General features: G+C 33.4%; 2 protein-coding genes and 1 long non-coding RNA gene across 3 annotated transcripts; 1 reads left to right on the top strand and 2 right to left on the bottom strand.

The window, feature by feature from the left end:
- Positions 1-17,725: 17,725 nt before the first annotated feature.
- Positions 17,726-25,605, bottom strand: LOC139528850 (bone morphogenetic protein 1-like). The gene is made up of 3 exons (XM_071325069.1): positions 24,965-25,605; positions 21,243-21,394; positions 17,726-19,680 (listed from the first exon to the last, which is right to left on the bottom strand). The coding sequence occupies exons 1-3, from the start codon at positions 25,035-25,037 to the stop codon at positions 19,513-19,515; spliced, it is 393 nt and encodes a 130-aa protein (XP_071181170.1). The 5' UTR covers positions 25,038-25,605; the 3' UTR covers positions 17,726-19,512.
- Positions 25,606-33,346: 7,741 nt separating this feature from the next.
- LOC139528848 (trypsin delta-like) lies at positions 33,347-49,862 on the top strand. The gene is made up of 7 exons (XM_071325067.1): positions 33,347-33,427; positions 39,093-39,151; positions 39,240-39,394; positions 47,066-47,147; positions 47,909-48,074; positions 49,145-49,296; positions 49,690-49,862. The coding sequence occupies exons 1-7, from the start codon at positions 33,397-33,399 to the stop codon at positions 49,831-49,833; spliced, it is 789 nt and encodes a 262-aa protein (XP_071181168.1). The 5' UTR covers positions 33,347-33,396; the 3' UTR covers positions 49,834-49,862.
- A 3,296-nt stretch (positions 49,863-53,158) lies between these two features.
- Positions 53,159-53,726, bottom strand: LOC139528836 (uncharacterized). The gene is made up of 2 exons (XR_011665688.1): positions 53,446-53,726; positions 53,159-53,409 (listed from the first exon to the last, which is right to left on the bottom strand). It is a non-coding gene; the product is annotated as an uncharacterized lncRNA (long non-coding RNA).
- Between the last annotated feature and the right edge of the window lie 7,320 nt (positions 53,727-61,046).

The following is a 61,046-nucleotide window of genomic DNA, read 5'->3' as shown; positions in this document are numbered from 1 at the left end:
GTAGAAAAATTAAAGTTCTTCGATGGTAATTTAAATCATAATACATTATTATCTATTTCTTCATTTGATTATCAATTATTATTATCATTCTTATTATTACTCATCAATGTTAATTCATTTTTTTTTAATTAATATTTGTCGTTGTCTATGTATTTATTCATATTCTGATCTACTTTTAGACGTCCGATTTATGCCGATTATTCAGCATGTGGCATACTACATGTAATAACTAAATAAGGCGTGTGAAAGGTAACGTATACTTTGCTGATTTTAAAAAGAAGTGATGTGCAACGAACAATTTAAATATAAACTACAAAAACACACAAAAGTTCATAATAAGGTGCTTTGATAACGATACGGTTCATTATACTAGTATAAATACTTTAACATGTCAAACAATTTCAAGCATTGTCAATCATTTTCTATGTTGTGTCATGTGTATTTTTATTTGTCTGTTTGTCTTTTTTCTTTTAGCCATGGCGTTGTCAGTTTTTTTTTCAATCTATGAGTTTGACTCTCCCTCTGTTATATTTCGTCCCCCTTTTATCAGTTTTCCTGACATTACTTTTAGATTCTTATACAGCAGTTCAGCTCATTGCAAATTTTGTATTTTGATTGCATTATTCAAAAACACATTTTATAAATAACCTCATCATAGATACCAGGGATTGAAATTTTTTATTTGCACCAGACGCACGTTTCGTCTTCATAAAGCTCAACAGTGACGCTCGAATCAAGAAAAATTAAAATGGGCAAATACAGAAAGAAGTTGAAGAGCATTGAGAACCCACAATTTCCTAAAGGTTTTGCCAAATACAGCTTATAAGATGCGTTATATAGTCTATTATTCAGAAGTTCGAAAAAAATGTTTTATATAAAATTAACACATTTTATAAGTAAACTCATCATAGATACCGGGATTGAAATTTTTATTTGCACCAGACGCACGTTTCGTCTTCATAAAGCTCAACAGTGACGCTCGAATAAAAAAAAATTAAAATGGGCAAATACAGAAAGAAGTTGAAGAGCATTGAGAACCCACAATTTCCTAAAGGTTTTGCCAAATACAGCTTATAAGATGCGTTATATAGTCTATTATTGCAGAAATTCGAAAAAAAAATGTTTTATATAAAATTGAGTTTATACATTACCACCAGAAATCAAGCAATTAAACATTCCTATACTATATCTGGACATCATCATCATCTATTGTAGACACTTTAATGCTTAAAAGAACATTTAGTGGAAATCTTTTCGATAAATAAGTCAACTGTAGTATACCGCTGTTCAAAAACATTAACCGATTGAGAGAAAACAAATCCGGGTTACAAACTAAAACCCTATTAAACGATACCCACGGGTACATTTGTTTACCAAAAATTTGCTAAATTATTTAAAGCACTCATTCTAAGTTACGGTGGTTATAGCATATGTTAAAATCGATGATATTAAAGATTCTAAAATGCATTACAATCTTTCATACTTCCTGAAAACTAATCTGCAATAATAACCCGTTAATGAAAATTGGTATTCTGTTTTATTGACAATTTTGCATTAAAACAAAATACCATCGTTTTTCTAGTTTTGTCACATTTGGTGTCATATTGCTTGGCAAAATATTTACGTGATTTTTAACTGACTGTTTAAAACACATTAGATGTTGGTAATGTCTATAAATCTACTAAAATATGTTGAGTTGCCTTGTGGAGCAGGATCTGCTTACCCTTCCGGAGCACCTGAGATCACCACTAGATTTTGGTGGGGTTCTTGTTGTTTATTTTTTAGTTTTCTATGTTGTGTCATGTGTATAATGGTTTGTCTGATTGTCCTTTTCATTTTTAGCCATGGCGTTGTCAGTTCATTTTCGATTTATGAATATGACTGTCCCTCTGGTATCTTTCGTCCCTCTTTTATAAAATAACAGTTTTGACTTTCAAGTTACTAATAACTTGCATCGTCCACTCATTTGACGGAATCAAACGAATCAATAACAGCCAACTATTTAGAATTCTAAACGTTTTAACAAACATATACATAAAAGACGAAAATCTAAAAATAACCACTTTATTTGGTAACGTTAATGTTAAAATGCTAAATGTTAAAAAACAACCCTACAAGATATTAGTATTACAACATCAGCACTGTGTGTTACTTTTTATGGTATTAAACATTTCTAACGTTATCATCAAAACCTATATATATAGATATAGGAAGATGTGGTATCAGTGCCAATGAGACAACTCTGCATCCAAGTAAACATTTGTAAAAGTAAACCATTATATGTCAATATAATGCCTTCAACACGGAGCCTTGGCTCACACCGAACAACAAGCTATAAAGAGCCCCAAAAAATACTAATGTTAAACCATTCAAACGGGAAAACCAACGGTCTAACCTATAATTTCGTTATATTGATTGATTGTCTGGGAATGGAATAAACGAATTTAGGAAATTGCAAAATATTGGAAAATAATTTTACAAAATCCTTTGATATTTGCCTATTTGGAAAATATACGATTATTTCCTAGTTACTTGTGGATTTGTTTGAACCAATATTTTTCCAAAGACGTTATAGAAAAAAGACCATCCATAACAAACAATTAATTTTGAAATACTAAGGCTTTTCTATCTCAGGAATAGATTACCTTAGCTGTATTTGGAAGAACTTTTAGGAATTTTTGATCCTCAACGCTCTTCAACTTCGTACTTTATTTGGCCTTTTTAACATTTTTTGATTCGAGCGTCACTGATGAGTCTTTATGTAGTCAGAACGCGCATCTGGCTTCTACGCAACTGTCGTCCTTATTTTACCTCTCTATAATACAATTATACCACGTCCAATATAAAAAAAGAAGATGTGGTATAATTGCCAATGAGACAACTCTCCACAGGAAACCAAAATGACACAGAAACTATAGATTACCGTATGCCTTTAATAATGACCAAAGCCCATACCGCATAGTCAGCTATAAAAGGCCCTGAAATGACAATGTAAAACAATTCAAACGAGAAAACTTACGGCCTCATGTATATAAAAAAAAAATGAACGAAAAACAAATATGTAACACATAAACAAACTTTTAGCACCACGACAACTGAGTATTTTGATACCAATAGTGGCATATTCTCTCAAGGAAACTACAATGGGAGAGTCCCAATATTTATACGGACACAGAGCGTTGTGACAACGTATTCTTAGCATTTAAACAATGAGACGTCAAATGTGTTCTCATGATGTCAAACATAATAAATTGACGTTTCTATACCTGTCGTACGCCTCAGAATGGTTTCAAAGATGACAAACAGAAGATTTCAAGGCTCAAAATGCAATTTTCTTGTTTATTTTGTATGAAAATTAAATACCCCAAAAAATCTGAATTCAAAATGGTGACTTTCTTTGGTATTGGCTGGTAAACCCTTTAAAACATTTGTCAACATTCAATTTAAATTATCGTTACTAACGAATTGCATTAGAATGATGATGTTTCTGAAGTTTTTAATAAATTTTGTCGTTAGAAGTTAAAAATACTAATGGGATCAAACGTTTGGGGAGTGACGATGATTGCAGAACAGACGAAGAACTGCGACGGGGAAAAGAACCGTCTACGATAAGACAACAATAACAAAAACACCGGGACCATTTTAATGAATAGAAAGATTAATAATCAACCGATATAAATGAATTTACTTAGTCATAATTTAACGGGACACGACACTTTATAACCATTGAACGATGATCGCACTCACCAATTGATTTCCAAAAAAACTAATTATATGTGTCAATCAATCGTTATATTGGTAGGATCTCTGAAATACCAAGAATAAAGAAAAGAAAACGTTGAACGGTGTTTGCGATTTTGCTATGCCAAACGCTTTGAATGCCATTTAAAAACATACCTTGGGGTAATTGACTGATCGTTGTCTCGTTTGTCTATTTATCGCAGACATAATAATTTTGATTTGGTCACAAAGAAAGAAGAACAGAAAACACGTTGGGAGGATCAGTTGGTGGGAGAATAACACAAAACCGTTATAGGAACCAGTGATTGTTAGCGTAAATACAAATTATGTTAGTTACCTCATGGATTTATCCGATTATTGAGATATATTTTTTTCGTGTTTTATGCTTTTTTTATTTATATCTTTCTCATACTTTAATGTTCCAACGTATGTCGCAAAAAACCTGTTTGATATTTTGTTCGTTCATTTTTTAATTAGGTTTTTGAGCAAACAAGAGACGGCGAAAGAGAAATGCAACGTTTGACTTTATTTACGGCCCTTATGATGAGTGTAGCCATTGCTGCATGGTGCAGTTGATAACTTTTTATGATAGATTGTATTAAATTTTAGTCAGATTAAAAGTCAAACCCCGAATTTGTTAGAACAAGTAGTTGGCACATGAGTCTTTGTATCTCTTTCTTCTTATACATGTAATCTTCTTATACATGTAATCTTCTTATACATGTAATCTTCTTATACATGTAATCTTCTTATACATGTAATCTTCTTATACATGTAATCTTCTTATACATGTAATAAATAATAGGGGTAGCTGGTGTGAATGTAATTAAGTAGCACGCATTGTTTCTATACTGAACAACAGACACGATCTGCCATTGAAGAAATATAATTTAAACATATATGAATGATTATTTGTAATTTTTCAAAACGATGGATGTTTTCTTTATATTCACAAAGACAAGTTGTTAAGGTAACGATTTTTGATGAGAAAATTAGTTAGGGGATCTGCTTACCCTTCCTGAGCACCTGAGATCACCCCTAGTTGTTTTGTGGGGTTCGTGTTGCTTATTCTTTAGTTTTCTATGTTGTGTCATGTGTACTATTGTTTGTCTGTTTGTCTTTTTTATTTTTAGCCATGGTGTTGTCAGTTTATTTTCGATTTATGAGCTTTACTGTCCCTCTGGTATCTTTTTAGTGTTACAAATGAAAATGGTTCCCTTTATAAACAAAGATAAACATTTTTGATAAATATCACTGAAGTTTATTTTTGCCAAGTTGAAGAATTTTCTGCCCTTTGCTAGTCTTGTAATTTTTTTTTAGTTTTTTTTTAGATCATCTATATGCTTCGGAGTTTATATGACGTCCATTTTCACTCAATTAGTACACAATTGTATTAAGAGGCCAACTGAGGCACACCTCCGGGTGCGGAATTTCTCTCTGCATTGCAGATCAATGTGTGGATTTCGGCTATTATCTGCTCTTTGGTCGTGCTGTTGTCTCTGTTTGTCCAAATTGTATCGTGATAAGATAAGTTATATGTGTTTGTTATAACACCGACAACTTCAAAATCGCTTTCGTAATTCTGAGTTCTATTTTTTTCAACAATTCTTCTTTGTTTTCTACAGCTGTATGGTGAATGCATGAGAAAGATAATGTAATTATATCTTTATTAATGTTTTCAAAACTGAAGATTGCCTTTACACAACATTTTATAATCGAAATTTTCAATGAGACCAAAAATGGACTGTAAGATATAAAAAAAAAATCGTCTTAATTTGCTTTTTCCATCATGAATGCAAGATAGCACTTTTGATAATGTCAGTTTTTATGGGCCCTTTTTTAATTTTGTGTTTTTGGTTTGATTTTTTATATACCTTTTTAGAGAGTGTCCTTTATTCGTGCACGCTAATGAACCCTTTTTGATTTATAATTGTTTACGTCTACAAGTTGTGACTTGAATTATTAAACTCATCATAGATACCCGGATTGAATTTTATATTTACCCCAGACGCGCGCTTCGTCTACAAAAGACTCATCAGTGACGCTCGAATAAAAAAATGTTAAAATAGCCAAATAAATTATGAAGTTGAAGAGCATTGAGGAACAAAACTTCCTAAAAGTTTTGCCAAATACAGCTGAGGTAATCTTTTTTTGAGGTGGGAAGCCTTAGTAATTCAAAAATTCAAAGTTGTGTTAACAGTTGAATTGCGAGCTGTCTCATTGGCACTTATACCCCATCTTCGTTTATCTTTTGAACAGTAGTTCGTATGTGATTTGTTCACAAGCTTGTTTCAAGGCTAAATTTTTCCACTCTATCAATAATTTCAGTGGCAGTTAAAATGAATCGCAGATTTGCCCATTCCATTGCCCTTTATTGATTCATTGGTTGTAAACAGTTTGTGTCCAGTTCATAGCCAATACGTTGACCACCTGACGTTGAACTAAGGCCTATCCAACAATCATATTTGCTTTTAAAATCTAATTGTTGAAGATCTGATTCTTATGAAACTTTCTTCACGATTATCAATTTTTTGTACCTATTTATATTTAAAAAAATATGATGACGCCTTTTAGGGAGCCAGATCTGCAATGGTATTGGGGATAAACCGGATATATGATTTGTCTATAAGGAAACCTGATCAGATATGGTATTGGAGACAGCCCGGAAAAAGAATTTTGCCTGATTTGTTTCAAGCAATCTGTATTTTTTTATAGACTTATTGATAAAGATCATGCGTAGTATCCCTGGTCACAATATAAACAAAAATAAACAAAAAAATAGCTGTTCTAGCGTTTAATTTAATAGATCAAAATACGCCTTTACAGGTTTTTTCCAATGCATAAACAAGGACATATCGTATTTCATTCACAAACTTGATCTGCTAGCATAACTTATAATAAATCGTTTTAAAAGCAATTATGTTAATCATTTAATCAGTATATTGTCAACGAAGTATTATATATCCGTTCCACTAGTTTATTGTTTTCTGTTTGGTTTCAAATAAATAATTAAGATCTATTGATCTGGGTTTTATTTGGCAATCACCATGGCAGTCAGAAGTATTTGCGAGCAACCGTTGTTCAACCCGCTAATCAAATGTATTATGTTAAAATATACTTTTTCCATTTTTTTGTCTTTTGGGAAATGTTGTTCGTACTGTATTTAGACCCCTCTACCGAGATTTGTTTTTGCATGCATATGTATAAAATTAGCGGTTTGTATGCAACGCAACCATAAGTTTGAACGTTGTTTTCAATTAAGCCTTGTTTATATTTTTCGTTCGAGCCTGCATTATATTTGCCGTCCAGTTTATATGATCCCTTCATCCTATTTCGACTCTTAAAAATTCAAGAGTATATCCTGAATTCAGTCAAATCATATAGAAATTATATAAAAAAAAAAAATAATGTTTCGATTCCTTACATCAGTGAAATCCGGATATGGTGATGTAGTTAATACAAATCAGATGTAAGAACCCAAATTAGCCTATCAATACCAATGTTACGTCAATCTTTAAAGACCCAAATTAAATGTTGCAAAATATTTATCCTACTTCCATAACAAATTTGTTGTTGTCCCCGCAGATAAAGCACACAATAACATTGATTGTATGGGTAAATATCATAACAGTAACAGCTTGATAAATGAATTAGGTATTGTTAGGTTTGTTCTATATTCCTTTTGGAATTTTAACCAAAGATGAAGAACTCGATCTTCAATCACTTTATTGGATTCATAAACTACACAAGTATTCTTACACAAAATGGTATTTGCTGGGTCTTCCAAATTCGTCAAGAAACCTTTTTGCTAAATTTTTTTTTATATCTATTTTAACTCTTCGGTGTTGACATATATATCAGTTATATGGTAATTATTATATATTTCATGTTACAAAACCTTAAAATGATCGAAAAACTAAGGATTGTTATATCTTAGGAATAGATTACCTTAGCCGTATTTGGTACATTTTTTTGTAATGTTGGATCCTCAATGCTATTCAACTTGGTACTTGTTTGGCTTTTTAATTATTTTGATCTGAGCGTCACTGATGTGTCTTGTGCAGACGAAACGCGCGTCTAGCGTATTAAATTATAATCCTGATACCCTTGATAACTGTTTATCAGCAATGAAAGCCGGGCTTCAAAGATGTTGCGAAACTGCATATTCTAGTGGTGGCAAATTGGAAGAATTGGTATTACTTTGTTTTATAAAAAAATGAATGGCCAACTTAGATACAAGTATCTTGTTTTATGTAAATTTAACGGACTCCATTACGAGTGGGTTGACCGTTACGGAATATCCGTTTCACAGTTGATATCGGATATGTTTCTTATGTCGTGACTACAATCCCGTTCCCGTTTAAAGACTATCACCTACCAAATAAGACTACTTATCGGTTTTGAAATAACATTAGCAAAACGACGGGTGCCACATTTGGGGCAGGATCTGTTTATCCTTCCGGAGCACCTACGATCACCCCGAGTTTTTAGTGAGGTTCGTGTTTTTAGCTCACCTGGCCCGAAGGGCCAAGTGAGCTTTTCTCATCACTTGGCGTCCGTCGTCCGTCGTCGTCGTCCGTCGTCGTTAACTTTTACAAAAATCTTCTCCTCTGAAACTACTGGGCCAAATCAAACCAAACTTGGCCACAATCATCATTGGGATATCTAATTTAAATAATGTGTGGCGTGACCCGGTCAACCAACCAAGATGGCCGCCACGGCTAAAAATAGAACATAGGGGTAAAATGCAGTTTTTGGCTTATAACTCAAAAACCAAAGCATTTAGAGCAAATCTGACATGGGATAAAAATGTTTATCAGGTCAAGATCTATCTGCCCTGAAATTTTCAGATGAATCGGTCAATCAGTTGTTGGGTTGCTGCCCCTGAATTGGTAATTTTGAAGAAATTTTGCTGTTTTTGGTTATTATCTTGAATATTATTATAGTTAGAGATAAACTGTAAACAGCAATAATGTTCAGCAAAGTAAGATCTACAAATAAGTCAACATGACCAAAATGGTCAGTTGACCCGTTTAGGAGTTATTGCCCTTTATAGTCAATTTTTAACCATTTTTCGTTAATTAAAGTAATCTTTTAGAAAAATCTTCTCCTCTGAAACTACTTGGCCAAATTAATCCAAACTTGGCCACAATCATCTTTGGGGTATCTAGTTTAAAAAATGTGTGGCGTGACCTGGTCAACCAACCAAGATGGCCGCCACGGCTAAAAATAGAACAAAGGGGTAAAATGCAGTTTTTGGCTTATAACTCAAAAACCAAAGCATTTTGAGGAAATCTGACCGGGATAAAAATGTTTATCAGGTCAAGATCTATCTGCCCTGAAATTTTCAGATGAATCGGTCAATCTGTTGTTGGGTTGCTGCCCCTGAATTGGTAATTTTGAGGAAATTTTGCTGTTTTTGGTTATTATCTTGAATATTATTATAGATAGAGATACATTGTAAACAGCAATAATGTTCAGCAAAGTAAGATCTACAAATAAGTCAACATGACCAAAATGGTCAGTTGACCCCTTTAGGAGTTATTGCCCTTTATAGTCAATCTTTAACCATTTTTCATAAATCTAAGTAATCTTTTACAAAATCTCCACTGAAACTACTAGGCCACAATCATCTTTGGGGTATCTAGTTTGAAAAATGTGTCCGATGACCTGGCCATTCAACCAAGATGGCCGCCACGGCTAAAAATAGAACATAGGGGTAAAATGCAGTTTTTTGCTTATAACTATGAAACCAAAGCATCTAGAGCAAATCTGACAAGAAGTTTAATTGTTAATCAAGTCAATATCTATCTGCCCTGAATTTTTCTGATGAATTGGACAACTGGTTGTTGGGTTGCTGCCCTCCAATTGGTAATTTTTTTAATCATAATCCTCGTGTCAACGAAGATTGCACGCTATCTCGTGTCGTTAGTGATTACTGATAATATTTGAGAGTCAAGTATTAAACTACACGGCAAATACAGTTCCCATTCGCATACTATTCTACAGTATATATAGGACCAGATAAGTATGGTGTTCAATGCTCTTCAACTTCGTACTTATTTTGGCCTTTTGAACATTTTTGGATCCGAGCGCGACTGATGAGGTTTTTTTTAGACGAAACGCGAGTCTGGTGTTAATACAAAATTAAATGCTGGTATCTATGATAAATTTCTTTACAACCCCTTGGTCGATGCCACTACTGGCTGAGTTTTAATTCCCCGAGGGTATCACCAGCCCAGTAGTCAGCACTTCTGTGCTGACATGAATTTTCATTGATATGTTTATATTTATAAATAAACTGTTTACAAAACTTTTTGAATTTTGAACTACTACGACTTTTCTACCTCAGAAATATATTACCTTAGCTGTATTTGGCAAAACTTTTAGGAATCTTGGTCCTCAATGCTCTTCAACTTCGTACTTTATTTGGCCTTTTCAACTTTTTTGTATTCAAGCGATGATTTAAAAAAGAAAATGTGGTATGATTGCCTATGAGCCAACTGTCCACAAGAGACCAAAATGACACAAACATTACCAACTATAGGTCACCGTACAGCCTTCAACAATGAGCATAGCCCATACCGCATAGTCAGCTATAAAAGGCCCCGATAAATCAATGTAAAACAATTCAAACGAGAAAACAAACGGCCTTATTTTAAATAAAAAAATGAACGAAAAACAAATATGTATTTTCGATATCACAAACTAGTCAAAACATTTACTAAATTTTATCATCGGTATAAGAACATCATTCGTAAATATAGCTCAACATGCAGACTTCTTATACGTTCAGGTATTTCACATCCAATTTTTTATGGAAATATTCTTTATAAAGCACAAAGGTGTGAGTATTCACCTCAAAAACTAACAAAACCTTTGAATAGACTTATTAAGAAGGGATATAGTTACGATACTGTTGTCATGTCATTAAAGATTGCATATTTTGGCGTTAATATTGATTCACTTATAGGGTCTTTGCATCAGAACTAAATACATTTATTCAAAACTCACTTGTTGGCATGACACGGGTTATGTTCTTCTCATATATGTTATGATGGTATGATACTAAACCCCTAACGGGAAGGATTGTGCCTGATGTTCATATGATGGAATCATAATCTTTCAGTCAGTTTAATTGAAGTCTGGAGCTGGCATGTCAGTTAACTGCTAGTAGTCTGTTGTTATTTATGTATTATTGTCATTTTGTTTATTTTCTTTGGTTACATCTTCTGACATCAGACTCGGACTTCCCTTGAACTTAATTTTAATGTGCGTATTGTTATGCGTTTACTTTTCTACATTGGTTAGAGGTATAGGGGGAGGGTTGAGATCTCACAAACATGTTTAACCCCGCCGCATTGTTGCGCCTGTCCCAAGTCAGGAGCCTCTGGCCTTTGTTAGTCTTGTATTATTTTAATTTTAGTTTCTTGTGTACAATTCGGAAATTACTATGGCGTTCATTATCACTGAACTAGTATATATTTGTTTAGGGGCCAGCTGAAGAACGCCTCCGGGTGCGGGAATTTCTCGCTACATTGAAGACCTGTTGGTGACCTTCTGCTGTTGTTTTTTTCTATGGTCGGGTTGTTTCTCTTTGGCACATTCCCCATTTCCATTCTCAATTGTATGTAACACAAAAACAAACGACCACCACTGAATTACAGGCTCCTGATGTGGGACAGGCACATACATGAATAATTTGGCGGGGTTAAACATGTTAGCGGTATCCCAACCATCCCTAACCTGGGACAGTGGTATAACAGTACAACATAAGAACGAACTATAAAAATGTCTGTTTCAGACAAAACGTGCGTCTGGCCTAAATACAAAATATAATCCTGGACTAAACTTTACTAAGTAGGCATTCCAATTCTAACCTTGTTTTCTTTTAGCGATATGCGTGTGTTTAGTGTAAACATTTACCTATGCTGCTCGCAAAGAGAAGCAACGTTCATGATTGTTGTGAGTCGGTTATTAGAAGCCACACAAGTTTTAAACGTATGTGATTTAAAACATTTTGTTAGTTTTAGTAGCTATATAATTATGTGATAGTTTTCCTACAAAGCGGCAAAACTCAGATCTATTTAGTAAGCAGTATGTGTTGTACTACAATGAGTGTTGTACCTTCTGTTACATGTTCCTACTTAAAAAATATTTTTTATGAATTTACATATAAATTTGAAATTGATGAATTTGTTATTAATGGCAGTTTTTGAAAATCTTTGTTAATTTATTCAAAAATGTATTTTCAAAAACCAGTCGTCCATTTTGTGTGGACATCTGTCTATTCATGTTTGACCGATATATACACCTGTTTGTTTGGATACTAGTATTAGGTTGCCATATTCCTCTTATTTCGACGACAGCCAATTGTAGTGCATCACTGTGCGGTCACTCTAGATTCGATGAATTAAGATTATTCTGAGTTGAGGCGTAGACTCGACGCCAAAAGAGAAGTTACACTGTGAATCTCACTTGCAGACACTGACAGTATCATATGCATAAAATAACACTCCAATCATTTACCACCGACTTTTTAAATTCATGTTTTGCTTTTGAATAAAAATTAAACTGATAAAAAAGTCAAGTCAAAATCATCAGTAACGACCGAATCAAAGCAATCGGTATGCTAATTTGATACGAAACCGGGTATCTAACACAAAAAAATCCAACAAGTGCCAAATGAGACTATATCAATCTATATCTAGTTGGGGGGGGGGGATATTAGTGATTCGAATAAATCAACATTTTATAAAATCAATTGATAGCAAATTAACATATCAGTATTACTAAATGTCAAAATGAAAATGCTGGTTACACCCTTCAGAATTACACGTCCACCAGCAGTGACTATGACCCAGTATAAACTAAGTTATCAAAAAGCTAATGCATTATGGATAATTTTAATTGTGTCTCGTTATTTTCAAATATAATTTAAATATGTGATAAATAGATTATGACATGCCCTTTTCCATATCGGCCCTGCTATCATCCCTCGACCAATATCGTCCTCGAGGCTTTAGCCGAGTACCGATATGTTCCGAGACCACAATTATTTCGTAGTGCATTTCTTTTAGAACATAAATGAAAATAAAAAAAATCCCACCTGCGCTTTCTAAAAGAAACTTTTACAGTGTGTTGTACTACTTTTGGGACAAATTATATCAAACTTATAGAAAACTTCATCGTCTCTAACTCAAAATATGGACAATTTTATCTTTAGGGCGTCTTGATATCTTTTGACAGCTTCCGAAGTGCTATTTTGCAACCTTTGTCACCTGGACCAAACCACTACTTTCCTTTAAAATTCTGGACCCAAATTTTTTTACAGTGTAATTTCACCACCCTACTTGCAATTTGAGGCTGTGTACGCTCATTAGAATCATAAATAGAAAAATCGATTCTCTCTGATAAAATGTAAGCCTTCAAAGTACTATTGTTTGTCTGTTTGTCCTTTTCATTTTAGCCATGGCGTTGTCAGTTTATTTTCGATTTATCAGTTTGGCTGTCCCTCTGGTATCTTTCGTCACTCTTTTTCAAACCTATGCATTCTTTTCTTCTCTGTTCGCTGTTACCTCACCATATGTCTTATAATATTATGTATGTCTTTGTATTTCTGTCTATCATTGTATCAACATAGTTCTTCATAAAAATATATATATATAGTGGCACAATAAACATGCAAGTGAAACAAATAAGCATACCGAGCATACATTGGTATAACAGTATAAAATCTATGCATTAAGTATAGAAATAACATTTTCATTAATATAATAAAAGTAGTTATAGTAGTGCAAGAACGTATATTTAGAAGCATATGGTATAACAGTTTCTCTTATTCTTCGTCAATTTATTCCTTTCAGCACCTATTGTATAAATAAAAATTAATCAACGTGTGGATCGTTTGGTGTCAGTTCTTTATTGGTTTAAATCCGACTATGACTTCGATTTTTTTTGCTGTCCTCTGAGAATTTCTTATTGTGACTGCAAGAAATATATCTCCCAATTGATACGATATTCCCGTGCTTGCATTTCCTATCATGATTTTTTTTTGATAGAGGGTTGCTGCTCACAAGGAAGCTATTAAACCAAGAGTTCCAAATGGTGAAGTTGAAATCATCCCTTCGTAAATTTTACGGACGCCATCACGAGTTGGTTGACCGTTATGGAATAACCGTTTCACAAATGATATCGGATATGTTCCTTACGTTGTAACTACAATCCCCTTCCCTTTCATGAATGTGACCTACCGAATTATACTATTTACCGGATTTGATATCACATAAGCAACACGACGGGTGCCACATGTGGAGCAGGATCTGCTAACCCTTCCGGAGCACCTGAGATCACCCCTAGTTTTTTGGTGGGGTTCGTGTTGTTTATTCTTTAGTTTTCTATGTTGTGTCGTGTGTGCTGTTGTTTGTTTGTCTTTTCATTTTTAGCCATGGCGTTGTCAGTTTGTTTTAGATTTATGAGTTTGACTGTCTCTTTGGTATCTTTCGTCCCTCTTTTGTGTTCTTCCACAAATATTTTCAGGAAATATGTTTTTATAAAATCGATTTTTTTAATGTTATTTTGAAGTCCTTTTATATGAGGTTTTATATCTTGCATCTAAGATCTGTAAGATAGATAGTTTATTCTCACAAAACCAGGAAAGTACAGTTAAAAAATAATATACATTAAAATAAAAATGCATTAAAAATGCATTAAATAACTTTATGTTTGATAAAATCCAATTTATAATTTTCATAGAGGCCAAAAATTACAATACTCACATTTTGTGGAATTTCGATATGAACTATATTGCAGATTCATGAAAACAGATTGTACCAAATGTTGGCTACTATATGACAACCCAAAAATGAATGTTTTATAGTTTCTGGCTATTCTTTGCAAAATGTACACACATTACAATTTACAATTTGCATTTTATAAAGTAGAGCGTTTGTACCAAAGATATAACTAGGAGATAATTGTATTGTGTTTTGAGCTTGGCCTTCGTTAAAGGTAGATGCTACTGTCGCAAATTGAGGTAAACTGATATTTGCGACAGTAAAATCAAGTTTTATGACGCCAAGCTAAAAATACAATACAGTTATCTCTATCTAATGCGACATACTAAACTAAATTCCATTTAATAAATATTTTGAATTAAAAATGCAAGAAATGAAGAAGTACGCGAAACTGTTGCATCGTCTCAAGCATCTTAACAATGTGACGTTAGATATATACTCTGGATGTCAAAGTGAATATTGGACGTATTTTTACTTTTCGTACGCTTCAGAATGGTTTCAGTATAGACAAAAACAAGAAATGTAGGCTCAAAATGTGACTTTCTTGTTGATTTTTTTTAGAAATTACATACTCTTTTAAAAAACTGGAATTCAAAGTGGTGGCTTTCTTAGTTACAGACTGGTAGAACGTGGAATCTAACTCCTCAAAATAATTGTCAACGTCCAATAAAAATTATAGTTACATGTACAAACGAATTACATCAGAATGAATAATTCTATATTGAAACCAACATTTATGACAAAAATAAGCAAAGACCCATCGAAACAACATCTGATAAACAAATTTAATAATACTTTTAGATATTTGGATGATATTTTGGCTCTCAATAAGGACGACTTCAGTATGTATATTAATGAAATTTATCCAGTTGAACTTATTTAAATAAAGCTAATACTAACAATGACCACTGCCCTTTTCTCGATCTTGATATCTATATCACTAATGGAAAGCTGAATACTAAAATTTATGATAAAAGGGATGATTTTTCATTTCCTATCGTTAATTATCCGTTTTTAGTTGGTGACGTTCCCTTGTCACCATCTTACGGTGTTTATATATCTCAACTTGTACGATTCACTCGTGTATGTAACAATGTTTTAGATTTTAACGAGAGAAATTTATGTATTACTGAAAAATTATTACACCAGGGTTTTCGATATCACAAACTAGTCAAAACATTTACTAAATTTTATCATCGGTATAAAGACATCATTCGTAAATATAGCTCAACATGCAGACTTCTAATACGTTCAGGTATTTCACATCCAATTTTTTATGGAAATATTCTTTATAAAGCACAAAGGTGTCAGTATTCACCTCAGAAACTTACAAAACCTTTGAATAGATTTATTAAGAAGGGATATAATCACGATACTGTTGTCAAGTCATTAAAGATTGCATATTTTGGCGTTAATATTGAGTCACTGATAAGGTCTTTGCATCGGAACTAAACACATTTATTCTAAAAAACAGTTGTTGGCATGACACGGGTTATGTTCTTCTCATATATAGGTTATGATGGTATGATACTAAACCCCTAACGGGAAGGATTGTGCCTGATGTTCATATGATGAAATCATAATCTTTCAGTCAGTTTAATTGAAGTCTGGAGCTGGCATGTCAGTTAACTGCTAGTAGTCTGTTGTTATTTATGTATTATTGTCATTTTGTTTATTTTCTTTGGTTACATCTTCTGACATCAGACTCGGACTTCTCTTGAACTGAATTTTAATGTGCGTATTGTTATGCGTTTACTTTTCTACATTGGTTAGAGGTATAGGGGGAGGGTTGAGATCTCACAAACATGTTTAACCCCGCCGCATTTTTGCGCCTGTCCGAAGTCAGGAGCCTCTGGCCTTTGTTAGTCTTGTATTATTTTAATTTTAGTTTCTTGTGTACAATTTGGAAATTTGTATGGCGTTCATTATCACTGAACTAGTATATATTTGTTTAGGGGCCAGCTGAAGGACGCCTCCGGGTGCGGAAATTTTTCGCTACATTGAAGACCTGTTGGTGACCTTCTGCTGTTGTTTTTTATTTGGTCGGGTTGTTGTCTCTTTGACACATTCCCCATTTCCATTCTCAATTTTATTTTATAACAGAAACGAAAAACGAAAAATAACGAATCCACATTAATATCATCTTCATTACCGGTTTGAAGCTCACACAAAAGAGTATTTGTCCACAAGATTATTTAAAGTACCTTCCCCTATTTTTTTTATAATACCTCGCTTGAAGATAATATACATGTCCGTAAAATTGAGAATGGAAACGGGGAATGAGCCAAAAGAATATTTACCATGTAAAAATAAAACACACACACAACTATTTCTTTTAAAAGGACATCCAGTTCCTAAGCGCTTGTTTTACGGACGTGATATTGTATTCTTGTGTATAACATAAATTACTCCTTATATTTATTGGAATGCAATTAGTGCTAATAAACATTAGGACGATTTCTTTGACTTTTCGTAACTTACGACATATTTTCTAAACTACTTATAGGACAAAGATACGTCCTAAGATGGTTTTAGTACATGTCCTTCTCTTAGGTGCGCTTCGATAATCTGGCGCCTGATTTATAGCCTCTTAGGTAAAATTATATATGAATAAAGTTTAAAAAAATCAAACAGACCTATAAATAAATACAAGTAATTTTGTCATATATTACATATTTTGTCATATTATACACTAGATCAAGTTAAATAACTCGGATTGTAATTCAACACTCTGTAGATTTTTTTAGAAATATTATAATATATTAAAAGTTTTAGAAATATAGTCAAACAATGATATAATGTGTTTGTATAATTCTAACATTTGAAAGTTGACGCAGTTTAAGTATTTACAACAAAGACTGCGTCTATATTTATCCAAAAGAATAAGTATTTCTACGCAGTATATGGTGTAAATTTCATCTTTAATCTGTATCAAATTTAGAAATTTTAGAATTATACAAGATATATATTATTATGATAATTATCACGATCTTGATGTGTTTAAGAACGAGTATTTCTGTACATTATATAGGTATTCAAAAGAATTTGAAATCAATGGCTGGTTACAATATAAGCACATTCATGTATTAACAGTTTTCCAGATGTTTTCCAGTATTTAGTCCAAGAAAGATAACTACATACATATAAAAATCATATACAATTAGTTTATTAGACTTTTCAATCGGAGAGTAAGTATTACATTACCTTTATTCAAAATCGAAAACAATTGTTCCTAAAATACAGAGATGAAGCTTTCAAACTGTTGCCGTTATAGCTAAACTTTGGCTGTTTATCTGGCATATATAAAGTAACACTCCCAAACGTGTCCATCCCCCTAAACGCGTCCGATTCCCCCAAACGTGTCTATTCTCCCTAAACGTGTCTTAAATATTCAATATTGCCCAAACGTGTCCGATTTCATAACCCCCAAACGTGCCCGATAATTGTTATTTGCCATAACGTCTCGCGTCTTTTCGCGCTAATACATGTTTGTCCCAAATGACACCAATAACGTTCACGGCATTTCTGTGATCGGAGACATAGTTGATGAAGTGGTCATTAATTAGCATTAGTTTATTCAATGCTTGTTGTTACTGATTACCATAACTGAAAATTTAATCTGTAACATATGAATTAACTTTTGACTGAAATCGCTTGTTGTCCAGTTGCAAGTATTTCATGCTCATTTAGAGCGAATATACATATAGTTCTAGTACAGATGAATTAATCGTTTACTATGTAAATTATATGTTATCAATAAACTCCAGTCATGCCTTTTATTCAATTCAAATATTGCACGGCGGGCTTTCAGCAAAATTGAAGGCCTTTTGGTCTCTTGTGGACAGTTGTCTCATTGGCAATCATACCACATCTTTTTGTTTTATATTCACTTTTTTCAACAGGTCTGATATAGTAAAAACTCTCCAAATCATTAACTGCGTAGTAATCAGGTTTTTGAATAATTTTAGGTTTCCAGCATCAAAAAGACATACGAACAAGAGACATAACATCCAGTGACAAATATTTCATGCATTATTTAAACGACATCAGTAAATACTGATAGGTCATATTATCAGGCTTACCTGTATACGTAATTTGGAATTGTGCCTAAATTTTTACGGTTACTCGGGATACATACTAGTTGGGATTTACATTTTAAAAATTGAACAGCTAGTAAAAAGACCCGACTTTTTACTGACTTCAGTAAGAAACTATTTATGAAACTCCAATATGTAATCGAGGCCGTTTTATATGAAAGTTGGGGCAATTTAAAACTAGCCGAACGGACGCCCCAAATTTACCAAGGTTATTCTGCCAGTTTTAAAAAATATATTTCTATTTTTTAATGAAATAGTAAAATGAGTATACGTTAATAAAAAAGCAATACCTAAATAATTAACGTATTTATGATATGGACAAGAATGATAATTCCAGTAAAAGAAAAAAAATAAGCTTGATACAGACACGTTTGGGCAATTGGAATTATAAAGAGGCCGTTTCAAATAATAGTTGCGGGAACAAATGTTGCCTTCTAAAATATAACTTATGGGACATTATAAAAAAAAAAAAAAAAGAATTTAAGTAATTTATCTTTATCTTTTAATGAAATAGTAAAAGATCGTAAAATGAGTATACAATAATAAAAAAAAACAAGAACCACAAATAACCTACGTTTTTATAATTTGAACACGAATGATAGTTGCAGTAAAAAATAAATAAGCTTGATATGGACATGTTTTGGGGATTGGACACGTTTGTGAGTTTATCAAAAAATGGACACGTTTGGGCGTTTATACAAATGACACGCTTTGGCGCCCTTTTACAACTCAGTGACGTCGATGTAGACACGTTTGGGGAGATCAGACACGTTTGGAGGGAAGGACACGTTTCTGATTGTTACATATATATATATAAAATAATGCATAACTACTGCAGTTTGGAACAAATGTTGTAATCCTCTGACATTTATACCATGCTATGTAGATCTTATTTTGTGAACGTTTGCACTAAATCCAGTGCGTACTACAGAACCGTCTGATGTAAATGTAACAAACATGTATCGTCCAGTCGATATCATTGGCGGAGGTAGAGTTGCTCCATTAAAAGATCCGATGAGATCAGTTGCATTTGATGCATCGTATACCTGCAAAAAGTAAAATCACAAAAATACTGAACTCAGAGGAAAATCTAATCGGAAAGTCCATAATCACATGGCAAAATCAAATGACAAAACACATCTAAAACGAATGGACAAAAACTGTCATATCCCTGACTTGGTATAGGAATTTTCAAATGTAGAAAATGGTGGATTAAACCTGGTTTTATATGGTTAAACCTCTCACTTTGTTGACAGTCTCATTAAATTCCGTTGTATTTACTATTATATTTAAATAAGATAGTCAAAATATGAGTAGAGCAGTCATCATCGTGTAACAATTTTAAAAGAAACAATTTAATAGAACACAAAAACATCCATCTACAAACCCATTCATTGATTCGAGTGTCTGACGTCAGACTGCAATAGATGAAGTAATAATTACTATTATGCAAAATCAGGAATGTATAGTGAAATATTATTTTTTTTAGTTTTCATTTTGTTGTTTTTATTAAAATAGAACTTTCTTTACATGCTGATAATTCGACGACTATAAAAAATTTAAAACCAAATTAAATTAGCGAATCACACTTAGTATTCATTTGAAGGAAGGAAGTCCCGTGATTGAACTTATAAGTGTGTTTGGATAGTTATACTTATGATATGGAATATAACTCAAAACGTGAATATTTTGACTTTTAAATTCGATACAGTGCAAACTATTAGTAATTTAAGGGGATTATACACATTTTATCAGCACTTGTTAACATTTGTCCTTGTCAACTGAGACTGGTTTGAATAAACCCCCGTCCAATATCTACACATAAAACGTTTCCTAACACAGTGCATGACGTTGTGTCTTTTATGTGAAGGAGAAAAAATAACTAACTGTATAGTATTTGATTTGTGACCCCTAAAAATATGCCACTGAATGAGCCATGTAAACCAATAGAAAAGACCTTAAAATAATTGAGGCTGGACAAGATGGTCCTAATAATATTATGGATTTACTGTTATGATCCTCAAAGAAGTAACTCTTATTGATACCAGAGTTGAGGGAATTTAAACTAAAGTAGAAAAACTTATAGATGACCTTAACAAAACTATGCAAGAGTAAGTTAAGTATATTGGAAACTCAGTCAGATGTAACTACCGTACAGTTTCTAAGTTAAACTTTGCAAAATAAAATAAATCTGAGGCAAATCAATAGTTTAAAAGAGGCGGTACAACACAAAGATCAAAGATTTATTTTCTTCATTTTTTTAATCCTGGTATCTATGAAGATTATAATCATTGGACATAAAAAATAATAGCAAAACAAAACGATCACCAAAAAACACGAAAAAATTACAAAAAGATAAGTAAAATCTATAAAACACTAAGCAGCAAACTAATGACTGAGCAATACGAACCAGGAAAACACCGAGGATCCCTGGATTTATAAACGAATCCTACAGATGTTACTCGTTGTATGTGGAATTAAATGTTACTAATTCCTTGATGCACTTTCGTACATAAAAGTAATGTATGATGTTTGCGTCTTTTTCTTGTTTGTGTTGTACAGTTATCAGTACGATCAAATTACACGGAAAAACTTAAAACCTACAAACCTTTACATGATCACAGCAGGACTCAGTGGTGAAATCCGTAAATATTAGTTTGGATCTGTATCCACTACCAACATCGATTGTCCAATTTTTAAGAAGACTATTGCTATATCCTAATGGATAGCCAGGAGATGTTATCGTTTCATGAAAACAGCCTATGATTAAAGAAACAAAATATAGATACATTAGTTATTACACAGAAATTATATTTGGGACACTAACATTCAATTGTATGGAAAAACGATCGTTATTTTTGGTGGTTTGAATCCTTACCGCTAGGTCACATTCGAAGAGGACTATAATACTAATTAAATGTAAATGAAACCGCCAATAAATATTTCCGGGTATAATATAATGAAGCAAAGTTAAAGTTGTAAGTTGTAAACTCATAAACAGTATTTTGTTTATTATAAATAATTTCAAAAATAAAATAAAACACTAAATGTGCAGCGAGACCCGAAACAAAAATATATATATGAGCGTCCTGTGTTCATGTACCATGTGTATTAATCGAAATAAAGAATAAACTGTGAACAGTGATTCACGTGGTAATAACCAATTTTTATCAAACTGAAATATTTCACAACATACATTAGGACATTGAGATTTGTCAACCTTTATAATCGACAATCCAAATAAATCATCGATTGTAAAAGTACATCATCGTTTATAATCAGTAATACATAATGTGGATACATCGACATGTATAATTACAACTTTCCGTCGAATTATTTGAATAGTATTTTCGTGGTTTTCACAATTCCTCAAACAACATTATATTTTTGGTTTACCTCGCTTAATATTCAGTTAACTACTTGATTCAACTTTAACCATAATAGTCATCAAAGGTACCAGGATTATAATTTAATACGGAAGACGCACGTTTCGTCTACATAAGACTCATCAGTCACGATCAGATCAAAATTGTAATAAAGACAAACAAGCACAAAGTTGAAGAACATGGAGGGCCCAAAATTCCAAAAAGCAGTGACAAATACGGCTAAGGTAATCTATGCCTGGGATAAGAAAATCCTTAGTTTATTGAAAAATTCAAAGTTTTGTTAACAGGAAATTTATCGACAAAAAAATCTGTGTTTCCAAACTATCATGTAGACTAGCCATGGAAGCATTAAATAAAAAGTATCATATAATGCTTCCATGGGCTAACCATGTTTGGTGTTATAACAACTATACTGAGTGCCAATGAAAACGCAACACTTGGTTTTTAAAAAATAAAATTTGTATTAGAAATGACAATCTTTCAAAATAAATTGTTCTAGAAAAATTAACAATTTTAACAATAGATCGATATCAAACAAAAATGTTTCATTGTCATCTTTCGGGCGCAATAAGTAAACGAAACATCCAATGTTGAATCATCAACTCAAAGTCCTAAAAAAAATGTTACAATCCCGTGGTGCAGCGCAATCTCGACACTGCCCTAAAATTGATCGTTTAATGTGATCATGAGGAATGTTATTCCAATGGTCCCGCAAAGCTAAAACTCAAGCTGAATTTATGATATTGATGGTTGTTTTCATCGTCTAAACCATGTCAAATTTGATGCAAAATTTGCTCGATTGGACCAAAATCGGTCGAATTTTGACCAAGGCGGGTGTCAACTGTCTATGTAACAACCACTGACAGTTTTTGTTAAATAATGAATGAGTTTCGGTCTACAGAACTCGATGTTTACCCCAGACGGCCGTTTAGGTGTCACTAAGGAAAGACTATGGTGCTCTTTAACAATTTCTGCGCAAATGGTTCTTTACTGAAATTGCTCCAAAGGTTCTACCGTGACCACCATTGAACTATCGTGACCTTTAGACATCCACCAGAGTCGACATCGGATATGTTACAGACCAAATGTATCGGTCTTGCTGAGTGCTTCATGCTTTTCGTACCCCGGGATGTTGCTTATCATTAAATGATCCATTTTGGTTGACTTTGGGGATGATTCGGGTTATTGTAGAGGCTATAACTTCAGTCTTCTCGTAATTGTATACTGTGAAAGGCTTCATTGGATCATGCTCATAACTGCATGTCGCTGGTTGTCAGAAAGTCCTGGGATTCACTCAGATGTGTATTGCAGTTTCTTAACAATAAGGGCGGGGAAAATTCATGACAATAGCCAAGCTTTAAATAACAAAATCGTGAAGATGGTGCGTATGTTGAAAAGCGGTGAACTCTGTTTATGTCCGTTCAAAATAACCCTTACTTCGCATTTGTTCCAAAAATCACTCAACCGTAAAGTTGTCGACAATTGTCTTAAAAGTAATTTTCAACCAACTATACAAAGTTCTAATATAAATAAAATGAAAATTATATAATTTTTTTGAAAAACAAAAGTGTTGCGTTTTCATTGGCACTCAGTATATATTGTTTTGAATAGTTCATCATTTTATGAGATGAAAATTAAAAGACAATGAGCATTTGATTGATATTTCGTGAAAACACAAATGTAAACTTTGATCTCAACTTTTCTACGTTGAGTTTAACTTGTAAACAGGGCTGAGTTATGTCTCAACCAGTGTCCACAAGACATGGACGTTGATTAACAAGTTATCGTTTGGCCTTCAACTATAAATAAACCCATATTGCATAGTCAGCTATGGATGACCCCGAAATGGCAAATGTAAATATACATAGCAATAGCGAAAACTTACGTGCTATTCATTAAATTCATAATGATGAAAATCACATATGATATGCAGCAAAACAGGACAACCACAGAATTACATGCTTCTGGCTTAAAACAGGCCCATACAGTACAGAGTATATGACATTGATTTAACTAGTTTGTAGGTAAAAACTATGGTTTAGTGGTGCAACAGTACAACATAAGAACACACTATAAAATCAGTTAAAAAGGTTCACTACAATACAAACAAAAACAACTTACAAAAACACATACCGGACATGGAAAGGAATTAAAACATTCCAACAACACAAAAGACACTAAGTATAGACCAAATTAATTCATAGCCAATAACAACTTATTCGTACATCAAAGACTAAACATATCAATCTGTACACATCCGACATCCAATGGATTTAGTATAAAAATGTCATTAGCAGTCAGGAAAATGACATATTGCAATGCCATAATACAGGCATCGACATCTTCTAGAGTCATGCAAATGCATACATCATGTGTATATATATAAATGAAATTGATTTATGTTTTCTCACTGTTAGTCTTCGATTTTTTACAAGTTGTTATTAGCTTTGAAATAGCTGCCAGTTACTGTGAGAACTTTAACATGTTTCAGATCTGTACTTATTACCTTTTGTTGTTTAGATGTACAAGTTCCCGTTCACGTCAACTTCGGTTATATGTAATTATATTTGTATCCATCTGATGAGTTAAGCCTTTTTTAAGTGATTTTTATAGTTCGTTCTTATGTTGTACTGTAACACCAGTAGGTTAGGGGGTGGGGGTTGTTATCCCGCGAACACTTTTAACCTCACCACATTCTGTTTGTATGTGTCTGTCTGACGCCAGGAGCCTGTAATTCAGTGGTTTGTCGTTTGTTCCTGTATTATATATTTGTTTTCGTTCATTTTTGTACATTAATTAGATCGCTTATTTTCTCATTATAGCTATTGTTATAACTTGCTTTATGATATTTCTTTGTTTTATTCGGTTTCAGATTAATATCTATGAATAATAATTAGCTCTCCTAGTATTAATACTATATTTACAACATGATAAACATACGAACCTGTACAATTACATTCAGTCTGATTTTCCTCACATTTTAGCTTTTCCGGTTGACGATGACTCAGTTCTTGCATTGTTTCATTTAATAACTTCAATGACTGAGGTAAATGAAATCCTAGTTTTTATCAACGCAGTTTTTGTGTCATTTAGCTTGTCATGGTTGTCTTTAGTGATATCGTTTAACTCTTCCATTTGACATGTCATATATTTCTTAACGTTTTCAAGTTCATGTTTCAAATCTTCTTCTCGACTTTTCAGATCTTCAATTTCATTTTCGTTATTTATAACTCTTTTAAGTAATTCATGGTAATTGTCTTTCATCACGTTGACTTCTTTTACCGTGTCTGTCTCCCTTATTGTAGCATTCTCTGAACTTTCAGTAGTAACACCGGACACGTATCTGGTGCAGTAGCACGACACAAATATAATACAAGAACTAACCGCATTTCCAATTCACCAAAATAAAACTTTTTAAATCTGTATTCTTAAACTCGCATATTGAGGTAATTTCTTTCTTTGCAAGTAAAATGTTGCACACAAGACGTTGAATGAGGATATTATGATCCTATAATGTAAAGAAATATATTTTACACTTGATAAGCCAAAATGTTGGAGAAATCGGATCTACGCTTTCCTCTTAAGATCCCGATATAGTCAATCGGAAATTACTTCACAATTATCACTCACTTCCGTGAATTTGTTTTACTGAATACATATGCTATTATATTACTTTTCAAAACATAAAAGTTACAAAAATATAAGAAATATCAAAGCAATGCAAAAAAGAGGGGAAAAACCCTAAATCTTTACCAAAAACACTTACAACATCTCTAAATACACCATCTGCAGTTAGTAAGATTAGTAATATATTTATACCAAATAAAATTTAAACAGGAAAATAATCAACTCTTAGAATTTGTTAAAAAAGCAAACATTGAATATTCAATATAATAGTACTACTATTTGATGTAAAGAAAAGAGAGAGAGAGAGAGAGAGAGGAGAGAGAGAGAGAGAGAGAGAGAGAGAGAGAGAGAGAGAGAGAGAGAGAGAGAGAGAGAGAGAGAGAGAGAGAGAGAGTGAGAGAGAGAGAGAGAGAGAGAGAGAGAGAGAGAGAGAGAGAGAGAGAGAGTTCATTGAGAGAGTTCATTAATTAGTAAAACAACTGTATACGATTGATCGCTCGTCAGTGAAATACCGTACATGTTGTGCCCAGCCAAAGATGTTAGTGATTGATAGAATATTCGATGTTTTAGGAGAATTCAATATTTAGATAACTGGAACAATCAACAAATAAAACAGTGTAGACAATAGAAACTATAAAGAATAAATCTAGACTATGGAACAAATACAATATCCGTGAAAGCGTTTTGTGTTTTCACAACCTGACAAATCTACCACATAGTTTGTATTTTTTGACGTAAATGTTAAATGTTGACATATCTATTGTTTGTACTGTTTTACTGTTGATTGTTCCAGTTCTGTAAATATTTATTAAGTACTCAAAACTGAAATTGACTATTTGAGTACTTATACATATACACATATATGTGTCGTACTGACTTTTTGTGCTGCGTCTGATGACTTTTAGCGCCTGGTGTAAAACAAGAGAAAGTTCTAGTAAATATAGATGTTTATTTCTTGAAATCAGTAATCAAAGTGACCGTTGGAAACATAAATTGTTTCCATGCGGGCGTGGTCACATGATCATTGATTTCTTAGCTTTCTCCTGTTTTCACCAATCAAAAATTACCTTGTAAAGCTCTCTTGATCACAACCTATTGTCACTGGTTGGTCAATAATCAAGTCATGGGTGACAGGTGTTATTAACAATTTCACACATGAGTAATAGGAAAAGGTTGTTTAACAAAAGCCTTAATGTAAGGTACATAATCGAAAGTCAATAATTTAGCGCTTACATGTCTCTTGTTTATCCGTCTTAATAACGTAATCTAAATATGCAAGTTGTATGTCATTCTTCTTTATCAAAAATTAACATTCCAAAAATAATGTAACTTATGTAAGAAGAAATTTTAGAAATAAAATAAACAAATTTAACTTCAAAATACTTTAACTCAAATTGTAAAAAATTGAATAATTTTCACTTTAGTTTGGTCTGTTATATTAAAATTTTGTCTTTGGCAATTCACAATTTTACTATAACAACTCGTCCTCAACCTCACTAAGCTTTGTCCCAAAGTTTGAATTTGAAACATCATATGAACTGATAAAATAAGAATAATAATTATATATATATACATGTACATGTATGAAGAATGAAAGTAAGTATGATAAACATAATGTAAATTTTCATATAGAGTCAATGTTTATATATCACACTCATGTGAATGTAGTTTTGTGATCTAATGCCCAGATAATACTTAAGTTAAAAATTAAAAATTCATATTTGTATGGTCATAATTGCAGATATTCAATAAGACACTTCCAAAATTTCAAAGGATGTATGTTTATAATTTGTAATTGGGAGGCACTGAGGTATTGTATGTTTGCAAATATGCTTTTAATGAATATTGTCATGTTGCATATGAGGAGGGATATTAACACTTCACACTAAAATATGTGAGTTTTAAAAATAGTACTGATGCAGTTTTCCAATAATGAAAAATCAAGTAAACCAGGTGCTAGTGCAACAGAAAAGTCAAAGTACCAATAAATTGTCATATCAAAAGACAATATAACAATATAAAATTCAAATATAAAACATGAAAATAAACGATTCATTACATGCTCACTTCTTGCAAGCGCATGTTCTGCAATCTCCATGACATAATATATTCTAGAAAAATGTTGTTTGCATTCTGTTAGGTTTGACTTCACAACATAATTTGCCTATCAAATTTCTGAAATTAGAAAAAAATATGTTAATCAAAGGGTAGGGTCAAATAATTAAAGAAAAATCCACTGCGCAGATTCGAAACTGGAGTTCAATCCAGATTATTTGAATGTAAAGTGAGCTATTCGCCATTAAAGCTTTATCTGTGTTATTCCAGTGCAATTTTACAGTAATTTGTTTTCACCTATGGCCTCGTGAAATATTTCCTATGTTTTCTCCTCCTTCCTTTCTTAGTTTTCCTTGTAAAATATTTTTGTATCAAGCGTTCTCCTATATTCTGTTTTGGTTCCCATGTCGGTTTGAAACCATCTTTCCATTTCACAAGAAAATATTGTAAACCTCTCGTATTCCTGTTATTTAGTAGTTTCTCAACCTCATGAAACGTATCATCAATAACATTGTTTGGTTAATCTCCAACATCACTGTTAGTCTCTGAATCTGCACTCTCATTGTCTGCAATTTGATCATCTTGATCATTATCTGCAGGTGGATTTTTTTGCTCATCAGGTGCATTATCTGGAACTGGACGTTCTGGAGCTTGTGGCGGATCACGATAATCAGTGGGATTTACATATTGCCTAAGATTGCTCGCATTGACCGTAGCTTTAAGTTCCTTCTGTTCACTTCAGCGTCTTAATTTATATGTAAAATTCGGCCCACAGTCAGTTATGTAATAAGGACCATTAAATTTATCAACTAATTTTGGTGAACGACCGACAGGGACTACATGTTCTTTGATTAAAACTTTATCTCTAAGCCTAAATTCAGGAATTTTGGCATTTTTGTCGTATCGTTCTTTCATTTTTGCTTGTTTAAGCTTAATATTTTCAGCAGCCAAATCTTGGGTAATTTTGAGGTTTGAAATTATTTCTTCTAAATGGTGTTTTGCATCTTTTGACAGATTGTCTTTTGGCAAAACAGATGCGTTAAAAGGTAAGTTCATCTCCTTGCCGAACACCATTGAGAAGGAAAAATACTCTGTTGATTGAGTTGATGGAGAATTTCTAAAAGCCATTAAAAACACCAGTGAGTTTGTTTGGTCAATTGTTTTGGTCCTTATCACTATAAGCTCTGACTGACTGTATCAGTGTGCTATTGGTCCTCTCTACTAATCCATTTGTTTGAGGATGGTATGAACTTGTATGATGCCTTGTAATATTCAACATTTCACACAAAGCATTCACCAGATTAGAGACAAAATTTCGACCAAGATCTGTAACTAGACACTTCATTGCACCGTAACGACTAATAATCTCACGAAATAAAACCTTTGCAACCTCAGAAGCTTCTTGAGTTTTCATAGGAAAGGCCTCACTCCATTTTGAAAAAGAATCTACTAAAAGCAACACATAAGAATAACCTTCATTAGTTTTACTAAGTTTCAAAAAATCCATATGCCATCTTTCAAAAGTTGTGTCAACTGGCAGAGGATTAAGAGGTGGTTTCTTATCCTTTGTATCTCTTTTAATTCTCTGACAGCGATCACATGATCGAATGTAGTTTTCAATACTTTGGTGCATTTTAGGCCAAAGGTAAAAGACGCAAAGCATGATAAACACGTTCAATCCCAAGATGTCCACCACCTACAAAACTGTCATGATAACTATAAAGAGCATCCTCTCTTGGAGCTTGAGGGAGACATAATTGTTTGATCCACTTTTCACCATTATCAACTCTGACTCTCTTTTGAAACCACTTATACAGAACATTATTACAGATGGAGTAATCTTGAGCAGAATTTTGAACTTTTTAACTCTGATCATTGTTTGCAGGACGAATACCCCTGAGTAAGAAATTTGTACATATTTCTAAAATCATGACAATTTTGTTGCAACTTTGCAATAGCAGGAAGGTTTGAAAATTCAGGTCTGGCAGTAACGGGAACTTATGGAGCAACCATAGCGTAATCATCATAAAAGAATTCCACTTCGATACTCTCAGACGTCTTATCATTGCCACTAGCTTCTGTTCTAGTATTCACTTCAGATACTTTTACAGCTGCGACATTTTCATCGTCAGGCTGTTCAGGATATGAGTGTCTACTGAGAGCATCAGCTACTTGATTGTTACAACCTTTCCTATACTTAATCTCAAAATTGTAATGCTGCAAATCCATTGCCCATCTTGTAAGTTTTCCTGTATTTGCCTTCTGATTCATGAGATATGTCAAAGCTTTGTGGTAAGTATATATAGTGAATTTGCCAGTAGCAAGATAAGTGTTAAATGTTTTTACACCTTGAACTACTGCATAACACTCTTTTTCAGTAGTATTCCAAACCTGTTCAGTTTTGGATTAACTTTTACCACCAAAAGCAATGACACGTTCTTTTCTCTGACTGTCTAATTGACCTAGAACAAAACCTATAGCTGAATTTGAAGCATCTCAAGTCAGCATAAAGGGTTTGTTCATGTCAGGGTAAGACAGGACAGGAGGTGTTAGTAAAGCCTGTTTTAAATTGTCAAAAGCTACCTGACATTCCCTATTCCATTTAAAACGTCTTTCTCTTTCCTTCTTTAACAACCCATTTAAAGGAGTGGCAATTTTCGAATATGAATCAACAAAGCGTCGATAATAATTGCACATTCCCAAAAATGAGCGAACCTGGTTTTGTCTTGTAGGGACAGGAAAAGTACTAATAGCTTTTGTCTTTTCAGGATCAACCTTGATACCTTCTTTTGAAATGATGTGCCCTAAGTATTTCACCTCTTTTGCTGCAAACACACGTTTGGTTGGTTTCAATGTGAGATTTGCATCACGAAGACGAGTGAAAACTTGTTATATGTGAAAGATGCTCTTCAAAACTCCTACTAAATACCAAAATATCATCCACATAAACTAAAACAAATTACCAATTGAGACCACGTAAAACATTAGACATGAGCTGTTGAAAACTAAGAGGAGCATTTTTAAGACCCAAAGGCATTCTGAGAAATTCATAGACACCATTGCGAGTTATAAAAGCAGATTTATGTCTTGTTTCCTCGTCCATCTCGACTTGCCAAAAACCATGGTGAAGGTCGAGACAACTCAGATTTTGCGGTTGCACTTCACCAATCGTGTCAAATACGTTTTCTAGACGGGGAATTGGAAATGATGAATTTTTTGCTTGAAGGTTCAATTTTCAAAAGTCCACACAAAATATGTACTGCTGAGGCTGACCCGGTGCAGTTTTCTTTTTCACTAATATAACAGGTGAATGATACTCACTAGTTGATTCTTTGATGATGTTGTTTTTCTTCATCTCTACCAAATGTTTTTCAGTTTCTTTATGCATATGAGGAAACTGATTATAGAATCCCATTTTAACTGGTCTGGAATCCCTAAAAGTTTCAGTTCTGTGCTTGTACCTATTAGTAAAACCTAATTCAGATAAATTAGTAGCAAATATATCTCTATAGGAAGTAAGAAATGTCTGCATTTTCTCTCTCTGCTCAGAATTTAAATCAGAAGTGCTGAAATCGAAATTTATATGTGGAGCAGGATCTGCTTACCCTTCCGGAGCACCTGAGATCACCCCTAGTTTTTGGTGGGGTTCGTGTTGTTTATTCTTTAGTTTTCTATGTATGCGTGTGTACTGTTGTTTTTCTGTTTGTCTTTTTTATTTTTAGCCATGGCGTTGTCAGTTTGTTTTAGATTTATGAGTTTGACTGTCCCTTTGGTATCTTTCGTCCCTCTTTTATAGATTCTTTGACTTCCTTAGTTTGCTGTAAACCAGCAACAGATGGCATGTTATTATCTAAATCATGAATAAAATTTTAATCAATGGTACCGGGATTATAATTTTGTACGCTAGATGCGCGTTTCGTCTATATAAAACAAGTACAAAATTGAAGAGCATTGAGGATCAAAAATTCCAAAATGTTGTGGCAAATACGGCTAAGGTTATCTATGCCTGAGATATGAAAACTTCTTTAAGAACGACTGCTTTTGGTACAGCATCGGGTTGATATCACTGCTGGTGTCATTGTCAGTTCCCGATGGTATCATCAGTTTAATTGGCAGTACTTTGGACCTTTCTTAAATTGTTCGTTAATAAATTTTCAAATGAAATGAAACTTACGTTTAAACTTTCTCGGGCAAAATTTACCTTAGATTAATTGCAATTGCTTCAGGTCTACCTTTTTGGTAACATAACTCTTAAATTGTTAAGGTTGTTATAAATGTTTGGCTTTCAAATTTTCGGCTTTGAACATTCCTGCCGAAGGTAAACCCAGACAAGTGCTCCGGATGCATTAACTTTTAAACATGTTGTTTTTATTTTTTGAAAGCTGTTCCTGAATTAACATCAGAAGGCTCTTTTTTGTATATGCTTCTTAAATAACGTTTTCTATCTACATCCAGAAAATGTCTTGCCACACCTAAATCTGATTTGGCTTACGGTCTGTTTTCAAATTATTGAATTTTCAGAAATAGTTAGCATTTTCTACTATAGTATTATATATCTCTAGCTGTATTTTGCCAAACATATCGGAATTTATGGTATTCAAGGATCTTCTATTCTTAAAAGGCAGTAATTTCTTCTGTTTTTTTGTTTTTTTACTTTTGATGACTTTCTGTGTAGGCGGAACGCGAATCTAGAGTACAACATGTTTTGCCTGACATCGATGATGAGTTTATTTGCAACATTATTTGCTCGTCATAAAAACCCTTGTTAAAGCCTATGTCGTTTGCGATTAGGTTTTGATATGAAAAATGAACTTAGTCTAGTAATTTTTCTGGGTTGTGCAATACTAATGCTTTTCTTAGAATTGCAAAGATTCTTTATGTGTCAGTTTGCCCATGTCTCCGGTTAAGATTTCTCAACCCCATTTAATGCACTACCCTACAATCCTTTATAAAGTGAAGATCTCGTATTTGATAGACTGGTCTCTTGTTGAATCAAGTTTTTTGTTGAATTTCGGAATGTTATACCTTGTTAAATCCAGTCTAGATCCCTTTGTTGTCCATATATAATTTGTAACATAATACGGCATTTTTCCTTTGAGGTTTTTACGTGATAATCTGCTTAATAGTTCGGTTTTTGAAAAAAACATGGTTTAATATAAAAATTGATATGTTATTCCATTAAAAAGAATCATTACGTACTTTGCCCTTGCAACTTCATGTTGGCTTGGACTGGAGCATTTGACATCGTGTTATTACCGAAGAAGGATATCTGTTATCCAAAATATCTAATATTTGTTCATTTTATAGTTATTTAATGGTGATGTTGTAACCTTTTTGACTTGTTATATATATAATGGTATATATATAATAATATATAATATATCAAAACAGAAATGTTCAATAAAAGCAGGAGCATATGTAGCAGAGAGCCTAACTTGAAAATAGGGAGAGTTTAAAATTAAACTTGATTTGCCATTCTTTACGCTGTAATAGACCAATAATAAGTTTGAACAGACCAGAAATTTCTAAGTATGTACAATACCAGTTACGGTTTTGTAAATTTCTTACTATAATTACTTAATGGCAAATATGGGAACCAGCAGATGTTATTTTTTGTCTCAATATAAGACCAAACATAATAAAGTCTTATCATAGGCTAAATAATACACTGACCCTGGATTAGGAATATCAGAAATGAAATTCATAATATTCCTTTGTGTTGTTGGTGAGTATAAATTTGTATTTCTCCGTTTAATTGATTATTTTGGCGTTTTGTCTATAGTTTTTCACTTTAATTTGGGTTGGTTTTGATATGAACTTATTTTTGCCATTTTTCTACCCTCAGTTACCAATTACAGCCTCGTTCCTGCAAGAGTTTAGGAAAAGTATGTATTGTGGTTTGTTGCTGATTAGTTTATAGTACTTTGTCTTTTAGAAACGCGTGTCTGGCGTCCTAGACTATACGTTTGGTTTCTGAGGGTTATTAGTCAATTGATTCATACCATAATTAAACTTATCATAGATACCAGGATTGAAATTTTGTATTTGCGTCAAACACGTGTGTCGTCTACAAAAGACTCATTAGTGATGCTCGAATCACAGATGTTAAAAAGGCCAATATGAAGTTGAAGAGCATAAACCTATACATGTATAATGAGATCTGCTTATTGTTAAGTTTTGTCTAGTCCAAAAGAAAATAAATACGAAGAAAACTTATAAACCTTGTATTTAAATAAGATAAATAATACAACTGTCAATTATGGAGTTTGCCATCTCTCAGCATTCGTAGCTTGAACAACAATTCTATATACATTAATTAAAAGAGGGACGTATACATGTATGTTACTTAAAGTTCTCAATATTAGTATACATTATCTGGAACATCGTTGACTGCATGTTACTGTAACACTGATTCTGTATTTTCCCGTAACAACTACATATTTTCTATAATTCATATAAGGAACACAATTACTACAAAAACATTCTAGTTTTGTTGTATTATCCAAACGGAATTATCCCAAACTCTACCTCTAAACTACGAAAATTACTTGTAAAATAAACGATGGACATGCAGTTAAGAGTCATTTATGTATGCCAAAATGTAATACCAACAAAAAACGTTGAATTTGACCTTGTTCCAGTATAACCGGAAGTTAATATTTAAACACGAAGAAAAAAAACATCATGGTAAACGTTACAAAAGAGATGAAGCAATGTTCAAACAGAGCCTGCATATCAAATAATTATGTTCTTCCTAATTGAAGTTATTTTCTCTAGCTTTATTTCCTAGATTATTATTCCTGAGAAGATGAAATCGCTCCGTTTTTTTGGTGTCGTTCGTGTGTTTATCTTTTATTAAATGATTCGTAGATTTCTTTTGCAAAAACGTTGTGGTTACTCATCGAAGTATAAGTAACACCGATATCTAACAAAATCCTTACACTTTGAGACAATTGGTTATTTGGACGGTCCCTTTAGATAACTGAAAATACTGCTCATTGTTGATGCCCATGTAGTGACCTTTGATAATTGCTAATATTTATGTTATTTTATAATAAATACAATATTTATAGAGCGCATTATATAATAACAAAAATTACTCTAAGCGCTTCACATTTAAAAATATATAAATACAAAAATACATAAATCTCTGGTAGAGAATTCTCACATTGGCAATCATACCATATCTTCTAATTTTTATTATTACCTATAAAATATACTTACTTACTTACTTACTGCCCGGTATGCCATCGGCATGTAGGGCAGCAACAAAGGTTCTCCATTTCTGTCTGTCTTTGGCCATCTTTTCTACTGTTCCCCATGTTTTGTTCATGGTTTTCAGTTCTCCTTCTACAGTACGCCTCCATGTGTTTTTTGGTCTTCCTCGCTTACGCCTTCCTTCTGGAGTCCAATGTAATGCTGTTCTAGTGATGGAATTACTATCTCTTCTGATGACATGTCCAATCCATTTCCAACGCCTTTTCACTAATATTGTACCCATGCTATTTTGCTGACACTGGTTTAGAAGATCTTCATTAGATATTTTGTTTGGCCAGAAAATGCGCAGGATTCTTCTTAAGCTTTTGGTATGGAAAACCGACAGTTTGTTTTGATCGACCTCTGTCATCCTCCAGCATTCTGATCCATATAACAGAGTAGATAGTACACAACTCTGGTACAGTTTTAGTTTGGTCTTCTTACTATACTGGGATGATTTCCATACATTGTTAAGTGATCTAAATATATTCCTGGCTTTGTTCAATCTGTTCATTATGTCATTTCCTGCACCTCCATCGTTTCTTATTGTACTTCCTAGGTATGTAAATGTTTCTGTGATGGGGAGATCTTTTCCATCTACTAGGATAGGAGTTGGGTTATTGATGTTAAGCGTCATGACTTCAGTTTTGGTTTGGCTGATTTTAAGTCCAACTTGACTAGCAAAAGTGTTAAGGCGGTTTGTCTTCTCTTGTAAATGGTGGTGGGTATGAGATAGAAGAGCAAGATCATCAGCAAAATCAAGATCTTCTAATGTTGCTGAAAGGTTCCATCTTATTCCTCTTGGAGAATCTTCCGTTGTTTTTCTCATTACCCAGTCAATGACGACATTGAAAAGAAGGGAAGACATCACACAGCCTTGTCTAACTCCTGTTTTTACCTCAAACCAGATGTTGCTTTGCCCTACACTGCAAGTGAAATTGTTGTAGAAACTTTTAATGAGCTCAATTATTTCTTTTGGAATTCCATATGATCTGAGTATTCGCCACAAGGTCTTTCTGTTGATACTGTCAAAAGCCTTCTGAAAATCCACAAAGTTGATGTAAAGCTGCCTTTGCCATTCTGTACATTGTTCAATGATGTTGCGTAAAGCAAAGATTTGATCTATGCATCCTCTACCTTTACGGAATCCTGCTTGCTCCTCTCTTAGCTGTTTATCAACTGCATCTATTATTCTTTGGATAATAATTTTGGCCATGATCTTACTTGGGATTGACAATAGAGTTATACCTCGCCAGTTGTTGCAATCACTTAGAGCTCCTTTCTTTGCTAACTTTATTATTATGCCTTTTGTCCAATCGTCAGGTATAATTTTTCCTTTCCATATTGAAGTAAATAGAGATTGAAGAATTTCAGCTGCAAGTTCTGGGTCGACTTTGAAAAGTTCTGCATTTAGATTGTCCTGCCCTGGTGATTTCCCATTTTTTAATGCTTTTATTGCTGTTATTATTTCCTGTCTTTCTGGTAAGTTGGTATTTATTTCCAAATCTTCAAGTGCCTCAATTATAATTGCTTCTTCATCTGGAGCTGGTCTGTTGAGTACTTCTTGAAAGTGTTCTGCCCATCTGGCTTTTTGCTCGTTTTCTGTTGTCAATAGCCTTCCATTTTTGTCTTTTATATGGACATCATTATTGCTTCGAAATTTACCACAGATTTCTCTTGTTATCTTGTAAATTTTTCCCTGTTCACCCTTTTCAGCTGCTTCTTCTGCTTGTTTAGCAAGGTCTTCCATGTAAGCTCTTTTGTCTGCTCTAGCCATTCGCTTAACATTTTTGTCTAAAACTCTATAGGCTGCTTTGTGTCTCTCTTGTAGCCTTTCTGATTTTGTGTCCAGTATTTTCTTATTCATATGGCGTCTTTCTTCTATAACCTTCCAAGTACCTGGTGTTATCCATTTCTTCATCTTTTTGCCCTGCTTAAAACCAAGACAGTCCTGGCTAGTTGTTTCATATATTGTTCTTATTTGATCCCATTTTGTGTTGACTTCTGTTGTTTCTGATGGAACTATGTCAGGATTATCTGTTAAAGCTTGAAACTTATTCTTCAATTGAAGGATGAATGCATTCTTTACTTTATGATCTTGTAGTTTTTCAATATCATAACGTGTAGGAACAAGTGTTTTACGTCCTGTACTTCTCAATTTCATTTTAATATTTGCAGTAACAAGGTGATGGTCACTGCCAACATCTGCTCCCCTCTTAACTTTGACATCTAGTAATGAACGTCTCCATGTACCATTTATCATAAGGTGGTCGATCTGGTTCTTATCCCTTCCATTTGGAGAACACCATGTTAACTTATGAATATCTTGATGTGGAAAGAGTGTTCCTCCTACAACCAGGTTGTATGCTGCACACAATTCTACTAATCTTTCTCCATTATCATTTATAGTACCACATCCATGTTCACCTATTATTCTGTCCATATCAGTGTTGTTGTTTCCCACTTTGGCATTCAAATCACCCATCACCACTAGAAGATCATGACGTGGTACTAATCTCACTTCTGCTTGAAGTTGCTCGTAAAAGGTGTCTTTTGCAGCTTCATCACTGTCATTTGTTGGTGCATAGCATTGTATAAGGGTCATGTTGGTGTGTACTCCTTTCAATTTTGCTGTTATCAGTCTACTATTAACAGGTTTCCATTCAATAAGTACCTTCTCAGTGCCTTTCTTGAGAATGATGGCTACTCCTTCAAAATGATGGTTGTCTTCTCTGCCTGAGTAAAGAACTGTTTCACCTGTGTCAGTTTTCATTTTACCAGAACCTGTCCATCTGCATTCACTGACTCCCAAAATGTGCAAGTTATATCGCCTCATTTCTGATGTGACCTGTGCGAGTTTTCCAGTTTCATACATAGTACGTACATTCCAGAATCCTATTCTGGTTTTTGCTTTAGCGCTCAGCACTTCATTCCTGCCAGTAGCTTCCTTGCGGCTTTCACCACTGGCAATCATACTATTTACTTGAAGGCCTATTCGTAAAGCGGTTGTGTTTGATTCCTTTGTTGCTGTTTCCGTAACTTTAATCTTTTTATAGGATAGGGTTGTTGGCCCTATGCCAAACCCCCTGCTTGGAGGGCCAGGGATTTTTCGTCGAGGTTTCCTTCCTTTAGATAAATTGCCTACCAAGGCTGACGAACCATTATCTGCCCGTTTTTATTTTGGAGTTTCTTTCTCCTAGATAAATTACCTTCCTGGGTTAACGATTTTCATCTAACCGGCTATTTACCCATAGTTGGGGCAAGGTTAATGAGAGTAAGGGCGTGTCCACACGTCGGTGGGCCTACACTCTGCATCTTTAGGGCCCTTGCTGCTCCAAGATCCTCTACAGTAAAGCCTGAGATGCTAGACCCCAGTTACCATGTGCTGTCGCGGGGAGGCACTGTAGAAGTCTTGACAGTGTAGAGGCTATGTACTGGCAGGAGAGGCTTACTCACTCGGCTCTCTCTTCGCTTACATATGTAGGCTAGCCAGCGGCAGCTGCTTTTTATAAAAAAAACAGCCACACTAGACGCGTACTACTGCCCTGTGGAACAACCACCAGCACACGAAGTTAATTGAAGTTATTTTCTCTAGCTTTATTTCCTAGATTATTATTCCTGAGAAGATGAAATCGCTCCGTTTTTTTTGGTGTCGTTCGTGTGTTTATCTTTTATTAAATGATTCGTAGATTTCTTTTGCAAAAACGTTGTGGTTACTCATCGAAGTATAAGTAACACCGATATCTAACAAAATCCTTACACTTTGAGACAATTGGTTATTTGGACGGTCCCTTTAGATAACTGAAAATACTGCTCATTGTTGATGCCCATGTAGTGACCTTTGATAATTGCTAATATTTATGTTATTTTATAATAAATACAATATTTATAGAGCGCATTATATAATAACAAAAATTACTCTAAGCGCTTCACATTTAAAAATATATAAATACAAAAATACATAAATCTCTGGTAGAGAATTCTCACATTGGCAATCATACCATATCTTCTAATTTTTATTATTACCTATAAAATATACACTATGCATGTATTGATAAACACTTCACATGTAAGAAAATATTTATATAAGTAATAATAAGTAATACATTTTATAACATTTCTTTAAATTATAGTTACTACATATGGAGGAGTCGTGATTCCAAAAGAGGAAGAGCTGTCAAATCAAGCCAAGGTAATTAAAACATACAGCTTATCACGATTATCATTAATAGGTATTTATAGTTAATCTTTGACTGATCCACATGTATTGTTAATTATAGAGGATTGTTGGTGGCAGTGATACAACTATTGGAAAACACCCTTGGCAAATATCTCTCCAAAGAGGAACCGGAAGTTCATGGAGTCATAGTTGTGGAGGATCTATCATTGATGAAAAATGGGTTGTAACTGCCGCGCATTGTGTTGAAGGAAGTTCGTAAGTAATCATATAAAAGTTTACAAAGTGATAGGCAATGATTTTAATTTTGTGATTATCTTATATGTACTTGAGAGCATGATACCATGTGAAGGTTGGTTTAATCTTCATCATTAATGATATGACTTAAATTTTGTCATTATGCATCTTGTTTAATGGAAGAACGTTTCAGCACCTGCTATTTGATTTTTATGTCAGTTGAAAGAGTACTCCAAAGCTCGCTTATATAATGTTGTTTTCTTTGTCCAATGGTTTATATGCTTAGAAAAGCTGTTTAATTTAAAAAGTGTAAAAAAAATATTTTCCTAATAGTATGTATTTGTTGAAACATTCCATCGACAGTGGTGATCCGCTTTCAATCTACACCACTGTTTTGACCTAATACTAAATAGTATTTCAAGTGATTTGTAATCTTGAATTTGATTTGAACTGAATTATTTCATGTCTTATCTATGTATGTGTCTTTGACTTTAATGTTTACAATCAGGGAATACCCTATAATATCTGAAAGTTTAGATTATATAAACTTTATTCAAAAGACCATCACTGTTCCTAGAGTTTCTAGTGGAGGATTCAGGATGGTGGGGGTATCCAGTGATGGAAACACCCTTTTTTGACGATCTGTGCATTTAAATGGGGACATGTGATGGGAACCCCCCTATTTTCTCCTTGGTTGAGGTACTCGTTTTAAAAAGGCTGCATCCGTACTATTTGTAATCTAAACAGTAAAACACCTTTAAGTCTGTTGCACAAAAACAACAATTACTTTATATGTTTTAATGAGTACAATGTATCAAATCGTTGTCTTTTTTTTTCTTTTTAGTTAGTTTAACTGTCTGTATTTTTTTTTTTTTTGACTGGTGAATTTGTTTTTGTCTCATTGATTACTTCTGTATCTCCTTTTTTTTAAATGGACACTGAAAATGGCATTCAACGTAACTTCATTTAAAAACTTTTGACAACTGACGTTAATGTCTTAAATTGGCAAAAATAAAAATAAGTTAGCAAATTTCTTGTGATGCCTATGTTGAATGTATGCATACAGTATTTGCCATTATACGTTTATCAAGACAACATTCCAGCAATCCATCCTTAATTCTAATATTTTTTTTATGAAATCAACAAAACAAACTAAATGCCAAATTTTATAATGAACGGCGTTCCGATAAGGTATTAAAGTTTTTCTTTACTTGAGTATCATACTTTATGTTATATTTAATGCATGAACTAGTATCTAACTTGCAATGACGGATTTTTCATATTTGAGTTATTATATTTAGTTGAAATGTAAGCCGGTAAAGAGGCGACAATTCAATGTGCAAGTCTTATCACGTTCACGAAGTATGCCTATTTGGTTATTTCCCACACATACATTTGTATGTCAATATGAGTTAACTACAATGTATAAATAAACTGTTCAACATGCGGGGAATAAAGATAGCTATAAAACCAGGCTAACCCTACATTTTATTCAGATATGCCTGTACGAAGTCAGGAATATGACACTTTTTTCCATTCGTTCCGTTGATTGGTTTATTCGAGCATTAACTTTTTTTTCAGGTCCTGTAGACCCTTCTTTTACTTTGAAAAAGATATTTTGTCAATAATGTTTGGCTAAAAATAAGAACTTTCCAGAAGTTGGAAAGACACTTGTTTTTTTTTTGCTTTGACCACTAGATGTTCTTTGCCTTTTGTTACGTTGGGTTGCTGTAGTCTTTTTATGACCTCAGAGTATAGCATTATGTTTATTCCACAGGCCCTTGGCTCAGAAATTTGTTTCCTATATATACCTTAATATAACACTTATATATATATAATGTTATATTAAGGTATATAGGATTTTTTTTTCTGAGACAAGTGCCCGTGGATTATTCTTGGAAACTTCAATCTACAAGTAAATTTAATGTTTGACTATTTGAGATGAATATTTAAACGCATTAGCAAAAAAATAAAAAAAGTCGATGCGTATTATAGGGATAGTGTTAAAATGAAAGGCTTTTTGTTCATCATAAAATCACTTGCCACAACATGTATTCTTAGATGGGACCGTATATGTCCTAGATGCAATTACTCAACCTGGTTGATTTTGAAGATATCAACTTAATTATGTTGGTCTTTCGTGAAAGGATACACAAGAAATAAAAAAAAAAAAGTATACAGCTTGTGCTGTTGAAAAAAAACGAACTGAAATGGGTTTGTTTGAAATTTACTTTTAAAGGTCAGGTATAACTAAATTTCTTTCGACGTAAATGTGGAATATTTCGCATTAGAATAAAAGTCATATTTTCTTTGATTTATGAAATTATTTTCATCCATTATACAGGTCGGGACCACTACCTTATATGGAAATGCATAAATTAGCACACTTATGTTCTCGCACATGTAATTGTTTATTTTCATGTGACGCAATTTATTTTTACCTAGGTTTTTGACCAATCCACTAAATGAGTCACAATGCATGATGGACTACTACGTGTTTACAATCAACCAAGAACACGTGTTATTTACTGAAATACAACACATTTTTTCGTGCAATGCGGGATTCACAATTTCGCTTAGTTTTTCATTTTGTGTATCCTCATTTATAGTTCGTGATAAAGTATTACTTCCATGCTCAGATTAACGAAGAGTTGTTTCTATGCGAAGAAAAAAAGGGTTTGAATTACCCGATATATATTTGTTTTCAAGGTAGTGAAGTCAGCAACTGTAGTTTCAGTTTGTTTTCGTTTTTTAACGGGTTCGGACATTTTCCAAACTGAATAAAATCATTACAGCTGATTTCTTATGCCTGCAAAGTAAAATTTTGGTTGGCTTGCTGGCTTTGTTTGAATAGTTGTTTATACAAGCTTTGAAACAATATATATATAGGCATACTTTAACTTGTATATTTTATATTTTGTGTACAATATACAAACAAATAGCAAGCTAACCAAAGTTTTGCTCTACATGCATTAGGAAATAAGCTGTAATGATGTTATCCATATGTATGTGCGACAAGGTGGAAAATTTGATATGTTTTGTGAAAATTACAGCGTTGGATCTAATATAAAAAAGAAGATGTGGTATGATTGCCAATGAAACAACTGTCCACAAGAGACCAAAATGACACAAAAGTTAACATTTATAGGTCACCGTACGGCCTTCACCAATGAGCAAAGCCAATACCACATAGTCAGCTATATTAAAAGGCCCCGATATGCCAATTTAAACAATTCAAACGAGAAAACTAACTGCCTTAATTATATAAAAAAAAATTGAACGAAAAACAAATATGTAACACATAAACAAACGACAACCACTGAAATACAGGCTCCTATAGAAACCTATATATTTTTTTGTCTGGATTGTTTTTCACACGTAATTTTTGGGTCATTTATAGCTTACTTTTCAGCATTGAACCTATGACTGGTTACTTAACTAGATTATGTCTTTGTTGGAAAGATGTCTCATTTGGCACTCATATCTCATCTTCTTATTTCTATATACAAATATAAAAAAGAAGATGTGGTATGATTGCCAATGAGAAAACTATCCAGAAAAGACCAAAATGACACAGACATTAACAACTATAGTTCACCGTACGGCCTTCAACAATGAGCAAAGCCCATACCGCATAGTCAGCTATAATAGGCCCCGATAAGACAATGTAAAACAATTCAAACGAGAAAACTAACGACCTTATTTATGTAAAATAATTGAACGAAAAACAAATATGTAACACATAAACAAACGACAACCACTGAATTACAGGCTCCTAACTTGGGACAGGCACATACATAAATAATGTGGCGGGGTTAAACATGTAAGCGGGATCCCAACCCTTCCCCTAACCTGGGACAGTGGTATAACAGTAAAACATAAGAACGAACTATAAAAATCCGTTGAAAAAGGCTTAACTCATTAAATGTACAAAAATACAAGTAGACGTGACCGGGTCCTTATACATCCCGACACAAAAAGACGCAATGAACAGAATATTGGAGATGTATTTAGCTATATACCGTACCCGCTCAGTGGCGGATCCAGGGGAGGGTCCTAGGGATGGAACCCCCCTTTTTTTTGGCGATCAATGCATTTGGATGGGGACATGTAGTTGGAACCCACCCCCCTTTTGTTCAGGGTTAGGACCCCCCTTTTTAAAATGGCTGGATCCGCCCCTGCCGCTTTCATAACACTTATTTTTAGCATACTGAATATTATGATGTTCTTGCTTTTAGTTTGGGTCCTGATAAAATTTTACACATCCAGTACAGAAAGAAGTGTTTCAATGAAAGTTTTCGTGTTTTTCTAGGCAGATTGAAATGATTTTGGAATGACATTATACAGGTGTAAAAAAGCTCAACAAATTCCATAGTGGACAGTGGTCATTTCATCTGAAATTTCACTGTTTCAGGTCGTAAAATTATTGCACAGGTACAATGGAAAACAACCTGTTCAACAACTTTAACAAGGCGAAAAAGAAAGTCGAATAGTGAAGCCCGTAAGCAATACTTTTTTAATCTGAGCATGCAAATTGAAGATTACGTTATATATTTTACAATAATCACATTCGCAGAACAAAAAAATATATTTTGAGAATCCCAGACACATTATTAGTTGACAGTTTTCCCACTCATTCCACGTGTTTTCAGTTTGTAGTAAACTCGTAGTAGCCCACAATGCATTGTAGCTCATTGCGTCGATTGGTCAGTTTTTCAAGGCCGTATTGGCCTGGTGTTTGGGAAATTACCATGCAAATATATTCTGACGTAAAGAAATCTAGAGGAAGTACACCACTAATTCATGGTCCCATTGCTTTCTATGTTAAATTCCTCCATTTCAAGCAGGCACACCTCTTTCGTTTTAAGTTCAAATAAAGTGGCAATCATTGCATTTCAAAGCAACACTTTATGGTGTTTTGTACTGAAAAATTCAACATACCTTTAATTGCATATAAGAAAGAACTGGTTCCTGGAACTTCGGATGTACCAAAACAGGTACTTCAGATCTGACAAACAGACTAAATGTACCCTCTTTTTAGAATTTGGTGCAGTTTTTTTAATATTCAAATTTTTAAGTCTAAAAGTGTTCTACAATGATCACCAGTCCTTCAGCTTTCACATGATGCCAAAAGTACCTAAATATTCTATACATTTTGAAAGTTACACTCATGCGTAGGAACTATTTTGTGTTAAATATGTACTACTTTCTGGTATGTGCTTTCTGGCCGGGCCCGAATTAGTGGTGTTACACCTAGAGTTCTCGACCTGTTATATAATGGTACGGAATCGTAACTAACTTGGCTGCGGTGCGAACACGTGATATCTACATGTGTTTGTATAAAGAATACTGCTAAGTAAATTCTTCACCTAATAAACGAGCTTATTTTCCAGTGGCACATATTTATGTTTTATTCTAAGGTTTCACTGCTTTTCCTTTTTTGTAATTGATTTGGTGCTGTAATTGTGTTAATTCAAGGTTCATTGGCGGTCGAATCACCATCTCAGTAATAAAACGTATACTTTAAAATATAATTCTGGTATATATGGCTTAAATATGCAAATAGACTTCTATCCCAAATCTAAAGTTAATGTTGACTCTAAAAAGAAGTAGTAGCAACACATAACTCGTTGCTTTTAAATATGTATGTATAACCAGGAAGATTTGGACAATTGGGACCTAGAAATAAATTAAGATCAGACATTATATTTTAAGTGCTAAAGTGACAATTTGTTAATCCGTCTATCTAACCTTTTATATTTCTTTGTGTTTAATTAATTCTATTGTTAAATATATGTTTGTCTTGATGGAAATCACTCTGACCATGACAAGTTAATCCGTTGGACACTAATCCTTTTCTATAGATACTGTTTTTTATATATGCTTGTGTATGTCATTTTGTAGGGAGTTTAGGTCTTAGGTCTGGTACTGTCCGGACCTTGCTAATAAAGTTTAAAGTATTGGTATTCCGTTTTTGAATTACTATAACACGGAAAACGACCGGTTATATATTGGTTGAGGTACCCGCGGCACGATCTTGAGCTAGTTTCCCCAAACTAGTAAATGGATACCTTCAGAAACAACACTATGGAAGGAACCTGGAATTACCAGCCTTGCAGAAATGGACATCCGTTTCCGATTACAAAAGAAGATACCTGTTTGGACTTTCTGTGTAAATATTGCGGTAAGACATTGAACGTTTTCACATACCATCGATGTTATGCAGCTAACGCTCATTGTTACAAATGCAGACACCATGGACATTTTGCCCGTATGTGTAGTTTTCACGCTAAGTCATGTGAAAACCCAAAACCAAAGAAGAAGTCAAAATCTAAAATGCAAAGAGACAGCGACCGCATGAGAACATTTATTGAGAAGAAACAAATGTCTCAATTTCCGTTTCAAGGACTCGAGGACAAGGAACTCTCCGTTTTTACGTGCTCCATACAAGACGAATCTGCTAAACAGAACCTAAAGAAGTTAAAAGTTTCTCACAGTAACTCGTTGAAAGAAATAGCTGTACTCAAAAGTGAAAATTCAAAATTGGATACCGTAAGAAAAGAAAATGTTATTTTAAAGAACAGTTTGGACAAAGTAAATTTGGAACGTTTAGAACATGGCCGGATAATTCAAACGATAGAACATGAGTTAGCCGAACATAGAAGTAGAACTGAGCATTTGGAAAGAGTAGTAGTTCAACTGGAAGAGGAAAACCTAAATTTAACCAACTCCAGACAACGCTTAACAATGGAGTTTGAAAATACTGACATGCACTACAATCGCATCTTAAATGATATGGAAGACGAAGTTCAGAGTCTGAGGGAAGAGAACGTAAACAGTAGACACGAGATTCAACATCTAGATATAAAACATTCAAACCGAGGTGTGCGTTCGACCCTTGCAATTTGCTCGCGTGGCAATTCGCAGCAACATCATCGGCGTGGAGGAAGATACCCACGACGATAACAAAATTCATTCGGCAAACTCGGAGACCGAGTTTAGGTGGAGTAGTGGCGAATATAACCAGGAAGATTTGGACAATTGGGACCTAGAAATAAATTAAGATCAGACATTATATTTTAAGTGCTAAAGTGACAATTTGTTAATCCGTCTATCTAACCTTTTATATTTCTTTGTGTTTAATTAATTCTATTGTTAAATATATGTTTGTCTTGATGGAAATCACTCTGACCATGACAAGTTAATCCGTTGGACACTAATCCTTTTCTATAGATACTGTTTTTTATATATGCTTGTGTATGTCATTTTGTAGGGAGTTTAGGTCTTAGGTCTGGTACTGTCCGGACCTTGCTAATAAAGTTTAAAGTATTGGTATTCCGTTTTTGAATTACTATAACACGGAAAACGACCGGTTATATATGCAACTGGTTTACATGCGAGACGTTGTGACCGTTATCATTATGAATCTGGACCTATTTATAATTAGTGCCTTATTGTTTTAAAGACTGACTGCAATGACTTACATCATTGACAAAGTATGTTAAGACTTCAGAATCATTATAGTTTTTAATTTTAAGACTTCAGATTCATTATAGTTTTTAATAAGCAAAATGAAAAATACTTCCGGAAAGTGTTTTTTTATTGTTCCCGGAGACGGAAAATATTCCAATGTTTTTGTGTACTGTATTCTTGCAATGTGTTCCATATAGAGATTGAGCTTTTTACTTTCAGGGTTAGCTCATTGCGAATAGCTGCTGGCTCAACAATATGGAGTGAAGATGTTCAAACAAGACCTTTGAAAGATTTCACCATGGTAACTAAGATATCGTCTTATAAAATGTCTTATTTAAAATGACTAGATCTGATAACCTAGTAGCTAAAATAACTGTTGCAAGGTCCTGATTAAAATATAAAGTTGGAGATTTTTGATAAAATAAGTGGTATACTAAAATGCAACTTGCAATAAAATAGGGATAAAAAACAAACAAAGAACGTATACACAAATACACAAACATCACTTGTATTGCTGTACTTCACGCTTTAATTTCAAACTACAGTAACTAACAATATGTGGACAAATCCCATATCCCTTGCATTTGTGTATATACTTATTCTGTCTATAAGAGGCATACATATAGAGACCTTTTAATAAATATATTAAATAAATATCGCATGGCCTCATCGCAAAATAGAAAGAATTGATAAACACGTGTTGATTGGCCTTAATTAGAATCTGACGGAGGTGTAAGTTTATTAAAAAAATAATTCAATTGTTCAAATGGATCACATATAGTAACTGCTAGTGAAAAAAATAACTCAATTGGCTGCATTTACATTCAATTGCGATTTGAAAAACAGGTTTTCCTTTAAAAATCGTGTGTATGGATCATTAAATTTGACAATGTATTCTATTTTTTAAATATCAACATGACATTTTATATTAGCATCCTGATTATGATGGCTCAGCAAGTGGTTATCCGAATGACATTGCTGTAATGGAGCTAGAATCACCATTAGCATTAAATTTGACAATGTATTCTATTTTTTAAATATCAACATGACATTTTATATTAGCATCCTGATTATGATGGCTCAGCAAGTGGTTATCCGAATGACATTGCTGTAATGGAGCTAGAATCACCATTAGAATTCAATGAAAATGTCGAAAAGGTTGACATGGCGGACGAAGAGGGTGATTTTGCGGGTGTGGAATGCGTTATATCTGGATGGGGACAAACAGGTGTGTCTCTCTTTCTCTCTAACGCCACAAACATACATTTATGTAGTTCATGTTTTAAAGATGTATATTGAATTGTTTATCAAGCAAACGGATCAACTGGCCGATTGCTTTTAAAAATTTTAATGACCAACCAGTCCAAAATAAATACCACAGAAACTTGTGAAATCATATATTTTTTTATCATAATACTTATTAAACAGTAACTGACATAAGAATATAGACCCAAGATACCTCTCATAGTCTTCGAAATGAGAATAAGCTCTGGTTTCAACTGATATTCAAAAATTGACCGGTGCATATGGTATGATGCATGTATATACTACTAGTATTCATGGATGAAAAGGTTACGGTAATCAGTGTTGAAATTATCAGGTTTGTTGTGAATCATAAATGTTTAAATTTGTCAAATGTGCGTTAATTTCATAAAATCGACATATGAAGAAGATCTGAAGAATTCCTGATTTATACTACATTTTAAGGTCACATGTGAACAATGGGTTGTTAAAACACAATTAAAGAAGGTAGTCACTAATAAAATAAAGCATTTGTCCACATGATTTTTCGTTGTAGCATGAGTGCAATAAGTCGGATAGGTTAGATGCACAATTATAGAATCAACCAATCGAGTTCAACAAATATATCTTGAATTGCAAAAAAATATATTGAAGGGAGTATCCACCACTTAAATTAGTTATTGTATCCTAGACCTATAAAAAGACAGGAGTATTTTTAAAGATAGACTGTTATCTGTCTTACTTATTCCAAAAGACGAAGCAGTCAAGGTTGACTATAAAATTGAGAATGGAAATGGGGAATGTGCCAAAGAGACAACAACCCGTCCATAGAAAAAAAAAACAAACAAAAAACAAAACAAAAAACAACAGCATATGTCTGCTTAGAATAACTGAATGTATAAAGGAAGGCAGCTTATCGTAGTACAGTCTTCTGCAAATTTTGTAACACTAGAACAACTGTTACTTCATAAATCTACTAGTTAGAAAGTTTAACATAAACTGCTGTGGTTTTTTTTTTTAAATATTGAAAATGTAAACATTTTGTTTCCGTTATAGGAAGCGGGAGTATACCAGAAACTCTCCAAGACGTTAGCATGACTGTTTTGTCTAATTCCGATTGCTCAAACATCTGGACTGGTTCCATAAATGATGGTCATATATGTATAGGAAGTGACACTGATATATCAGATGGCAGATCTGCCTGCTTCGTAAGTGTTTGTCATTGTTGGTAATTTGGTATAGTCATTGACTTACCTTTTAAGATGTTTTTTTGTTGTTGAAAAAATCAAAGTTTAGTTTTTGAGAAAATGTAATCATACCAACCTTGATTATACGATAGGTGAATAACTATAAAATGTATTACTTGGTACACACTCGGTACTATTTGCTTTTGTCTTGTAACTCATAAAGTTTCTGCGTATTTATACATCACGGGCCTTTACATGTGTACATGTCTGTGTCTGACTGTTCCTGCTTGGGAGAACCAAAAAAAGCTTGACTGAATTGTTAAGAAAATTTTATCACAATTTATTGCATAATCTAAGGATTTGCTCTTGTATGGAGAATTTTATGGTTGTTGTTTTAATATAGCTATATTCCAGGGAGACAGTGGAGGTCCTATGATTTGCCAGTCTAAACTTGCTGGAGCGACGTCATGGGGAAGCGGATCCTGCTCCGGTAAACCTACCGTATACACGAGAGTTTCTCAGTTCCGAAAGTGGATACGGGACCAGACAGGAATTTAATTGTTTTATAATAAAATATTTTAATATTATGTGGATATTGTTATTTTTGAAGGCAGTTCCAGCACTTCAAGCTGATTAGTTCATGATATGATCTTGATATTGTTCTTTAATGTTGACTCTGAATTCTGTTAATATCATGTCCGCTCAGGTGAACAGCCTTTTGATATAGCCAAAGAGACATCTACCCACCAGAGTTTACAAGAAGTAGATGCAGTCAATTACAAGCAACCGTACGGCCTTCAACAATGAAAAATAATGTAAAGTTGGCTATAAAATGCCTGGATATGAAACATATGAAACAATTCAATTGAGAAAAATAACGGCCTAGCGTAAACCACATACCGTTAAATGATGGTCATATATGTATAGGAAGTGACACTGATATATCAGATGGCAGATCTGCCTGCTTCGTAAGTGTTTGTTATTGATGATGATTTATTGAATATCTCTTTTAGATGTTATTAGAAAAGTAGTTATCAACATAACTAAACAAATTTACAAAAAACAAATTTGACGGACATGAACAAATGAGAGTCACTGAACTGAACTGCAAGCTGATTCGTTATTTTATGCAGTTTGTTCGAAGCAGATTATCTATGTTAACTTCATAGTCAACAGCTATGATTTGCACTTGTTTATGCCCCCCGCCGTAGTGGAGGGGGCATTAAGTGTTACCCGTGTTTGTCCTTCCCGTACGTCTCTTATGCGTCTGTCCTGTACGCCCCCAAAAATTGGTTTGCGTTCTTTTACTTTAGTTTGCTTCAATCAAATATTACAAAATGTATACTAAACTTTTCTTGTCGTATCTCAAATAACCGCCCAAAACGTTCCTTGTATACAACATTACAAACAATCGGTATGCGTAGAAGAGAAACCGAACGACACAATTCGACAAACCACAATACTTTACAGATTACCAAGTGTCGATAGAATATGTTAAACCTTGAATTATTCCTGATTCTAAGACTAGAAAAGTTTTTAGTGTATAGGTTTACCCTTCATTTACTGCGAAAAAAATTGATAACTATAGTGCTTTATCGGACCACAGATAAATTATCACGTTGTGATTGGTTAAACGCCGTCACGTGGTGACCCCCAATGAGACTGTAGGGGGTTAGTAAGTTTCATAGGGGGTTCATGACGCATTACTGGTGACTTCATCAGTATTGCTGTTGTTGTGTTTCATTGTTTATTTTTCAACAAAACGCAGCCGAAAAAGTCCAGCGTCCGATAAATTCGTTATACGGTTAACTACTGACCCCCTACGGATCCATAGAGGGTGAATAAAATTCATAGGGGATTCGGCCTCCGGCCTCACCCCCTATGGATTTTACTAACCCTCTATGGATCCGTACGGGGTCAATAGCGAACCATATAACTTATATTAGTCGGTCTATTTCTTGTAAAGAAATATACAGAAATACACATCATTATTACTTTATTCTCACTTACCTCTTATCATAGGAAACAATTAAGTGTATATTTTTAATGAAATCTATGCTAATGGAATTTGTAATTCAAAAGCAGTCTGAACACTTTCTAAAAATCTAACCTGTAAAAAAGTAATTTTGTAGATATTTAAGATCTGTTTATCTTATGCATGTTTTCCAAATAAATATAGAAAACACGAAAACTATCTACTAGTAATACAAATGAATATTGGGTTTAAGAATTGAAATTGGTTTCATATTTTAAATATTTCCCGATTTTTGGAAATAGTTGTATAAATGATTCATTTATGAAAGATCTACCTTCAAAAATCTAATTTTTAAATGAGCATTTCTAATCTTGATTTAGGTTTGGATTATCTCTCTTTAGCTGCCGTGCAGTAGGTGTGACAGCTAGAGATAAAGGATACTACAGATACAGTTAAGTCGGCCTCATATCTTGACTTACATCTAGAAATTGACAATGAGGGTCGGTTGAAAACAAAACTTTACGACAAAAGAGATGATTTCAGCTTTCCAATTGTGAACTTTCTATTTCTAAGCAGCAACATTCCAGCAGCACCTGCATACGGGGTATATATCTCCCAATTGATACGATATTCCCGTGCGTGCATTTCCTATCATGATTTTCTTGATAGAGGGTTGCTGCTCACAAGGAAGCTATTAAACCAAGAGTTCCAAATGGTGAAGTTGAAATCATCCCTTCGTAAATTTTACGGACGCCATCACGAGTTGGTTGACCGTTATGGAATAACCGTATCACAAATGATATCGGATATGTTCCTTACGTCGTAACTACAATCCCCTTCCCTTGCCTGAATGTGACCTACCGAATAAGACTATTTACCGGAATTGTTATCACATAAGCAACACGACGGGTGCCGCATGTGGAGCAGGATCTGCTTACCCTTCCTAAGTACCTGAGATCACCCCTAGTTTTTTGGTGGGGTTCGTGGTGTTTATTCTTTAGTTTTCTATGTTGTGTCGTGTGTGCTGTTGTTTGTTTGTCGTTTTCATTTTTAGCCATGGCGTTGTCAGTTTGTTTTAGATTTATGAGTTTGACTGTCCCTTTGGTATCTTTCGTCCCTCTTTCATTGCTTGTGTGCATATGAAAAATAACAAAGATGTGTGTGATATGATTGCCCTATTAGACAGCTATCCAACAAAGACTAAATGTCCGAGGACAGTGGTATTGACAAAGATAGCGTTAATAACTGAGCCGAAGGCGATAAAATAAAGAACGATAATTGGAGGTTATTTCCGCTGTGCAGTCAATATTACTGTCATACAGGCAGTCCATGCAGGTATTACGATAATTACCAGTTTTTCAATAACTATGATATTTATTTCATTGAGGGACCATGTTTTAAAAAAATAAAATTGTTCAAAGCCATCTTGAGTTATTGTACGAGTTATATAGGAAAGAGTGAAGACCAGTCGTAGTGATAACTATAAGTCATTGCCATTCATTTAAGTGCATTTTTACAGTCTATGAATACAAAATAAAGTTTTCTATGATTTTATTATTAACGAAAACATGGTAAACAATTCAACAACTGCAATATGAAATTGAAAACAGGAACCTGTTTTATTATAGGGACAGCTCTCCTAACAGCGAAACCACGACCGACCGGTCATTTACATGTAATCGTCCGTTAACGACTTGTTTTCTGGTCCGTATTTTTCTGTTAATGACCGATAGAAATTATTACTGGAGAATAAAGAATGTCATGTGGCCCCTTGTTATCCAATAAGAGAAGCTAATTCTGAACCGATATGAAATAAAAAATGTTAAAACAATTGAAATGAGGAAAACTAACGGCCTGATTTATGTATTATAAGTAATTTTGGGGCCCTTTATAGCTTGTTAGATAAGATAAGATAAGAAATTTTATTTCAAGTCGGGTTACATTAAATACAAACATAAGCTCTGTAGAGCTTTTTGCCGACATTAATAACAATAACAACACACATATTAAGATACATAAAACACACATATGAGACATACAAATTATGATAGCTATATTGCAAGTAAAAAGTTCATAAATAAAAAGCATAGCACATGCAAGCAAAGCACTAAAACTGAAACATAAGCACATGCAAAGCAGAATGAAATAAATAAAGCAAACTAATTTCTATAAGCTACATGGAACAAACATTTAACACAAAATAAAATAAAGGTATTAAGATCTGCAGGAGCCACACCTGCATGAGTTGCCATTCCAGTTGTTGATCATACTTTTAAACTGGTTTAGGTTTGTCTGTGCACGGATCGTGTCAGGCAACTCATTCCATAGTGTAGCTCCAGCATATCTTAATGAATGAAGGCCAAAATGTGTGGTTCTCACCTGTGGAATTTCAACAGTTTGTTGTTTTCTAAAAGTATAAGATACATTTTTAAAATTAATGATATCATGGAGATACACCGGTGATTCTTTATGTAATATTTTAAAAGGTTTCTATTGCCATCATTCTTAGGCGTCTTATTTTTAAAGAAGGTAAACCAGATTTTAACAACAGAGTTTCATAATCACTATCAAAATCTTCATATATGAACCTCAAGGCACGTTCTTGTATTTTTTCCATCTTTTTAGTATTACCCTCCCCACAAAAATGACAAACCACAGGACAATAATTGAAATTAGACATGATATATGAATGATAAATAGTTAACCTTCCCAATTTAGATAGATGTTTTCCAATTCTTTTAAGAACATTTAACTGCCTTGATGCTTTTTTACAAATATCAGAGATATGAGTTTTAAACTTGAGTTGATAATCTATTGTCACCCCCAGGAGCTTTACCTCAGTGTCACATAAAATTTCATTCCCATCCAAATTGAATTTAATATTCCCACTTTTTGATTTATTCCCAACAGCAATAGCCTGAAATTTATCTGGATTAGCTTTCATTTTGTTATTAGCAAACCAATCAATTAAAACAGCACTTTCCTTTTCCAAAGATTTAACTAATCCATTTAGGTCTGGTCCTGAGTGTGACAATGTATTATCGTCTGCATAATTATACAGTTCATTTTCTTTCACAAAATTGAAAATGTCGTTTAGAAAAATATTAAAAAGCACAGGACCCAAAATCGAGCCCTGCGGTACACCTTTATAGATATTTTGCCAGGTACTAAAATATGCACCGACTTTTACACACTGTTTCCTATTTGATAAATAATTATCAATTAAATTAAGTGCCTCATTTGACAGGCCATATGCCTTCAATTTTAAAAGAAGTAAATTATGGGGTAAGCAGTCAAAGGCCTTAGAAAGGTCCATTAGCACAGCAGCCACATATAAATTTTGATCGACTGCTTTTTTCCAGTCCTCAATGACTTTTAGTAAGGCGGTGTTACAGCCATAGCCAGGTCTAAAAGCTGACAAGGAAGGATGAAATATTTTACTAAAATATTCTATTAGCTGCTGATATATGGCCCTTTCAAAGAACTTTGACACCACCAGGTCTGTAGTTTCCTGCCTCTAACTGACTATTCTTTTTATGCAGTGGAACTACCTGTGCTTCCTTAAGATCGTCAGGAAACTCTGAACTCTTAATAGACATATTTATAAGTTGAGTAATAGGTTTAACAATTACTGGTTTGGCTATTTTCAAGATTTTTACTGATACCCCATCAAAGCCAGTAGCTTTGTTTACATTGATCTTATTAATTTGTTTTTCAACAAAGTCATCTTTAATTTCTATAAAAGATAAACTACCATCAACATTACAATTTTCCCTTATTGATTTTATGCTTGGATGATTATCATCTACCTCACAATTATCATTGCCGATATCTTTGGCTACATTTACAAAGTAGTTATTAAAAATTTCTGCAACATTTGATTGGTCATTAATTATTTCATCGTTGTTACATAAAACAATATTGTTATCAAAATGACTACCCTTGTTTGTTAAAAAAGGTTTGATTGTTGGCCAGAAATCTTTTTGTTTTGGACCACCAGTGCAACGCTCTATAAAATAATTTCTTATAGATTGTCTTCTAAGTTTGGTAGCAAGATTTCTTTGTTGGCGATATAACTCCCAGTTCTTCTTCGATTTTGCATGTAAATATTTATTGTGAAGCATTTGCTTTTTGTAGATTGCACTTTTTAATTGTTTGTTCATGTATGGTGCTGGTTTGTGTACAGTTTTTCTTGTTTTCTCTGGTATGTGGTTGTTGACTATACTCATTAACTTGGTGTTAAAAATATCATAAGCCTCATTAACATTTTCTACATTGTCTACAATTGTTGTAAGATTTGCCTGTTCTAAATCATGTAGAAATTATTCCTCATCTAGCTGTTTATAACTTCTGTATTTTTTTAAAGGTTTTTTTATTGATGGAACATCAGATTTAAGTTGTACAGCAATGATGTTATGGACGTCACTTAATCCACAGTTAAAATTTGTGGTATTTTGGAGCATGTTCTTTTTGTTTGTTAAGATGACATCATTTAGTGTTTGTTTTGCATCTTTTGTGAAACAAGTTGCACCTTATATGTTTGTTGTTCGGTGTGAGCCAAGGCTCCGTGTTGAAGGCCGTACAATGACCCATAATGGTTTATTTTTATAAATTGTTATTTGGATGGAGAGTTGTCTCATTGACACTCACACCACATCTTCCTATATCTATAAAAATAATTAATAGAAAAGAACCCAAGTATGATATACAGCAGAAAAACGACGAGCACTTAATTACAGGTTCCTGCCTTGGGTCAGATATATACAGATTGTGTAGGAGTCAAATACATTTCCTGGGGTCAAACTCTCCTCCGTACCTGTAACAGTACAACATAATAATACTGCTATAACAATCAGTTGAAAAAGTCGCATTGACAATCATACCACGTCTTCTCTTTTATATCAACTCATCAGGTGGATACAAAGCAAGCATACAGCTAACAAAAAACCCAGATCGGAAGTGGCAGGACACTTACTCTCACAATAAAACAGACACAATGCACATATCTTAGGAGTACTCACAGTTACTGACAGCCAATAACTGATACAACAATCATGTATCTAACACCAAAATATCATCCAGCACACATCCAATATCCAATGGACTAAGTATAGTAAAGACGTCATTAACAGTGAGAGAGGAACACGACCTTGTGAGATGTGTTGATGGTCATTTTGCTAGAGTTGAAATCATTGAGATGTTTATAATTAAGTGGTAAGGGAATATAACTATTGTATTTGTTTGACAAACTCTTCAGTAGACAATCAAAGTTCCAATGGGAACTGGATGTGCTCCTCTTCATGTTGGTGCATTCCTTTTTTTGTATCAGGCAACAATTACAGAAAAGTTTTTATAAAAATCTAGTGATATATTCTTTATGTAATTTTGTTTTGTATTGAATTTGATATATGGTGCTTAATTCAAGTTCATTTAGAATTCTTGTGGATAGTTGTTTGTTTGATTGGAATTTATACCACATCTCCTTTTTCTATGTGTACTTATAGAGATATAAGTTCATTAAATGATTTTGTTTTTATGGAACCGATATGATTTCCCTTAAATAATTGATTCTTTCCCAATTTGCATTAGTTTTAACTCCCCTGCAGCACTTTCTATAGTATATTTTTCTGTAATTTATAATTTTGACAAATTTTTCAAAAGTTTTGACAAGAACTCTTTTCATATGTACATATATGAACAAAAACATGTCTGCTACAATCATTCACATGTTTGAATGTTTTATCAAGAAAATGGCACGTTAAAATGATTTTACAGAGCTTGACATGTTGTATAGATACAAATGTAGTTAATGCTTATTATTAGACTCATTTGACCACTTCTTGAATTCCATTTGCTTTTTAAGTACTGCAATATTTTATAAGATATAACAAAGAAGATGTGGTATGATTGCCAATGAGACAACTGTCCACAAGAGACCAAATGACACAGACATTAACAACTATAGGTCACCGTACGGCCTTCACCAATGAGGGATAGATAAAACGATTTTATTCAAATTTAAATAATTTATTTCTAAACCCTTAAAGTACTCAAACAGAATATGAACTGGAAGACATGCGTTCAGTCGCACGTAATCGGTACGTTTAAATCATTGACATACATCTCAGAAAGTTAAACTAAGAACATTTTCTTCTTCCTTACTCGATTTACTACAGAAAAGAATAACAGGAACTTTAACTTTCCGGGAGCCATATCAACCATCTGAAATATGAATACCCTACGATACAGTGTCATTTATACAAATATTCTATAGATAATTGAAATATTGACAAGTTATAGAAATCAATTGAACTCAAAAACAGGGAGTTCATCAATCACACAGTCTTTGTTTCTTTTTATAAAAAAGTTTCCGACTTCATTAAACTTACCGGACTATTTATGTCTTAGAAGAACACCGATTTTTCCTGTCGAGATAGAACGGTTTACTCGTCCACAGAAACGTAGTTTGTTCCCTTGTTTGGTTTGGTTAGTTTTGACTATTCTCACTGCTATTGTTAATTGTTAAACTTTTCATCTTTTTTTTTAATTAAAAAAAGTTTATATTTTTGTATTTGAATATAATTTGATGAAGCGCCTATCGTTACAATTATGCATGGTACTTCAGGGTAAACTGGTAAATCTGGAACATGTGGAAAACGAATCACTTTTATCATCTGTATTTGTTTGTGTTCCTGTGATGACCATGTCATAATCGTTAAAACAAATGTATTATCAATGCATGGTAGAGTATTTTACGTGTGTACTCTATCACTGTGAACATAAGAAATGTACATGATTTAAATCATTGCAACCGGTAAATTCCCTTGTATCTAGCGGGGTTTTTTTCTTCATTTGGCCTTCTATAGATTTTGATAAAAAGGTGATAAAGATCAGTGAAAAAAACATTAAAAAAGACATCTAGAGGGCAACATACAGACTTCATCACTATAATTAGATAATAGACCGTTATCATTCATGCGAAGGCGTCAAGTGAAGTATGGAAATATATTCTACATACAATAATTAAATAAGATATATACGTCTTAACATCACAAATAGAATAATAAAAAGAGATATGAAATAATAAAAAAAATTGAATGAAAATTTCGGATATTTTAACAATAGCCTGATGAAGATTGGCGATATTGCGCCTGTTCCAATTTAGGAGACTCTGGCTTTTTTTAGTCTGTATGAATTTAATTTTAGTTCATTTATATATATTTCGGAGTTTGGTTTGACGTCTATAATTATCACTGAATTAGTACACTTTTTTTGTTTAGGGGCCAGCTGAAGTACGCCATTGGTGGCCTTTGGCTCTTTACTGCTCTTTATTCGGGTTGTTGTCTCTTTGAAACTTACTCATTTCCATTCTTAATTTTATAAATTTGTCTGACGTTCAAATTTTGGCAAATAAAGAGTATCAATTATGCGATAATGCATAAAGCCGCATGAACTTTAATTTGTTATTCAAAATAGTTGAATTGAATTATGGATATTTTGTTTAATATTCTTTAAACCGATGATTATTGCAAAGTATATCAGATGAAGTGATTAAAAACAGTGTAATCTGGGGCCTGTTTATCGAAGCGCTCTTAGGATTAGGACTTGTCCTAAGACCAACTTAGGACATATCTTATAGTCCTTAGTGGGTTTATCAAACATGTCGCAACTTAGGAAAATCCTAGGAATTGTCCTAACTTTAGGATACCAATTTAGGTGTCTTAAGATTGTAACAGGGTCAATTCTTGGGTCAAGTAATAATAAACTCTGTTTAGGGTTCGGATGATTTATTATACCAGTAGTATAAAAAATAAACTCTGAAATAACAATATCACAATAATAAATAACAGATCTATTATAAAACACAAGTATCTTAAATTACACATTACACATATAGTTATGGTTAAATACAATGCACATTAATACTGTGTACTATATAGCGAATACACACAAGAGACAATGAGTGAGCTAATGTCACGTGTACTTTTAATTCACATTGTGATACACTACATAAGAATGTAACCATTCATCGTAAATAATATACTATATAGTGTTTACTGGTTTACTATGTGTACGGTACAAAACTAAAGTTAAAACTGCAAATGTAACATTAAGGTAATCGGAACATACGATATTATTTGTTCTTTAGATACAATTACATTACAACAATCATTAAATTGTAAATACTATTTTCATAAAGACTAATTAAGCCAATATATTAAATATGCTTAAAACCACATATTTAAAGGGAAATAATCCATAACGTCTTGTTTACAACATTACATAGTTAAAAATAGATTGACTCTTACCACTTGTGGAGTGAGTTCTTACTGGCAAGGACAAGGCACAGTTCACAATGTATACTCTGTATATAATTACATCAATGGAGTCCTAAAACCAAATTGCAATCATAAACATTCGGACTCATAAAATATTAAAATATACGATATGACAAAATAACTCCAGTTCATTTATAGTTATACTTCTATCATTACAATGTATATCGTCTTGGTACCTGTTTTGACGCGGACCAGAAATGACGCACCAATTTAATTTTGGGTTTTATATTTCTAAACAAAAGCCGTGACGTCATTGATAATTACTATTCATAACATGATGGTGAAGGTCATATGACTACAACATAGATGCCTAAAACTCTGTCCAGAAATGTTATTATTGCTTGAATTATTAAAGATAGTGCAATTTCCGCCATTTAATTAAGGTCAAAAACAGTCTACCCTTCCCCTAATGATTATCAGTCCTAAATCCACTTTGATCGGCAAAAGTATGTAAGCGCATGCTTCCCTAGTTTGTGTTTTTCAAATCATGTGACTGTCATGTGACATGGTTTTACATTTAAGCGGGAATCACTGTAGAACAAATGATCATCGCTTATATAATTTTCTATGGTTTATCGATTTTTTTCATTCATTGTATGAAGAATACATTGATAAATATATTATTGTCAATTTTGTTTTATGAATGCAATTACTTCATATTTTCAAGTATTTGGAATATATATGTCACTTTGATAAATTTTGAACAATTTAATATAAAATTTGAAATAAAATACAACTTACAATTAAATTAATGTAAAAAATTGTGTTGCTATCAACATGATCATAAAAGTGACTGTAAATGTCAAAATTTGTTAATAAAATTGATTTTTTTGAACAGTGTTAACTTTAAATTATCCGGATTGAAGCATTTTTTCGAACATCAGGTACGTGCAAGTGGTTTTTACTGGTTTGTTTACAGTGCGTCATTACTGGTACCCATCATAAGGTTGACAGTCTGTTTGTAATGTTAGCAAACATGATTTTTATTGCTATTACTGTTTCAAAAATAAACTGTTTAATGATTGAAATATTTTAACAAGTGATCAATCTTTCATTCTGTTCCGTTTTTCTAATTCTTTTAAATGGTAGATTAAATGTAGAGACAAACACAACGTTAGGTGCGTCATTACTGGTTCCTCGGGGATAATATAAGTGTACTAATAAATATCCACTTTAACACTTTTCCTTATTTTGTCTAATATGCCGCCATTTATGAAATATAAATTATCTGTATCAATAATCAAACAGCAATGCAAATTATCTATTTCTATATACTCTATCGTGACAAATTAACGGTAGATAATAAAATACATGTAGCACGAAGCTAATTAAAATATTCTCGGGTACATCTATCAACTACTGTAATAACCAAACTTTACGAGGAGAACGAAATCATATAATAGAAACATTGCTAAATTTATCATTTACAAGTGAAAATATTAATTATATAACAAAGA

This window comes from Mytilus edulis, chromosome 6, assembly GCF_963676685.1.
Source record: "Mytilus edulis chromosome 6, xbMytEdul2.2, whole genome shotgun sequence".
Taxonomy (NCBI): domain Eukaryota; kingdom Metazoa; phylum Mollusca; class Bivalvia; order Mytilida; family Mytilidae; genus Mytilus; species Mytilus edulis.
The sequence above is the reverse complement of the archived record's forward strand: the minus strand, read 5'-3'. Positions and strand labels throughout refer to the sequence as shown.

Excerpts from the sequence above, each read along its gene's own strand:
- LOC139528850 (XM_071325069.1), bottom strand. The coding sequence starts at position 25,037 with ATGCAAGAACTGAGTCATCGTCAACCGGAAAAGCTAAAATGTGAGGAA. Across the intron at positions 21,395-24,964 it reads GACTGAATGTAATTGTACAG|GCTGTTTTCATGAAACGATA; the intron begins GTTCGTATGTTT and ends CTTTAATCATAG. Across the intron at positions 19,681-21,242 it reads CCTGCTGTGATCATGTAAAG|GTATACGATGCATCAAATGC; the intron begins GTTTGTAGGTTT and ends TACTTTTTGCAG.
- LOC139528848 (XM_071325067.1), top strand. The coding sequence starts at position 33,397 with ATGAAATTCATAATATTCCTTTGTGTTGTTG. Across the intron at positions 33,428-39,092 it reads AATATTCCTTTGTGTTGTTG|TTACTACATATGGAGGAGTC; the intron begins GTGAGTATAAAT and ends TTTAAATTATAG. Across the intron at positions 49,297-49,689 it reads ATGGCAGATCTGCCTGCTTC|GGAGACAGTGGAGGTCCTAT; the intron begins GTAAGTGTTTGT and ends GCTATATTCCAG.